We start from the raw sequence: 67,170 nt of genomic DNA on the forward strand, positions 1-67,170 counted from the left end.
TTCTCCACTTGTGGGACACATACCGTTAGGATATGCGCACTGGAGCCATATTTGGCTCTTTGAACAACAGAATGCTCGGAGCCATGAGAGCACTCAACACTGCTCTGCACGTGTCCCTCCCTAGCGCTAGGAGGGAGAAGCGCATGGCAGCAGCGGTGGTGGCAGCAGCGATGGTGAGTTGCCAGCATTGGATTACAGTGTGGGTGGGTGCCTGGCTCTGAAGAAGGGGGGATTGGGTTAAAGTGGGGAGCTGGCAGTACCTGGCTCTGAATTATTATGCTTGTTATCTAAAATAAGTGATAAAATTGCTATTTGTACGATTTTAGTTTAGTATTTATAATTTCAACTGAAAGGGTTTAAATGGACCACTTCCTTGTGAAAACAAAGGATAAAACTGCAGATTTGGAAGAAGGTAGTACACAGGAAACCGCATCCGAAACAGTGATTTAATTGTGGCCCTCAGCAGTTAGAAATCTAGGTTTGAACATTTGATTTCATCCAAACAAGCTCAAATTTCACATTAATTATAATTTTTCTTGTAATTTCATTGATCACTATTCATTGATGTTTGCATATATTTATACGAATAAACAATTAGACTAACTTTATGGTCATCTAATTTTTTTTAAGATATCCTCTTTACACAATCATAAATATGATGGCAAGTTTATAGCTTATAGGCAATTTCTTCCAACCAACCAGTTACAAGTAAGTTGTTTAAACAAATGTGTTGCAATGGTAAAAAAAATGAAAAAATAAAAAAAAATTGTGTGTCTGAAAATTGTGTACTGGGGGATACTTCCCCCCCACCCCCTGAAAAGGGATACTTTATTAAAAAAAAAAAAAAAAAAAAAAAGGTTGACAGACACTGGACTAGCTAAATGAGATTCTGAAAACTTTATAAGTACTAAAATACCCGACTTGCTGACAGTCGAACGCGCCTATTCTAGAACCTTGGCTCCAATATTTTCATGTTTAAGTTCCTTAACAAAGAAAGTGACACACCCACATATAAACCAACCAAAGGAATCCTTTGCTGCAGTATCCATCGGAAAGAGACCATAAATCTGACAGGGCATGAATTTTGTCAAGGTTAGCATCACAAGATTAAGTAACCCTAGTTGTAATTTCCATTTAGCCTGATTTGGTTGCTTTGTTACGCAAGTGTAAACATTTTTTCTGTGAGCAGGACTCTGTCTATATTGTGGTAAAATTCATTTGATTTATTGGAGGGGTCTCATGCTTAATTTACCTTATGGCCAATGCCAGTTTTCAAATCTTCCCAAGGGACCCACGGGCAGAGCATCTGGCAGGGCTCAGGTCCGGGGGAGGTGTCTCCCTGCATTCCTCCTCTAGCACATCTCTCAGTCCCACCTGCCAGCCTGCAAGTCACCCCCAGGCGACAACATCTCCCGACCCCCGAGGATCCTGGTGTCACCACCAGTAGTGCAGCAAAGCTAAAGCAGTTTATGGCTGCTAGCTCTGCCATGGCCAGTGCCTCCCTGTGGCCCAGGGGAGGTCTGTGCAGAGCGAACCTACCCATAAGATGGTTTGGCATAGTCATCCTGGCCACCATTGGCAGCGCTCCACCATTGTATGGATGGGATGGTCCCCTTTTCTCAGATTAGCCTGCAAAGACCTGGGCAGGCTAGGGCTGGAAGCAGTTGTTGGGGCCCCCAAACACTCACCATGGTGGCGGGAGCCAGAGGGAAGGGGCACTATGTGGCAGCTTGCTCTGTTCCACCACCATTTCCCAAGTCAGTCCGCACTGGGCCTGTGGTGCTCTTCTTCCCCCGGCTGCCATGAAATGGAGCAACCAGCCTGGCCTGGAAGATGGCAACAGCAGAGGCTGTTGTGTTGCTCCACTTCCTCACAGCTGCTGCCATCACAGTGAGTTTCGGCAGGATCCAAGCTCTGCTGCCACCCTGCACCAGTGCTCCAAGCATCTCCGAGGCTGCATCCCTCATGGAAGGGGACTTGAGAGAATGGGAGTGATGGGGAGGAGCGGACAGATCGAAGGCTAGATTTGGGGAAGGGTGCAGACACCACCAAGAGCTGCCGGGACTCAAGTGCCAGCAGCCGTGTGCAGGCTGGATTGTGGAACTGTTTGGGCCGCAGGTGGCCCCCAGGACATGAGTTTGAGACCCCTGGTTTATGGTTTCGATTAAGGCATATGATACAGGAAGTTTAGCCACACTTAATGGTCAACTCGCATTCCTCAGGACAGAGTTATTGCATCATGTTTGGCGCTAACTCCTGCACTCTGTTGAATTGCTGTGTCTGGACTGGGTTAAAAAGGGGGAGGTCTTCATTTATACATAAACACTGCAGCAGCTAGCACTGAAAATTGCTGCAAACTACACCAGCAAGTGTGCTAGTCTGCCCATCACATCTGCTAGTCTGCAGTTCAGGGGCTGGTTAGCTGCAAACCCTGAGCTGACCAGCACGTATGTTGTTAATCAAATTTAAGTCAGCAGTAGGCAGCAATTACAATCCTTGAGATCAGAGGCAAACTAAATACTACAGCTGGTGGATTCCTACAGCAGAGAACACACTGGACAGCCTTCTGACTTAGTTTATGCTATCTGAAAGCATGTTAACACCTAATGTCCCCAAGCAAGACTGGGGCACTACTGCACTAGGCATGCTGTAAGAGAAGCCCCTGCCAGATCTGTGGTTACTTGGCATCTCCTAGGCTCAAAAGGATGAGTTAAGGAGAGATTTCCATCCTTCCCAACCTCCCCAGCTTTCACTGATTTCAAACAGCCCTTCAAACATGAAAAAAACTTAAATAACTTTTTAAGTTCTCAAACCCAGAAATACTAACATGCAATTAAAAATCAAAAAGGAGCACCTGGGTTTGCCTGCCCCTTCCAGCAGCAGCAGCAGGACAAGCAGCAAAGGAAGAACAACGGAAGAAGCATTTTTATATACAGGTTGTACCTCCCTGGTCCGGAATGGTTGGGTCCTGACTCGCCCTGAACAAGAGAATTAGCTGGACAAGGGGAGGGCCCCTGCCACCAGCCCCCAACCCCTGGGGGCGCTGCTGCAACCCCAGTCCCGTTCTCTCACAGGGCTGCTGGGGGACTCCAGCCCCAGCCCCCTGCTCCCCTTCTGCTGCTGTGGGGCTGCTACAGGGCTCTGGCCTTGGTACCATGCTGCCCCCCAGATGCGCTGCCAAGATTGTTGCCCACATTTGGGTTCCCAGGCTCTCTGGTCCATGAATATTATGGTCCCGCTGGACCACAGATGTTGCCAGACCAGAGAGTGCACATTTAAGGAGGTGTAACCAGTAGTAAGTAAGTAACGTCAGGCTATGTGGCAACAATAAAGTTAGATTTTTCCTCTTCATCACAGATTTTTTTCATTAAACCCTGTGTGTCAGCAATTGGATGTTTTGAGGAAACTGGATCATTGAACATAAATAAGTGTTTAGATTTCTCTTACAGATGTTCTCTTCTGGGCAATGCTTACAAAGTCACCTAGTACAGCAAGAACAACTGCAGGAGCATTTTCCAACTGTTTCCCCAACCTGTCATATAAATGGAATCAGAGGACACAAAGGCTTCGAGTGACTGCTAGGATGTTTGCTGTCCACAGTCTGGCTCTTCTGAAACTGCAGAAAGAAATGAGAGTTTCAGTGGCCTTGGCTAACACTGGGAAATTTTCGCAAAAATTTCCTATTGGTGCTACCACCAGTTTACTTCTATCTGGCGGTAGCAGCAGTGAGCATGTTAACGTAAACAAAGGGCTGGCATCTGGCTGTGTTTTAAGCACCATGTTGTGTGGAGCTACTTTCAGCTTTTTAAGCACAGTGTCAGTTAACAAGTGCCAGAAGCTCCTGTTTCCATCCCCATTCCTTCTTGCTGCCAGCAGTAGAGCTGAACTGGTTCTAGCAATGGTGGTTATTTAGTATTAAGACTGAATATAAACATGCTCCAATACAAACTGTGTGAGGTAATAGTGACCTAACAGTCAACAGCTGAAGGCTTCAGGGAGGAGCGTAGAATTTGCTAAATCTACAGACATAAATGGAAAACCATCTGCCAGGTTGTTACATACAGCCATCAGGAAGAAAGGGTTCTCTTTTCCATTGAAATTGGATATTTAAAAAAAAATCCTAAGTAATTTGGATTGTGCTTTTTATTTTACTACTTTGGATTTTTAAGGATCTCTTTTCCTTCCCTCCTCTGTTTCCTGAGAGGAGTTTCACCAAAATATGCTGTGAGCTTTCATACCTCAATCAAACAAGGCAAGAGTGCTGAACCTTTAGCAAAGATTGGACTAAAACTAGCAATAACAAATCATAGCATATTTTCATATCTCGTATTAGACATTGTTTTCCTTCTTAACTGTTTACTTCTCAATGTCTCGTGATGTTAAACTTACATGTAAGCTAGTCAATCAGGGCATACACCACCAATATTTCTAAATAAAATGAGTTTGTTTATATAAAGGCACAAACCTGTCTTCCCCCTTTATAGGTCATCTTAAAAAGAAAAAACAGGATTCACATCCTCACATGCCTGCGACCCAAGAATAAGAGAACAAATATGGTAAAAAAACCAGGACAACAAGCATTCCTATACAACCTATGGATCTCAGAATACAGTCCCAGGAATGCAAGGAAACCTGGGCCAAAGATTTGTTCATAACATGCCAGATGTTTATGAGGACTATGATGCATACTTTTTTTTACTGTATGTTACATCATCAGTGACTTATGAAAGATGCAAACCTGGAGAGGTATAAAATAACTGCAGAAGCAGACCTAGATATCCTCAATATTCTCATATAAACTCTTAGTCATGTCTCACTTTGCCTGCTGGATGGGACCGTGTTTAGTGTAAGATTAGGCTCCTCTATTAAATTAGGTTTCTACAGATTTTGGTTGTGCTATTTGAGCCAACAGACTGTTAACATTAATGATTGCACCATATGTAGTATACAGCACAGAAACATCTCTCTAGGATTTATCTCCTGATTTTGGCCTTTTCAATATGTGCACATAGTCTTACCTTTATTTATTAATTATGGTTAAAACAGCACAAATGTGACAGCAGTTTTTAGGTAGATGGCTGTTCTGCAGGAAAGAACTCCAAGAAACTACGTCAATCAGTTTCACCCAATGGAAAGAATGGATTATGGAGAACAAAAATTAATTGAAGACATTTGTTCTTTACAGTGCATTAACTCGCCATCTTCTCAGGTCCCTGGAGATGAATTGCGTTTCACGAAACACATCCTACAGCAAAAACCACTAGAGGGGAGTAAAGTAACGTAAAATTAAACTACTTCATCTCAATTCAGCTTTCCTGTACAAATTGCACAAGTTAGTTAATACCTATAGTAAAACCAGAATATTAAAGAATTGCATTTGCTTTACAATCAAAAGTTGATTAGATAGTTAAAATATTTGTCCCCTCTTACTAGGTTGCAGGAAGACAGAGAATACTTGTCATCTGGTCACAGCCAGAACAGCAAAGATGGTATTTAGCCAAAGTATTTAGCCAAAATATTTGGCAAAAGAGATACGCTTCTTTAATTTTTTTTAAGTGTTGACAAGATTGAAAGGGAGGCATGCTGAATGGGGCTATCAACAGCAAATGAAATGCTCTTATCTATAATCCCAGGCTCTCATACTGATCACTGTTCCAATGGCTCTCTGCTTCACTGTCCCAAATTTATACAAGCAGGAAGTGCAGGGAGGATTCATTAATAGTAAAGCTAAAAAGAGCTCTGCATGCAAGAAGCATTACCAGCACTAAAAATTAAGTCTCTACAGACACAAGTAGGGCTGGTGTTCTATGACTGTTTCATGTTACCATGATTTTTACAGTAACTCACCTACACCAGCAGTGATGAGGCAGATGGCATCAGGCCTCACTTCAGAACAGAAGATAGGGTATGACATAGCAAAAGAACTACTTCAAAATAAATTTCATTGAGAAGTCTGAGTAACCTTCACTGAACAAAGAAAAACAGAGGAGGATGCAAGTGTCAGTGGAATAAACATCAACAAAAGAAAGCTCACAAAGTCAAAGTGGGTTTCACAGCAGACTTTAAGAACAAGTGACAAAGAAGGGGGGAACTTAATAATGTATGTAGCAACAACCCCGTAGTTTCTGGAAAACATGCCCAGACAGCTTCTGAACCAAGTATGTAAATGTGAGTGAGAGCCCCTCAAGTTTGTATACTTAATTTAAAAGTCTTTCTTTGCAAGGTCTGGTATTAAAGACAGTTATGGTCTTAAAGACACTTATAATAAGAACTTTACTATAAGAAATACCTGGACAATCAACTGTTGTTCATGCAGCACATTTACCTGCATAGACAATTAGCTATTCAAGGCTGGTCAGTTTGTTACATGCATGGTGATATTTCTTGGAACAAAGGTCCCACAGACACAGTATAAAAGCAGCAAAGCACTCAAGAGTAAAAGGATGAATGCCCTACTGCAGTCTGCTATTAGATCGAAGGGCCTCAACCATGAATTTTTTGAATGCAGATGATGTTAAATAGTATTAAATGATAACAGTAACAGAACAGAAGAGAGCTATTGGCAGTTGTGGGAGAAACCTAGCATTTAACCAAGCAGCAGTCTGAGTAAGATGCTGCTGTCAAAGTCTCCACAGAATACACCAGAAGGAATAAATTCACATAACAATAAATGACGAGCTCTTGATTAAGACATATGTTCTTTCACCAGTATAACACTGAGTGGGAGAGAATACACGGTAAATTTATTTTGAATTTTTTTCTCTTGTGGCTGCATTACAAGCCCTCATACAACTGCACAAATCCAACCACAAATTGCAACACTAACCTTACCAGTCTCCTGGCGTCATTCACAGTTTACTTCTGGGAGCTGCTACTGTTGTTTAGGTCAGTTATTGCTTCATTCTGCCATCTTAATGTTAGAGGTGCAAAGGCCTAGGAATTACCATTCAGAAGGGAGCTGACAGTACTGAGGTTTGTTGTTGTTCCAGCCCTAACAAAGGCACTAATCCTTACTCACCAGGAAACCTGCTACTTTTCTGGGGGGCCACCTTCCCTTCAGTCTTCTGCAGTGAAGCCTCATTAGGTAGGCTTTAAAATCCCCTACCAGAGTAGCACTGACAAAGTCTAGAGCTGTCAGTTCAACAAATTATACCGTTAACATTCAGCAAGGATTTAGCTGGTTCTCCAGCTACACATTCAATATTACTGCATTGAAAGATTTTTGTAGCTGCCATGCATTAGTAGTTTTTTGTCTACCACTGTGATAATTTTATGGCCTATAAAATACTAAACAGGCCCAGGTTAATTGATCTCAGATTTAATCAATCGTATTTTTATCAAGCTGTGACAGAGAGGACTTGTTTCTTATCTCCCATGCAAGGGGTCAGCAATCTGAGGAAGAATGCTGAAATTTGACCTTTTGACCTCTATGTACATTGCAAGTGCTGGTGATACTTTTTAAACTCACTGATAGTCCTACTTACAACAACTTCATTATTAAATAAAGACGCAGAGCTTTACCTTTTAGGGTGTGGTTGGTAGAATCAGCTGGTCTTTTGTTAATCCACAGGCAGCATAGCTTTGAAAAGCTCCTGGCTGCATGGGGAAGATGGCGTGGGACTGAGCTCCTGCCTCGCATGCTTATGAAAATCAGCTTACTTGCCACTGTTGGCACCTGTGCTGATGGGCGACAGGGAGGTGGGGGATGCTGAGTCCTGTCCCATACATACATAAAAATACCTTCTATTCAGTAGTGGAGAAAGGCAGGGCATAAAAGGAAAAAAAAATCACTCTCAAGACAAAGTCAATTTGTTCAAGAGCTTACCTGATTTCCTGAACATTAGCGATCTGTTTTAGCCAGCCATAGACTGCTGGAAAGGACTTGTTGCAAGAAGGTTCTCTGTACTCAGTGTAGCTCCTCTTTTAATCCAGCATTTGACTGAATTTTATTAGATGTTCAGACTTCAGCTTGATTTGGATCATGTTGATTACTTCAGTTTGAACTGGATTCACTGGGCCTTCAAATGACTTCAGGCAATTTTAAAAAAAACTACAACAAAACTAAAATGTAAGTTGTGCATCATATATCTAAGTCTGGTAACTATATTAATAAAGCGTAAAGGAATATGCTATAGATCCTGAGAACAGGATGAATGCAGAAGATCACCAACAAGCAATTATATAGGAAGATACAGCTCAAAGAGAACCTACTGTAGAAGGGTATAAAGGGAAGTTATAGCTATTTGGCCATATCTGCAGAATTAACGACAAACAAAATATCAAGACCCTAGTATTCAACATAATGGATGGTTCGAATAGACCCCACAGAGAATGGGTAGATTATACAGCATATTGGTGTGGAGCTAGTCTACAGAAACTCAGCTACTACACATTGGACAGGGAAAGATGGAAAGAAATAGTGAGGGAGGCATTGGACACCAAAGGGCACTGAGCCCATGGTGGTTGTTGCTGATGATGATGAAGAATACGCCATAGGAAGAGAGAAGTTTGGAAAGAGCATTCTTTTAAAGAAAGGTTTTTTTGGATCAGACTAGACCTACTAGGAAATTTAAATTTTTGAAAAAGTCTGGATTTGCAGTTTAAGTTTATTACTTCTGTAAAAATATGAGAAGGGCATTTGAACCTTCATAGATCAATCTTTTAAACTAGCTCTAAACTTTGAGAATTTTTTTATCAATAATGGAGAAGACTAATTTAGCTGTTTCGGACACAATAATTAGGCAGCTGAGCATGCAGTGTGTGAGAACTTGTATGCTCAATTTTTTTTGTCCTGGAGAAGAGTCGCATATTAACCTTTACAGATACAGGATTGTCTTCATGAAAATGTTAATTTTGGTATAATCTCATGTGTGAATTTAACCTGTTACAATGTCTGTGTGGGCACACATATTAGAATAAGTGTGCCAGTTTCCAGCTCAGTTTACTGGGAAAGATTTTAAGATAATGTGCCCTACACCTTCCAAAAAAGGAGGAAAAAAGCCACCTATGCAGGAGTAAGTGTTCAGATGGGAGGGTTATAGTGATATAAGTGGTAAAACTTTCCCCTGTACAGATGACAATAGTTATTTCTTCAGATAAAAGCTGAGAATCTGGCCATAGAGCTTAGCCACTATTTATGCTGGAAAAACTTTGAAGATCAGACACCTTGTGGACAACTAATTCACTGGAGAGTGGTCTGCAGCTATATTTATATTCTCCAATTATTGCAGACATTTACACAGAAAAAGGATTGCTACTTAGATGTTCATCTATGGCTGCTGTTTAAGCATTCCACAAGTGAATCCTTAGGTTATAACTGTACTATTAGTCACCACCACTCTGGACTTCATTAGAGAAATCAACAGCAGGAGCAAATGAAGCCAACAGCAAAATTCCTGTTTTCATATAAATAGCCCCAGAAACAAAAGCAAATGCAACCCGCAAACAAAAAATATGTTAGCAACAGAATTAGATAAAAAATGTGTGCATTTCAGAGAAACACAAACAGGTCTTCAATAAAAGTTATGAAAGCATCATGAGGAACATTACTAAATCTTTAGTGCAAAGTAAGAGGATAGTCAATGCCATCCAGGAAGAGTTGTGAAACAAAGCTAAGATCTTTCTTCCATTCAGAAACGCACCAGCTTCTCACTGGACATACGTTCAGAGAAAACGCATGTTTAGAGCTGGATTCTGAGTATAACAGACTGATGATCATTTCCTAAAGACATATGTGAATATTTAGGATTACAACTTAAATATACTGACACACATGGATGAAATGCCTGAGCATTCGAAATATAGTGTGAGAAACATTTCTTCTGCACCCTAAATGTTTATGCCAAATGTAAAAGGGGCCACAAATAAAAATAATTTTATTTATATATAAATAGAATGTAGAATTGCACTGCAAATTCATCATAAAGCACAAAAATAGATTAACAAACACACACGCGTGCACACACACACACAAACACTTACATAAAATACTATACACAACTGCAAAAGCCAGACAACAAAGGTAAACAAAACCCTACTTCAGCATTTCAAGTAATTTTATATGATTTGTTTGTTCTCATGTAACAGTCTCAAGTCACATAACATTCAGAGATGGCAAAATAGATTAAACCCAGAAGTTTCTAGATCAACAGGTTTTCCATACATCCCGAGTCTGCATTTTTAGTTCCTAAGCTAATGTTTGAAGAATGATTCATGTTAATCCAAGTTAGGAAGTGGGCTATCAAAGCCACTATCTTGCTGAAAAGATTTGGCATCCAGTATCCGTTTCCTTGAATGTTGGTTGTAGTCTTTTCCTATATTTGAACATGTTGCTGAAGTGCACTGTTGAGAGATCTCAGAATTTGATTTCTCAGAGTTCTTGTATGCAGTATGCCCTGTGTTTCTGTTCAGTTGCTCACTATTGTAAAGCTTGGTTTTACTTTTTGCACCAAGAAGTTTGGTTTTGCTTGTAAATTGCTTACAGAATGTACCAGCATTTTCATCTGCATTAAGAAACAAGTTGGTTGTAGGAAACTGTTCATGGGCCATGTGTTGTGCATCTGCATTAGAACTCGCTCTTTGCACAGGATACAAGCAGGGCATGTCATCACTATCCAAATGTAGACTCCCACTAACTGAACTCCAGTCAGCAGAGCTTCCATCATCCCTTACTGGAGCTTCTTGAATATCAACCCCCTGAGTTTTCTCAGATGTTGCCTCCAAAGGCCCATTTGGCTGGTTACATTTATATTCAGTTAAGACTGGTCTTTGAGACTGCTTTTGAGGCTGGTTTTCAGACATTGTAGGAGCTGGCCCAGGACCTGAAAGGCCATTTTCAGAGCTAGGTGTAAGTGTGTTTCCAAACTTCACCTGAGGAAGGCACAAGGGTGCCTTCTGAAGTGTTGTAGTGCTAGCAGCATTTGTCAAACCCTTGTCTGTATTTGAGACATTTCCATTTCTGTGTCCCTCTCCTTCTTCAAAAGTACAAAATTCTGCTACAATGTCTCTTGGATTATCAGCTGGCTGTTTAGAAGTGCTTCTGCGACTGTGAATATTTGAAGTCTCTCTTTCATGAAGCCCATACTGTGTTTCAGGGTCTACTGCATCAAGCTGCTGTCTTAAGTTACAAGGTACGCGTCTCTGAACAATTTGATCATTGGCTTTTTTGGCAATACTTGTGCCACATGATTTGCTTTCCATGTGGGCTGTCCTAGTTTGATGAATGTGATTTCTTGTTGATTGTTCAGCTACAGTTGGCAGTTTGGAATTTAGTGGCAGGGCTAAGAGAGGGAGGGAAAAAATGATTAATTTAAGGAAACCATGTTGAAAAAAAGTCAGTTTATATGAAAAGAGTTGTCAATACTAGTTCTGTCAAGCAGATCACCATTTTCTATATCCACTGAAGGTATGACCTATGCACATGATAGCAAAGCAAAGGAAACAAAAAACATTTACTACCACTACCCATCTGCAGTATCACCACTAAGCGGATTAAAACCTATAAGCAGGGAAAGGAAGGGAACCAAGCAGTCCTTCCAACTTACCTAGGCTGGCATTTTTACTCTGGGGTGTGCTCCGAACAGGTGTTTCAAGCACTTTTGCCATTGTAGCAAGTTTGCTAGCAGCATTCATTATTTTCTTTTCAGCCCTGTTGAGAACCCGAGAATAAACAAAAACCAGTAAGAAAATTCTTACTAGTAAGCACAGGCCATATCACAGAAATACTAATCCTGGATTCTTGCCTTGCAATAAACCCTGTTGCCAACTCTGTCCACATATCTTCACTAGAGATACCATCACTGGACCTGACCACATCAGTCCCATGATCAGGGAGGGGCTCATCCTCCTGCACTTCCATTAATGTGATATATGCCAGCAATGCTCTTCTGTCATGGACATTGGACAAACTGGACAACCACTTTGCCAAAGAACGAATGAACACAAATCAGACACTGGCAGTTTCTACACATGCCACTTTCTCTAAAAGTGGCATGCTAATAAACAGCTCAAAATATGCTAATGATGTGCATATGTAAATTCCTGGCACCTCATTAGCATAAGGTTACGTGGTTTGGAGTCTGGAAGATAGTCTTCTGGACTCCAAAACCGTGTGTAGAAGCGCGGCCCCTGAGGGGGTCTTCCAGAAGGAAGTCCTCCTTCTGGAAGATTCCCCCCAGGGGCCACGCGTCTACGTGCCGTTTTGGAGTCTGGAAGATGGTCTTCCAGACTCCAAACCACGTGACCTTATGCTGATGAGGCACCAAGAATTTACATATGTGCCTCATTAGCAGCCATTAGGAATCTGAACAAACAAACTGGTAAGTGAGCATTTCAACTTGGCAGGACACACTACTGATGACTCAATGATGTGTGTTTTAAAACAAAGAGATTTAATACCAGATTACAAAGGGAGACATCTGACTTGGAATTCATTTTCAAGTTTGATACCTATCCTCATGGACTCAAAGATCTCAATGATCTTACACATTACAAGGACAATTTCCCCACCTTTGATATTGGCAGTGATGGCAGACATCCCACCTAGCTTAAAAGACAATTGCAGTGGGTTTTTTCCCCTCTGTTCGCCCTCACCTAGCTGATTCATCAGATTTTTTCCATCAGTTCATTTTTTTCTCAGTTATCAGTTAATTCTCCAGATCGGAAGAAGTGGGTCTGTCCCATGAAAGCTCATCACCTAATGAATAATATTGTTAGTCTTTAAGGTGCTACAGGACGGCTTTTTTTGTTCTGTGACGATAAAGACGAACACAGCTATGTCTAGATTGCAGGCCTAGATTGAAGGTCTTTTTACAGAAGTCTGCCACTCCAGGAGCCTTCTGCTGACATCCTGGTAATCCTTGCCCCACAAGGAAAAAGGGAAGTGCCAGCAGAGGGGGTTTTCCCGACACGTGGCCCATACAGATGGGCCAAACATCAGGAAAGCCTGTCCCAACAGAAGCATCAGCAGGAGATACACAAATACTTTATGCAATTTGCGTGTATTCTGCTGACAATTCTCAGCAATCTACACATAACCTGAGATTAGTAGCGTTTCTTAGGTCACTTTGCCAGAGTCACTGACAGCTCTTCTGTTATTAAATCTTACACACCTTCCTCTTCAGTGATTGGCCAGTTATTAAAAGACACCCATTAAAAAGGGATTAAAAAAAATGAGTAGATGCCCTATTTCACTCTATGCTCTAGAAAGGACTAAAATTTTGACCTCGCCCCGCCCCTCGCCCCAAGCTTCCATTATTGCAATAATGTTATAACTGGCTTTTTCTTCTTTTAACAATAGAAATCCAGCACTAGCTTACTCGGAGAGATTATATGGAACTGCTAGGACTATGGGCATGAAACGGCAAGAAAATGAAATCTGATTAGGATGATAGGTGTTTTCCCACACAGACTGTCAATCACTTTTATTTCTTAAAGCTTGTCTACCTCAACTGTCATTGAAACACTCCAGAAAAGAAATGTGTTAAAAATTGAAAACTACCCTGTCCCTTCAGTTAAGCCTGAGGAAAAAGTAACACTATCCAAGATCCCCTTAGACAAATTCTCCAGAAAAGCTAATGGAAGGTTAGTTTTGGGGGCAGGGGGGCAGGGAAAAAAAAATTAGAAAAATTTCTCCTTTTGTTTTTTGTTTAACTATTCCACAACCCTTTTTATACGTCAAGAAAGCAAGGAAAGGTACACGCTCATCCCCCCACTCCTTTTACAGGTTACATTTAAAGGCCAATTTTATTTTTTTCCAAAGATGCACAATGGCTGCAAAGTCACAACATACGGTTTTCTGCTCATTTGTTAACTTGACAGAACCTTTCTGGAGACTCAAGGGTTCTTGTTGATAAGGTACAGGTTGAACCTCTCTAATCCAGCACACTCTTGTCGTGCAACATCTGCAATGATTTTAGTCATCCGGATGATCATTTAACATGTGTGGCCAAGTTTCCTGTGGTCCCATAAAGTTTGTTTCCAGCCACCAATCCTAGCTCAGTGTTCTGTGCTGTTATGTAGCTCTAATTTACCTCTACATGTCTTCTAAGAACCTAGTAAGCGGCAGAAATATTGGTAAGGCTGCTAGATAACATTGACTTCTGGTGGTCTGGCAAATTTACTTATTTGGCATTGGTCAGGTCCCAACGGTGCCAGACTAGAGAGATTCAATCTGGATTAAGAAAGGCTGCTCAGCTAGTCTTAAACACAACATTTCCTGCAGGGGAAAAGAGGATACCAGGTGACCTGAAGGACCCATACCGGAGTGCGCATTCGACAGAGTTCACAAACAGTCCCAGCAGGAATAACGGGCCACCACAGCCTCAGAGTAAAACAATGCACAATCAACTAGGAATTTAAGATATGTCTCTTTATAATCTTGTATAATTCTATTTTCCTTCTAGTATATGCGCTATACAATAATTCTGAATGTGTATGTTTGGGACTCACCCCTCCTGTTTCCCATCATCGCTGAGAAGTTGCTGAAGACAAATTAAGTAGTATTTGCGCATTTTCCGGGCAGTCTCTTGTCGTTCCCGTAAAACCTCAGCTTTAATAATTTCAGCTGCTCTCTCTTTACTTTCATGGATATAACGAAGCATATCACCTACACAAATATATATATTATTAGCATGGAGTCTCAGAAGGAAATAGGATTTGAGACAACTTGGCCAAGAGAAAGAGCGATCAAGGGTAGGAGTGCTGCAATCACAGTATGGTTGGTATTCAATAGTAACTACTAGAGTCAAATAAGGAATGGCATTTGATCTAGTCCTTTCTAGCCAAAAAGAGAGTGGCTAAGACACAGGGCCTGGAATGTGGCGATATAAAGCAAGGGACAAGAAGTCCCTGAGGACAAATTCTTAGGTGGGGAATGTTGTCATTTGCTGAAAATTATAGTGCAGAAGAAACAGAGCCCAGATAGTCAACACAAAGCAGCGCTTGGTATTCATGGTAACAGCTTAAAACAAGTTATATGGGGCTATATTCTGGCAGCCTCCCTCATGCTGAGTAGTATGTTTCTATAAGACTACCTTCTTTGATACATAACATACTACAGCGTACGCAAGACTGCCAGAATCAGGCCTATACAAGATACAGTGAGCTTCTTACAGGATTAGAAGATAATTCAACTTCTCACACTGTCTATCAAGAAAACTAACAACTACATAATGTGTAGTGAGCACATAATGTGTAATCGTAAGACATTTGGTACAAGGAGAGAACACAGATGTCTTTCATACATTATATGTATATTTGGATGAAGTATAAGGTGAAAAGGAGCAAATAACCCCAACAAAATTTTACAGAAGACAGCAAATTTCACTCTTTGGCAGACAGTCAGAAATCTGACACTGGTTTGTAGCCTTGCACGAACTGGCTGATAAGAGTGTGATTTACAATTGTGTGCGTCAGCTTACTTATTAGCACTTACCCTTTATTTTGCCAACAGCTTTAATATACTGTGTACGCATTTCTTCTAAGCCTTTTACACCATCACAGGAGGTACAAGGCTTTGAAATAGCCCCCTCTGATAATGACCTGGACAATGACACAAAATATGCAGTACTTTATAACTACAAGACAGGTAGGATGAGGTCTATGGAAGTCATTTTGTTCAGGCTTTTTAAAAATACCTTGGTGGAACGTTGCATGCTTTCAGATCTTTGAGTTTCATCTTCATCTCACAGTTTTCTTCCATTAGAGCCTCTAGGACTCTCTCATTTTCTAGAAAAACCAAGATCTAGACAGTTAAATTGACCTGCATGTTTTAAATTCATTTAAACATCTTCAGAGTTTATAAAAAATTACTGCTGCTGTGCTAAGCAATGTTCCCTCTTGTCTTTTTCATTCATGTGCAGATTTTTCCTATCCTTGTGCAAAATAAATATTTTTATTTGCACTAAGGCATGTGTGAATGTGCACCACCAGAAGAAACAAAACCTAGCTGTAGGCACTCTGCTAATCAGCTGGGCAGCATCTGAATCTCTAAGTGACCCCACAAGCACGCAGACTACAGGGAACACTAGAGCTAAGAGGTCACTGTTTCAAAGGCAGCTACAACATGCCACGCCATCACCATGACATAGTTAGAACTGACTAGACCACGGGTCGTTTGAAGTCTGAAGGAAAAACAGTATAATAGATTCAGTGGTGGTGTAAACAGGTTTTTGTGAATAATTTTTACTCTTTGCTACAGTCAGAAGTGCATAGATGTTAGAAGGAAAAAGCAGGGGAGGAAGAATGGGTACTTATGGTGCAGCAGTTGAGATTTCTTTGAGATGGACTAAAGAGAACATTTTATACTTCAACACATGCATCATGGTGATTTTAACATCCATCAACTAATACTCCAAAGGAAGATGGGACTCACTATGTATGTATAATTCAATATTTCAATGGCCCAGGTTCATAAAGTCTACAGGGGCACAAGCTATATCCACAGGAACCATGGGCTCTCTGTGAGCTTGGTTGCAGTGAGTGGACATGCTTCTTACGATAAGTGATAGAGGTGATTGCCCTGCTGGGGCAGACAAACCTGAGTATAAACATTCAAAGAGAGAAAGCAACTAAGCATGCTTTTTTACAAAAAGGTGTTTAATTGACAATTGTGACGATGTCAGGTGAAGCATATTGAAAAATGTTATTTATCTTACTGTAACTGGGGTTTAGAGATGCTTTTGTCCATAGGGATTCCACTAGAGATTTGGGTCTGAGCCTGGATCTCTTAGCTAGCAGCATCCACAGAGACAGTATTTGTAGCTTGTACAATCTCAAGTCCCCTACACAACGATGGTATAAAGGAGGGTAGAGAAGTTCTATCTAGATCATAACTGTAATACAATGGGGCCCAGCTCAGCATCTGATCTAGAATCTCCCACAATAAAGTAATATATTTTGAGTTTCATCTTTATTTCAGCTTTCTTCCATGAAAACCTCTAGAACTCTCTCATGGGTTCATCTTTGTTACCCCAGGCTCTGGTACCAGTATACACAGATACAGAGACACAGCAAGCAGAGGGGACTCTCATTTCAGAATAATAATAGGATCTGCCGGAGATGCAAAAGTAACCTTGAAGAACATAGTAAGCAATAGCAATATTGATGCACTGTAACTCATTGTATCAATGGAGGAGTCCCAACTCAAGTCTTATGAGGATGAGGCAGTAGAACCTGTAGTATAGGATACCAAAGCCAATGGTTGTAAGAAAGCAGTGTCTCTCACCAAAGAAAAGTACACAGCAGAAAAACATGAACCTACAGTCTTTGAAGTCTCATGTGTTGATGTAATTTTCAAAAGCAGTGGTTTAGGTAAACCAAAGGGGAAATGACTTTTGGAGATTGTAGATGATCCACGCTCCCTCCAGAGAGTTTTTGCTCCTTCCTACCTTTGGTATCACAAGCTGTTTACATGCCCTTTGTAAGAGAATCACAAATGGCACATTTGTAGGGGAAAGAGACACTCCTAAAAAAGCAGGGAAGATTGTAAAGCCTGTTCTCTGCCTCTGGGACCAACTCCTCAGAAACAAGGTAAGCTTCTACAAAGAAAGAGAGGGGAAAAAAGTTGGGAGATTTACCCCTCTCTTTATTATTAAAGTCACTGGCTCTTTGAAGTGTATTTAAGTGCACACTTATCCTATTATCTAATATATGCATTCAAATGATATACAGACTACCCAAAAAGGAGAAAAGGGATGTCCAGCTCGCTGTCACAGGCTGCAAAAGGGAACTGAGTGGTAACTGGGATTGATCAGCTCTTTATACCCTGCAGAGCCCATGTGCAGCCCCGTGGGACATCACTGGCAAAAGACTACAGGCCCATGCGCACAGGGCATACATGTTTATAGTGGGATCCACATGGGCAAGTGCCTGAAGAACATCCATTGTCAGTTAATTTTCCTAGCAGACCCATTCAGAAACCACAGAATCAATCAAAATGCTGACGTGCTAGTGCTGAGGATATACAGATTTAGAAAAAAGTTCTGTGATGAATGATTACTATTAGAAATGAATTTATTAGGGCTGAGAGTTATTTAGAGATGTACCATTAACAGCAACTGTACTCCATAGCTTAAAAATGAAGGACAGATTCACATAACTAGGTGGAAATGAAACCATTCAAAACTCAATTCAGGTGAATAGAGATACTAACCTCTCATTTGCTCTGCTGCTTTAGCTTTTTGTTCCCTTACTGCAAGCTGGAGGTGCCTGCAGGCTTTCTCTAGCTTTCTTTTTAGATCTTGGCATTCTTTCTCCTTTGTTTCAAGCTGTTGGCAACAGTGGTCACAACGAAATTCTTCATGAGACCAGAGATTCCTTTTCTTACATTTTTGATCTGCAATAGTAATTATTACAAGTTATACATCAGCCACAGAATCAAGAGAACCAAAATCAAGCATATTATTTCTAGAAATTTTAATTCGATATTTCTTTACACACAAGAAAGGTGTGCACTATAACTAGAAGCCTCAAGAGGCTGCAGAGACAGTCCAAATGCACTATTTTTTACAGGGTCTGTACATTTTACATCTTCTTGTACACTGCAATCACAATGTACCCCAACCCAGCAGTGTCATGACTGTAGAGCGTTCCCACTGATGCAGTCAGTGGGGTGGATTTGGGGACTGCATATTTTAAAATAAATTTTAGCAAAGGCTCTAGGAATCATCTAAGGAAGGCACTCCCAGCTGGAAAGGATCATATGCAAGCTGAGCCCAGTTAAGCTAAGAAACTTTAAGACAGGCTGGGCTACTTCCCAGGGAGAAAAAAGGGCTGCTATCTACTGCCAGGACAAGGAGCTCCAGCAGCACTACACTGGTTATACTATTTTGTGTTTAATAGATGGTTTGTTATTTTGGTGGTGAAGGATTTAAGCCGCGGTATGGGCATAGGGCCAGAGACTCTCATGGGCTTTGTTGCTTTATGCTCTTTTGGTATCATAAGAGCTCTAAAAGCAAACATGAAACCCCGGAGAGGACTTTGTGCATAATCTGGGGACCTCTTGTGATGTTTCTCTCCAGCTGCACAGGTCCTGACCTTGCCACACTGAGAGTGAGCTACAATATTTTGGTTCAACCTTAAATACTATAAAGTAAGAATAGTCTATAGCACTAATTCCATTCTCCTACCCCCTCCACCCCCACCCCCCAAAAAAAAATTAATGGCACAAATCAGGATGTAACCAGCATAACAAAATATATTTAAGAACATGGAAGTCCTTGACTCATCCTGTGCCATGGAGGAATGCTATAGTTGGATCTCCAAAGCATTTAGTTTTGCACTCCCAATACCTGAGATAGGAGAGAATGCTTCAATAGGAGAGACTGAGGGGGTCCATAGCCTACATTAAATAGAAATTCGGTTTTGGCCCACACTAGCCTAAGCACAGAGGAGCCTGGAAAATTCAGTAAGGTTGTTATGTGTGAGCAAGTTAGGGATAAATTGGAGACAATAAGATGAGAAAATTACAGTTAGCAAGGACATGACACAAGATTATTCTGTAGCTATATTCTGCTCATAACTGGTGTTAGCAAGATTTTAATAAATGTCTTTTAAAAACTGTGACTTTTTTATTAAAATGATATCTACACTGACAGTATGGGAAGGATGTTGCTGTAGATGTTAATTGAAATTATGTGTAATGTAAAGAATAAACATGGAGGACTGAAAATGTTATTATGGTAATTATTAGGATTAAATGTTAATTAGAATTATAATAATTTACAAAAGGAACAGCTATTGAAATTGAGGAAAGAGCCAATTAAACATTAAGTACTAGGATCCATGTTTAACAAAACATTTCTCTTTTTAATAATGTTTGATTTGACCAAAACTTGTACTAGAGCGTCACTGCTAAATTAATTGTCTGTAACCAAAACTTGAGTCCTGAACCTGAAAACTAAGTTAGGTTTTACTGTACCCTAAATCCCAGGTGAGTACCCTAACCACTGGAAGCTACTCCTACTCCTGATGCCCCTCCCCTAGTTTCTTGCTAAAATGTTACGTGTTCTATCTGCTTGGCCCCTCCTATTGGCTACTTTAGGCAAGGAGCTACGTAGTATGCTGGCTTTTGTGAATCTCATTCTGGGGTGCCTACCTCCACCACACACAATTGTACAATGAGCCTCAGTGTCTCACCCAGGCTTTGTAGATCTCAGTGATTTTTGAGAAGCCAAAAAACACAGGCATGGTGACACTCGCTCTTATGACACCTATGTTCCTTTGTGAACCCAGCTGAAATTGACATTACTGAAGACTGACATTAGCTAAAACTACATTTCATATGCCACACAATGAAATTTTTAAGAGTTCACTGAAAAGCCAAACCAAGCACACCATCATCCGTTTCAGTGTCCGCCAAAGGTGGCTGCCTTCTTAATATTCTTTGTATTTCTACTTGGTGTCCAACATCATACAGAGGTGGTCTTGCCTGGTCCCCAGTTTCTCCTTCATTATTTTGCATGCAAGAGTGCTCTGTTTCTTTGAAGACCAGTTCTTCATTTTTCTGTAACTGAAACCCAATATTAGGAATACTTGGTAAGTAGCACAAATCATAATGTTCATGGACACTTTGAAATAGTCTGGATGGCAAATACAAATGGATCATCCCACAGTGCCTCCATTAGCTTTGAAAAATTTTATTCTAGAGATGTATCAAGATGGGAAAACCTTTACTGTAGTTCTAAAACTGCTCATTCAAGGCCAGAGAAAGGATAACCTACTGCCATTTTACCAAAGTGTTCTCTTAATCATATATGCAGTTTTATTAGTACTTTATTGTCTTGATGGTACTTTTGGTAAGCTTTTATTAGCTTCTAAATAAGGCAGAAATAAGCAGAGTCTAAAACAACCTGAAATAATTCAAAAAATATAGCCAGTGGAAGAGAACTGGATCTTATTTATAAAGTTCCTGCTTCAACAGGCATAGTGGAAGGGCAGAAAAGATTTCACTTTGTTTGCAGTTGTGGCAAATGTAATACAAGAAATTAAAGAACCCTAAGGAACTTATTTGATAGTTAAGTGTCTCAAATAATCAGTAGTTCAGAAGTTTAATTAAATTAATAACGTAGATGTATTTATTTATTTTGCACCAAGGGCTTTCACTAAGGCTTTTTCCTCTCAAAGCTTGTCAACATGGCCCTGCAGTAGACATAAGGGTGCAGCATCCACTCGACTGTTGCACTATGACTGCCCCCTATAACCCGTGCTAGCTTGAACTCAAAAGGTACTTGGTGCTTGGGAACATAATCTCGTTTGAAATTACTCGTTGTGTAGACCAGAGATACCAGGACTAAGATTCTGTGCTTTCTCAGCGAGATCATCAGAAAAATAAATTTACAAATTGTTCATGTGGTTGAGAATGCGGTGAGCTTAAAACAGACTTTGGTTACTCCACCACATACTAGCAGAAGCCTTATTACAACTAGTGTCTTACTCTCAATCCCTTTCTGGAAAGGATAAGATAAATGGCAAGACACTGTGTTTTTAGATGCTTACATTCTGCCTATTCCCCCTGAGAGTAGAGGGTAGAGGTTTTTCAGGGCCAGACAAGAATTTTTACTATCCTAGTAAAGTAAAGAAAGACTATTTTAAATCCGTGACAGTATATTTTCAACAGTTTTTCAAGCCTGTAGCAGATTCTCTGTGTGACTGATGTAAAATTGCCTTCTCTAATTTTTTAGAGTCAGAGAGAAGCAGAATGGGATATGTATTCACTGTCTGAAAGTCTCAACAAAGTAAACAGAAGTTGCTGTGTTACACAGGTGCCATTACTGCAAACGAGATTGGGAGGATTCGTTCCCATAGCCCACCCAATCAAAATAAAAAAAGTACAAGAACTACTGGCTAATCAGCCTGGTCGATGGCTTTGGTAATAGTCATGCTGGGTATCCAAGACTGCATTCCAGGATAAACTTCTTAATGAAACATTGCAAACAGCACAAACATGACAAACCAGGCCCCTTAGCAATGGCATGTTCAAACTAATAGTGTTGAATATCTCTATCGTCAAATAGATGGAATTCAGTGAAATCGAGATGACAACCTGGTTTTGTGGAAGAATTAGATATTGGATCCAATCCTATTTGTAGTAATTTTGCACCAGTATTACTCCCCTGACTTCAGTGGAATTACTCCAGATTTACAATGATGTGGCACCAGAATCTAGACAAGGTGCCGTTGTATGTGTGAACGCAGTGTTATCTGGCCAGTAAATCTTCTGATTGAAAGTTGGATCCAGCTGCAGTTATTTACTTTTTATTTTCCTTGTATTATGTTGCAATCATCTCACTTAAGCCTGAGAGTATGTCATAGAGGTCAAAGATTTCATAACTTTCTGCGACTTGTGGGTGGGTGGGAGAGGGTGCTCTCTGTCGCAAAGCATTCAAAATTTAGTCAGGAGTATAAAGTACAGGTCACAGACAGGACACAAGCTGTGAATTTTCGTTTCCTACCTATGACCTGTCCATTACTTTTACTAAACATACCCATGATTATAATGTTGACTTACCCATACTATAAGTTAAAACAGAAGAACAAGCATTTTGCTTTGAGTTTTGAACTATTTTGGGTGACACCAAGAGCACATGCTTCCAATACACTGTCTATATACAGCTAATTTAGGTGGCAGCTTTTGGGGTTCATTCTCTTGAACTTCTATTTAAAAAAATTACACAAAACCTATTTCAGCAGTTTATAGGCTATAATAAGAATTTGACAAACTGCAAAACATACAAACTGTTCTTAAAGGTGGTATTTGATCCTGTATAACACAATCTGTTTACCTTGGAAGACAAATTTTGGAATTTCTCCAGATAAATATTCTAAACACTCTTAAAATCTATGTATGAATTTGTTGAGTTAGGTCAGGCCAGTCTGAGCTTCTGCATAACACAAGTCAGAGAATTTCACCCAATTGCCTCTTATATTAAGATGAATAACTTGCATTTCACCAAAGTATATTTTCTAGAAGGGAGTCCAATCACGATATCAAAACACCAAGAGGTGGTGAATCCACCACTTCTATGGCAGTTGGCTAATCACATTCACTGTTAAAAACGTGTTTATTGCTAATTTGAATTTGTCTTAAAATGTCACCAAAATCAAACATGTAGTCAGGTTTATTCACTTAAGGGCTACGTCTACACTAGCCAAAAACTTCGAAATGGCCATGCAAATGGCCATTTCGAAGTTTACTAATGAAGCGCTGAAATACATATTCAGCGCCTCATTAGCATGCGGGTGGCTGTGGCACTTCAAAATTGACATGGCTTGTCCAGACAGGGCTCCTTTTCGAAAGGCCCCCAGCTACTTCGAAGTCCCCTTATTGTCATCTGCTCATAGGAATAAGGGGACTTCGAAGTAGCCAGGGGCCTTTCGAAAAGGAGCCCTGTCTGGACGAGCCGCGTCAATTTCAAAGTGCCGCGGCTGCCCGCATGCTAATGAGGCACTGAATATGTATTTCAGCGCTTCATTAGTAAGCTTCGAAATGGCCATTTGCATGGCCATTTCAAAGTTTTTGGCTAGTGTAGACATGGCCAAGAGGGGATCTTCCATCTCTCCTCTAAAGGTTTAGGAATAGATTACTTTTTTGATCCACATCATACATAATTTCTTGGGGAATGTGCAAAATCCTATCAGAGTTATCAGAGATGTCCTCTCTCAAGGGTGGCATAATTACCTCTCTCCATTCTTGCCTGGCTTTTTCTAGAATTGCGTGCATTGTGCTTCTATAAGCCTTCTGCAGGGAAGCCTTTAATTTTTCCTTGTATTGGTGGTTTAACTGAAGGGCACTAGTGGAACACTTATTCTGCCAAGTATGCTCATTATTTCCATTTTTGACTAGTTCATCATGGATTTCTCTTATCAGGAACTCAAGTTCAATTAGAATCATCTCCTCATGTTGGTGAACTTCCTCTTGGAGTCGCTTTGTTTCCTGAGCTGCCCATTCTCGCTGCTTTTGGTCCAGACACATCTTAAGTTCTGCTTCTTTCTGAATCATCAGTTCATTTTTCTGCTTCACGAGATCTTCCTTGGCTGTTGCAAGCACCTCCTTTATTTTATTTCTATGGTCATCTAAGAATGAACGGTAGTCTTGCTCATTTTGCTCCTGTAGCCGCATTATTTCTTCTTGCTTTTCTTTGTTCCACTGTGCACGAGCCTTTGCTAGCTCTGCCTTAACAATTGCAGGGATTTCTTCTTTCTTCAGCTCTAGTTCCCGTCTAAGAGAAAGGACCTTCTCCTCAAGCTCTTTGGTTCTGGCTCCAGATTTCTCTGTGTTCTCAAGTTGTTTCTTCCGCTTCTCTTCAGCTGATGAAAGAACCAGTGATAGCTAACGAATGCAAAATATATTTAAAAGCAGCCTGTCAGCAAACCGTTAAGGATTTTCATGTTAAGTATGTTTGGCTATAACAGCATAAACTTTAAAGAAACATCAACACTCTTTGAAAATATTTATGCACATTATACTGCATTGCTAAATATACCTATATTGTGCGTCTCCAGCCTAATCAGTGTGATTACCAGATTTACTGTATATTACACATCTTGTAGAAGTCTAAGGAAAACAAAAAACCCAACCTCCAGTTAAAATGAAACATTCATGGAGTTAGTCATTTTAGAAGGAACAATTACAAGTGTTCCTCCACTGCAGTCAGAAGAGTTTTGTAAGTCAGTCTAGATATCCTATTATGTCTTTCAGTAACAAACAATTTGGCTCTGACTTCCAGAAATTAGTTTCTTCTGCTTATTTCCACTAACAGAAAATGCCTACTCTCAGTTGTAAACAGAGTAATTTACTTCACTTGACCTCAGTTTAGCACACCACTTAAACAAAAGCTTTGTTGAATAAGGGCTCAACTTTTGCTAGAAAATTGAATTGTTTTGAATTACGTTTTTTTTCCCCTCCCAAATTTATGTATTACTAGGGCCATGTCTACACTAGCCCCAAACTTCGAAATGGCCACGCAAATGGCCATTTCGAAGTTTACTAATGAAGCGCTGAACTGCATATTCAGCGCTTCATTAGCATGCGGGCGGCAGCGGCACTTTGAAATTGACGTGCCTCGCCGTTGCGCAGCTCGTCTCGACGGGGCTCCTTTTCGAAAGGACCCTGCCTACTTCAAAGTCCCCTTATGGGAATTATTATTATGGGAATAAGGGGACTTTGAAGTAGGCGGGGTCCTTTCGAAAAGGAGCCCCGTCGGGACGAGCCGCGCGGCGGCAAGGCGCGTCAATTTCAAAGTGCCGCTGCCGCCCGCATGCTAATGAAGCGCTGAATATGCAGTTCAGCGCTTCATTAGTAAACTTCGAAATGGCCATTTGCGTGGCCATTTCGAAGTTTGGGGCTAGTGTAGACGTAGCCTAGAAGACTTACCCAGCATTGCTCAGGTCTTTAAACTACTTTGTTTTTGGGATAACAAAATGAAAATGTACACACCTTATTTAAATCTTTGCTCTGGAGTGGGACTAGGGATGAGGCATTCAATATTTATGCTGCCCGGGGGGAGAGGGGATTACGCCAGCCCTCTCTCACAACAGTTACGTGGAGCCAGGTGAGAAACACCTTTCCACGCCCACTGCAGCTCCAGCAAGAACAGCTGGGGGAGGGATGTATGTCTCCCAGATGAGGCAGGTACAGGTCTATCTGCCCCCTGTGCTCCCTAGTCAGAGTGAGGAATGCATCGAAGTGTGTATTTTCCACTCACTCCCAAACAAAGGAGAACAGCCAGCAATGCCCCCCCATAAGAATGGGGGCTGGGAAGCTTCAATCCCCTCCCCTTCCTAAAGGATGCCTGGGGGATGGGAGGCTCAGGGCCAGAGCAGTCTTGGAGTGATGTGTGGGGGGACACCCCCAGCCAGCTCCTTTCACCTGCTTAGTGATTTTGTCTCTTTTCTGTATGGTTTTATGCATCTCCATACAAACTGGGGGGAGGAGGAAAAGGAAAGCATCAACCTCCCTTTCCCCACCCAACATTCTCCCTAAATGATGCCTGGGGGTGCAGGGCTCAGGGTTTGGGTAACCCCATATGGGAGAGTAGGGGTAAGGGACACACCTCCAGCAAGCCCTGTGATTCTGTCTCTTTTCTGTATGATTTTATGACAGGCAACTCCATTCTGGGCACAGACAGACAGACTGACCGACCATCAGACAAACTCTCAACTATATGGTACATAATTGTCCCTTCCTCCAACTTCTGCCCTCTACTGGGTTGTAGCTGTCCTGGTCCCCATCTCTGGTCCCTCGCTGCTCCTTGAGGTCATTTTACAGTGTAACTGTCCCTGCTAGCAGAGCCCCTTCCTTTCTGTTTTATGAGAAGCAATTGCATTCCAGAAACATCCCATGGTTTGGTTGTGCCAAGACACTTTCCTTGCTTGAAATTAAGATGGAGGAAGGAGCATATCAAGTTTGCTGGTCTCCGTTCTTATCGTTTAGGAATTCTTGAACAGACACTCTCAAACTCTCAGATACATAGTGGATAAATAAATAATCAAGCTAGAGGGGCATACCACTTGCTAACTATGCTTTCCTACCTGTTTTGCTGAATTGATTTCATGTTCTTTCTCCCATTTCTCTCGTTCTGCCTTCAGATTTATTTTGTACTCTTCAAGATTTGTTAATTCTCGCAGCCACTTGGCATGAGCTTTGGTCAAAGCCATTTCTACCTTCAAAACAAGAATTGGAGAACGAAGAGGTAATTTTAACCATTAGAGTTAAAGTGTGGTTTCATTTTTAAAATACTGTAAAGCAGCATATCAACCCAAGACAAATTACATTTCTATTTGAATTCCTGGTGTTTACAAGAAGTAGAGTACCAAGTTACTGCATCTTTATGTTTCAAAATGGTGAATTCAAGTGCTAGTACTATATCCTGGGTTACCTCTACCAAAAAGAGGATTTAGAAAATTCTAATTGTCTTTTACACTAGTTTGCATCACGTGGTTTTGTTCAGGAGCTCTCATATTGTCTATTGATTCCTTTTATAGACTTTATAAAACATGCTCAATATAGTATATCTAGAGCAGTGGTTGTCTGCCAGGGTTATTTGTACCATGTGGGAATGCAGAGGTCTTTCAGATGGTACATCAATTCATTTAGATCAGTGTTTCTCAACCTGGGGTTGGAGGATGAACTGATGGGGGTGGGAGATGTTGCAAGTGCAGGGATGGCTTTAGGGTGTGGCAAGGGCAATTACCAGGCAGTCCATTTCACAAGGGACTCAGCAAAGCTAAGCTTCACCCCCAGACTGTGGGCCTCAGACATCAGAAAAAGTTCACAAGTGAAATGTAAACATGATATTTGTATTCTAATTGATTAAAGTTATAATTTTAGAGTACAAACGAGAAAGTCAGCATTTTTTCCAGTAATAGTGTGCTATGACACTTCTGGATTTTTATGTCTGATTTTGCGAGCAAGTGATTTTTAAGTGAGATGAAACTAGAAATATGCAAGACAAATAAGATTCCTGAAAGGGCTACAGAAGTCTGAAAAAGACTGAGAACAACTGCTATATACTGAAATAGACGTACAGTACTTATCTTCTAAATGAGACAGTAAGCAATTTTTCAGTAAGTGTATGCTCTGGCACTTTTGTATTTTAGTCTGATTTTTAAGTAGTTTTTAAGAAGGGTGAAAGTTGGGAGTACTCAAGATGTATCAAACTCCTGAAAGGGGTACAGTAGACCCTCGCTTTACGTGGAGTCGACTTACACAGTTTTATAGGAACAGGAGTCGAGTCCTGGGGGATCCTACAGTACTGTACAACCTCCCTGCAAGCTGCTTTCCTACACACCACATTGCAGATGGCAGACGCTTACTGCACTTGCCCCCGAAGTTACGCAACGAGCGGTGCAGTGGAGGAAGAGGGAGGGAATGTGCTTCGTGCACACAAATTCTTGCACTTTTACCTATGTGTTTTTCATACCCCACACAGTCTTCTCTCTCTGAACAGCCCCTAAACCAGCTGCTGCCATAGGGACAGCCCCTGAGATTGGGCTGGATCGTTTTGTTCATTTGTAGTTTTTGCACAGAGGCACTTCTACACTGGGATCTGATGAGCATTTGTAGTTTGCCTCCTCCCACGCTTGCTAGGATCCGATCTGTAATTTCAGGGGTTATTTCTGCAACCAGCTTTGCACAGTTGGTCTGCCTGGAAGAAGCCTCTGAAAAGCAGCTGCGAATGGGGATGGCACCCTGAGGCAGCAGTGCTGGCATGCCGCTTCTGCTCTCCTTGATATGAGGCAAGGCACAGTCCAGGAGGGTTGACTCAGCTCCCCACCTTGCCCTGCCTGCTTGTGTCTCAGGCACTGGAGAGACTGTGGACACTGTTGCTGGTGCTGAGCAACACCACACTGTTTCAAACTGAGCCTCAACTTCACACAGCAGGAGTAGTCAAGTGAGAAGTACTTTATTAACCCAGGACAGTGCTGGTCAGCTGGCAAAAGCCACTTCTCTCCTAATAATAAAAGCAGGGCACAGAGATTTGCAGTAGCTCATGGACTCAGAGCATATATGGCAAAGGAGGATAACATGTAAGTAAAAACCCTGGACCCTCCCCCCTTACCCAATACACTTGTGCTGCTGGGTGCACAGCAGAACTAAGGCCGGCAAAATCCAGGTGAGAAATTCCATTGTGGTCCCAATCATCAGACAGCAGCAAAACAAACCCTGGCACTCCTGCTGTCCTACAAGTGCCAAGGAGGCTGCTGTAATGCCCTGCTTTTGTTATTAGGAGGGAAGTGGCTTTCCCCAACTGAGCAGCAGCAATCCCGGTTAATCAAGTGAGAAGTATGTTAACAGGCATGTGTGGAGAGGTAGTTTACAAATTGCTCACAATTTAGCTTAAGTCAATGATATTTTACAGGGATGTCACTAGCAGCGGGGAGCCAGGAAACTGGCATGCCCTGGTGGGGCTAGTCAATTTTCCGGCTCCTGCAAGCCCAGGAGTAAACTTGAGGGTTTGCTGTACAATAGTCTGGAAAGGTTAAGAACCACTGATCCAGAGAACTGCTGTCCTGTTAAGATCTTTCACAAATTGTCCAAAGTCCCAACAAACATCTTTTAACTTCTACATCAGACACAGGAAAACAGCAGGTTAATATTTTTCAAAAATTTGGAGGCAAATACAGGAACTTGAATTACTCAGGTACAATTATGCTTGCTTTGTAATGATTTCTTCTGCTTAATATATTTATAGTCAAGTTCTCTACTGCCTTGCACCTATGTTACTTAAACTCAGAATATGACAACAAGCAAGTATTAAACATTACCATTCTGAGTGGGAGCACTCACTTTGCATACATTTGAATGCTGCAAAACAATGAAACAGAGAAAGGCTATTTTACCTGACTAGCAATATTTTCATGATGTTTCCTCTCCAGTTCAGTTTCAAGTTCTCTCAAGGCCTCTCTAACAGCCTTCTCCTTTTCTTTCAGTGCCTTCTCCAGCTGTAGCTTTTGCTCCTGAACCACTCTGTCAATCTTCTCACTTGATGTTTCATCTGTTGTGGCTAGTGGGTCAGTTTGGCTGCCACAATCTTTGAGTTCAACTAAAGTTTTCTTAGTTTCCTCTAGAATTTGATCCAGTCTGCCTTGCCACTCTTTTTCTATTTCATGGATAGCTTGTTCTTTGATCTATTTATATATAAAAAAAGTATTTTAGAAGGAAAAAAAAAATCTCTGAAATACCTAAAAACTAGAATTATGATAAGTCTAATATGTAATTTTAGTTGATGCATCAATCTTTCCCTGCGAAAAGAAAAAGTGACACCCATGCTTAGAGAACATAAGTTGTTTCTGTAGACACAAGACAACCTTTATTTCTGAAGATTTAGTGAAATTTAAGTTTCTGGAGAACAGTTATTACCAGATCCTATTAGCGCGCTCAAGTTAAATTTAACAAATCTCAATGCTTAACAGCACGTACTCAGTAACAGAGCTAGAGGGCTTTTTTTTTTTTGTGGTCCCATGTCAGTATATTTTTAGAGAACCTGATAGAAAACGTACAAATATATTTGCATGGCTATGGCTACTAAAGCAAATGGGAAGTAGAAATTTTTAATCACCCATTCCAGAATTCAAGAGAAATGGTTAGGTGTGCTCATGGGTACAGTTACTGTGAATTTTACAGGTTAACTTTTCATTAAAGCCTGATCAAGATATATTGTGCATCTACAACTCTCAATGGTCTCAGCATTAGTCTTCAAGGGGCAGAGCCTCAATAGGTTTAAGTTATTGTAGTTCCAGTAGTCCTGTGGCACCTTATAGGCTAACAGATATTTTGGAGCATAAGCATTCGTGGGCAAAGACCTGCTTCGTCAGATGCATCTATGTCAAATGTTGTATCTGACGAAGCGGGTCTTTGCATACAAAAGCTTATGCTCCAAAATATCTGTTAGCTGAGTTAGTCTGTATCTTCAAAAACAACAAGAAGTCCTGTGGCACCTTATAGACTCTCTCTCTGATACTTGTAGTTCCAGTGACTGTAAATCGAGTTATAACCATTGCCATTAAGTGTCCATTAACAGAAGTCTATGAACTTCTTTGTCTTTCTTTGCCCATGAAAGCTTATGCTCCAAAATATTTGTTAGTCTATAAGTTGTCACAGGGCTTCTTGTTTTCGCAGATACAGACTAACAAGTCTACTTATCTGAAAATTATGAGCTTCTTTGTGTCTATTAGCACAATTCCTTCACCTCTTTCTTTTCCTTCTCCCACTGGGCTTTGGCTATTGCCACTTCATTTTCCACTTGATGCTTAATATCGACTTTTTTCTTTCAGCAATTGTTTTTTTGCTGTTATAATAGAACTTCTGTGCTTTTCTTCAAGTTCAGTCCTCAGATGGTTAAGACATTCTTCTTTTTCTTCCAATAATTGTTTTTTGAGCTAGCCAAAATTCAAGCATAAAACTGAACAAACTTTCGCCAACAGTACCAGGAACAAAAAAGAAGAAAATAGAAAGTGGAAAGAGATCTGACTAAGATTATAAAACGTGTGCACTTTAACACTGACAGCTGGATGACAGATTTTCTTTTTGATAAACAAATATTTTAAAACAGTGTGGTTATTATAAGTGACTATTGTAAAAGTGACTTTTCTGAGTCAACGTATCTGCTCCCAGTGTTTTAAATCGCATCCATTTATGTTGCTTTGCTAAAGAAGATTATCTACACACCAACAGCCCACCCTTCAGAGTCAGTACACCTATAAAGGAAACATTTTATTCTACCTCATGAATAAAAAAGTGTTTAGCTTTAATTCATTGTTGTTATAATTGAGAAAAGAAAACAGTTTCCAGATCCCAGATGGAGATTGCAGTAAGGAATATCACCGTGGCCTGTATGCTGAACAAGTCTGACACAGAAGCAACTTGTGCAGAGTCCCCTGTCAGAGCATAACAACGTTACACAGCATTGATGCATACAAATGAGCATTAGTGGGAGGAGCTACAGCTGATGTCACAATTCTGACTACCCACATTTTGCACAGAACAACTGCAAAGAGAAAGAAAGCTACACTGATCATGCACATTTTCACATGTAATATCAGCTAGTGAACCCAGCATTTTTGATAGCTACATATCTTAAGTTTCTGATATAGCTACACACCTACAAGATGAACCACCACCACAAAGCACAGTAAAATCAATAAAAAACAATCCAACACATTACTCTCCTCCTCATGTGCGCCTCATACACAAGGCTACCGAGTTCATCTTATTGAAAAACCTCAGATCCACAGAAGTGAATTTCCATTAGTCATATTAAGCTATATAATTGCTTCAATAAATGTGTGTAGTTGCAGTGAACCATTCTTCATAGCAAAAATTTACAAAATCTAGTCTAATGATTCAATTTAGCTATAAATCAACACACTTTAATGGTTGTATCAACAAATGAAAATACTCTTTTAACAAATAAATGAAGTACAAATGGAAAAGTTGATTGAAATTAATTATTTAAATTGAAGCTTTCCACTTGGCGATTTAAAAATCATTTCATCCCTATGTTGGTAAAAACCCCTGTGTAGCCACAACTATGGCAACTTATGCTTCTGTGAACACAGCTAATGTCATTCACAAAGGTGGTGTATGTATGCCAGCAGAATGCCTTCTGCTGGTTTATGGTACCTATCCACTATGGATCTATGATGGCATCAGGCCCACCGATGGGGGTGGGAGGTGGGCAAAGGTGGCAGTTGCCCCCGGGTCCCTTTTAATTTCCCCAGCAGCACTGCTGTATGTGTCGGGGTGGTGGGGGGGAGGAGTGGAGAGGGGGCAGTGCTGCAATCCGGCCAGCACTGAGGGATAAATGCCCTAGGCCCTGCTCCTTCCTCCATTGGACCCACCTCTGCCAGAGTACAGAGACGGGCCACCCACACCCACCTTTTCCCAGGGCCTACGGCCACTGTTTGCACTCCTGGACAGCACAGCTACACTATAAAGGTTCTGTAGTTCAGACAAGCCTTGAGCATAAGTCTACCCAGGGATGCCTGCCCTAAACGTGCAGACGACTTCAGAACAAAGACTCAAAGGTGTAACTGATCCTGCAGTCTTTTAATCTTACTTAAACATGAACTTTAAAATACAACAATGGAAATAGAGGGCCAACATTAATTAATTATTTAACTGCTAATCATTTTAGTAGATGGAATGGGACAAAGAGGGTCAGAGTGAAGGCCAGAGGAAGGCTGGACTTGGAAGCTACAGGAGAGCAATCCAAACCAGAGCAGAGAGGCAAAGAAAACAGAAAGAAGGATGCAAAGGAAATGAAATAAAGGCCAAACTCTGAGTGTAACTTTTCCATGCAACAATTTTAAATGTGAAAATAAGGTATGAGTAAACAAATAAGGATAACCAACAGTTTAGGTAACTATGTAAAAGCTACATTCTATCATTTCTCTCTATGGCAACTTCCCATTGATAGCAGGTATTCTGCTATCAAAATTAGTACACAGACTTAGATTTATATCCTGACCCGTGGACAAAAAACAGAGGTGGAAGTGGAACCCTTCACTCCTCATGTATTACTTTTCCTTTTGGTTGATGCAATTAAATTCAATACCTTTCTCATACTTCTAATTTAGATATAAAGCATTCCGAAATGTTAATCAAGACTATTTTCTCTCGTACCTTTTCTTCCTTTGACTGCTGCTCTTGTTCAAATTTCTTCCTCAAAGTGGCTTCCAGCGTGTCTTTCTCACCACAGACTGCTATGTAACACTCCTTGACTGCAATCATTTCTTTGTTCAATTCATCCATGTCAGCCCTTACATAAGCCATTTTAAATGGTTATTCTTTAAATTCACAAACAATCACTAAGTATTTATAATTTTAAAAGGAAATTATTTGAAGAGTGACTGAAGAGGACTACATCCTGGTAGACCCTCAGTCTAATTAAGGATGTTAAAATTGATAAGAGTCTTACTTTAACTGTGAGATGGTCTCTTCATAAGACTGACAGAGTTGTTCTTTTTCTGCAGCATGCGTCCCCATGAGGTCTTGCCGAAGATGGGCTTTTGTATCTTCATGGTGTTGCTGATACGTTCTTTCACATCTAGGATGGAGCAAAAAAGTTAAAGCCTCATTCCACTGTTTATGTACAAGGCAGCTGATTTTTTTTCATGCTGTTTGTAAGAAGCTTGAGATCTGCTGCTGCCATCTCTATATTAAGATGGTACAAAATGACTTACGCAGGCCATTGTGGTTAAAATTGGAGACGTGCTTAACAAAGTTACCTGTCAACAGCTTCTTGTTTATCCCGATCAAAGTCTTGAATCATTTGCCTCATTTGACTACACAGATCTTGGTTTGCAATTTTCAGTTTTTCCTCACTTGCTTTAAGCTCTCGAATACACAAACTATAGTTCTATACAAATAGAAGTCAAAATCATGAAAAGACAATTTTTAAAAACAACACTTTCTGATTTACATTTTGGACAATTTGATTGGTCTTTGACCTTCTCACTTATGGTAAACATGGCATTAAACTCACCTCAGCTTCTTGCTGTAAATCCTGATTCATCTTTTTAAGTCTCAGCAGCTCTTCTTGAAGATAGTTATCAGAAGCCGGCAGAATGGACCCTAAGTTTTCAGTCTGGTTTTCTCCACTACTTTTAGGCTATCAAGAAAATATAAAACTGAGTTGGAAAAAAACTCTTCAGGGGTACATGTATAAATACTTATTTTAAAAGCTACCATGTTAAACAAATATTTTTCCTCGAAAAAAAATTGTAAAAGGCACCGTCTTCACTGCAAAATATACTTATGACTATAAGCATTCAGCCCATATGACAATCTTTCCGATTTTTCCAACATCCTCCGAGTTCAACCAAGAAGTATATGCTCAATGCCCTGCACCAGAGTTGAATACCAGCTACCATCCATTGAAACACCAGGCCTTTGCAGGGCATAATTTCATTCCCTACTGTTCAGGCCACAATAATACATTGTGTAGTAAGTTTTTTCATATCACAGGAAGTTTCTCTGGTTTATAAAAAGCTACTTTAAAACATTAACAGTCAAGATGAGAAAAATGTAATAAGGGAGAAATACTATATTGAGCCAAGTGATTGTGCCTTCCTTGTACAGTTTACAGCAAAAGGCTATGATTTGCTCGCCCCCCAAAAAATCAGAACTCTGAAGAGAAGTTTGAGGTAAAAATCCCTCAAAAAATTTGCAAACATTTACAAGCAAGTTCTCATACTAGAAACTCCTCTAGAAGACAGCACAAACTATGGAAGTTCTGGTGGTAGTTTAAAGATATCTACCAGTTATTTCTATTTCTCTGAAGCTACTTATTTTATTTCTGCATAACAATAATCCCTTTCTTGAAGTTAAGAACAGCTTTGTGTACTTGTAAATGTAGTTCACAACAATTACTTGTAATTGCTGTTGTCAAAAGCAAAATGAGAGATCACTTAATGGTTTTGTTTGTCTCACCTTAAATTCAGTGAGTTTTTAGCTTGTTCTGCTAAGTTGAAATAGTATTTTAAATGAACAAACCTCATTCTCATGTGCTGTTTTATCTCTTTTCAACAGCTGCTTGAGTTCTTCTGTTGTCCTCTGACAATCTTTAAGATCACTTTGTAACTGAGAAATCCGATTTCTTTTCATTTTGTTACTGCCCAATAAACGTTCCATTTCAGTTTTCAACTCTAGGATGAGCTCATCTTTAGAAAGTTCTTTTTCCATATCTCTGTTCTGTACAATACTGTTAGAGAAAATACAGCCAGTCTGATTTTGTTAAAACCTGTAGTCTTCCAAAAGCTCAGAACAAGTAGCAACTACTCTTTACCAAAACTAGAAAAGTTAAAAGTGTGAGAAGATTGTTCACTATGACTACCTCGAAGAAATGCTAGAAACTATGTTTGCTTTATTATGTTACTGGCAAAGAACTTCATTTATACATTTAAATACATTATCATTTCAGCAACTGGTCTATGCAACTGATTACAAAACAAGTAGCTGACTTTTCACAATTAAGAAGTCATTTCCTAAAACTGCTCCACCCCAGCACAAATTATGCTATTGTGAGCTATAACTAGCGATTAGTTGGTTAAAATATTGTTTTAAGCAAGTATATAAGCAGTGCTATTTTGAAGGTTCAGGTGCATTTCTACATATTTCTATTGGCTATTCCTCAATACCAAGAGTTTCAACAAGTGAGGAACAGTTGTCTTCTACCTGCAATAACACACTATGATCTTTGTACTGATTTATCATATAAATTTTTACTGTACTCCTAATAGTCATATTACAGAGAGTTGGCAGACTACTTCTGTGGCAAATATCAAGGAAAAACGTGTAAGCAAGCATGGTTCGAACTGAGCAGAAACTAGTCACATTTTCCACAGTAGAATAATCAACAGTAATTTATTAAATATGCTCAGAGAAGCAAAATGAAAAAGAATTCCATATTTGTTATAAAAACTCTGCTGATAATTTCCTACTTTTTTTTAAAGGGATAAATTTTCAACATGTGGATACAAGTTTAGCAAATTCCCTTCTTTTATTCTATCAACAGCTACAACAGTAACTAAATTCCTAAATAATGCACAAAAAATTTACTAAGCAGCAGTTAGGAATATGATTTGCCATACTGGATCACACACCTGGCTCAAACCTGCCTTCAGCAGCCAAAATTGGATGCTTCAAAAGGAAGAACATCTTTGTGTATACCAGGCCAGCTGGTAATACATGCACTGTTTCAAATTAAAAAAAGTTACATATAACAATTTTATACAGAGACTGATCTAATGCATCATTTGCATAGCCTGTTTTAGTATCTTTTTATTAGAATGATATTCACCCATGTACCTGTGAAATTTTGATTTTTTCCAGTTGACTTTTTTAATACCCAAATCCACATAAGAATCACTTATGTCCACATGAACTTCTTCGCTGGCATTATTCAGAAACATCCCAAGTTTGGCAGCAGATTCATACAAAGCAATTTCTTCCTTTAGCTCTGTTAGCTCTTCCTAAATGAAAGAAAAAAAAAAAAAAAGAAGAAGAAGAACTAAAGCAACCAGGCCAACTAAGCCAAAGCAAACCAGGAAATCAAGCTTTCTAGGCCCATCAAGAATGTCTCCACATAAGTCACTAACAGTAAGTTTCTGAAGTTATTAAATTAAATTTCTGTATATATGGACCATACACATTTGAACCACCCAGCATTGCTTCAAATCTAGAAACATGTCATTTGTTTTGTTAGCACCCGCTATTACTCAATCAGTTCGGTGATTGCCTCTAAATTATACTGTAAATTACATTAAAAACAAAGTGGGGAATAGGTCTTATACTCTAACCATATGTTTAGTATATCCAGAGTTCTTAGTACCACAGCTAGCATTCAGGTGAGTGATAGTTTCAGGCAATTTTGTCCTTACCTCTTCCTCTTTCTTCTCCCAGTTTTTATGATTGGGATCTGTATAAGGGAAGTGCAGTTTAGCTGCAGCAGCAGCAGCTAAAGCAATGAGATGATTCCTAATTTCAAAGACTGCGGGATTTTAGAAGTTAAATATCTGAACTAACCTGAGAACATGGATTTCCTGATATAATTGGTAGATACATTCTCCCCTTTCGCTCAGGGTGGTAACATTTGTTCGTGAAGGTGCACTTCAGAACCATATTAAACTTCCAATATCCCTACTTGTCCAATTAGAATTAGATTTTTCTCCTCCCTCTGGAAACAGGATTTGAATTTTAAATTTTTAATTTTTTTAAATTTGAATTTTAAATTCTTCCCATTCTTCTCCCACCAGCACCCTAATTAAACACATTGGCTGTGTCTACATGGGCACAAATCTTCAAAATGGCCATATTACTAATATTCAATTCAGCACCTCATTAGCATTAGGATGCTTCTGGCCACAGTGCTTCGAAAGCACCGCTTTCGAAAGCGTGCGGCTCGGTGTGGCTACGCAGGGGTCCTTTTTGAAAGGGCCCACACCTTTCAAAATTCCCTTATTCCGCGCAGTGAGCAGGATAAGGGGATTTTGAAAGCTACAGGGTCCTTTCGAAAAGGACCCCCATATAGCCACACTGAGCTGCATGCTTCAGCCAGAAGTGTCCTAATGCTAATGAGGTGCTGAATATTCAATTCAGTGCCTCAGTAATCTTAGAAATGGCCATTAGCATGGCTATTTCAAAGATTTGTGCCTGTGTAGACACACCCATTATGTACAGTTTACCCTGCTGAGACACATGCATCCCTGTGTTTTAACGAGCAAGTCTGACATAGGATATTCAGATTCTGGAGAGCCACTCTCCTTTCGATAATGGTGTGCCAACTGATGCATTCAACTTACATGACACATCTGTAAAGTGGTTTAGCTTAGCAGATTATTACCTTTTCTGTCACCTCACTTTTCTATAGCTAAATATTTTTTCATAAAGTAAATTAACCTGCAAAGTCTTGTTCATGTTACTGCTTATCAGCTGGGCAGATTGGGCTTGCTGCAGTTGTAGTCGTAACTGATTTGTCTCCTGTATTGACCCTACAGAGAAGAACAACACTTACTATAAGGAAGATTATTACTGAACATTCACCAATAAAAGTAAATATACTGACTATAGCAGTAGTCCTTACTCCACTTACTCCTGATCACAGCTATTTTAAAATACAAGTTATAAAAAGAGGAAAGAAGATTTTTCTGGGTATTTTGAAAAGAAGGTCATTACAGTTCTCAGGTTTAAATAGCAACCTGTTCAAGGCTCAAACTGCAGTGGCTTAATTTCTTCAGCTATTCTTTTAAACTGGTGGTTTTAAAATAAAAATGAGGCATAAGACACATCAAATGTTTTGTTTTCTCGTAACTAACCAAAAGCAAAATGGAAAATTGTGTAACTATGCCAAAAAAGGTTGCCTTCGAAAAAAGGTTAAAAAAATAAACAAATAAAACACAAAGATTAAATTTATGAAATTACCAATTTAAACTTAAACTTAGTTTAGGGGTATTCAGCAGTAAATTCTGCTGCCTAATATATCCATCACTCTTTCATTAGCCAACTGCATCCCGCTTAAGTAATTATGAATGTAACCAGTAGTATTATTGCTTTATAGAGAATTAACAGAAAGAAAGATTCTTCCCCTGCATAGCTATGTCTACACATGCACTCCTCTTTCAAAAGAGGCATGAAAATGAGAGAAACTGAACATGCAAATGAGGTGCAGATTTACATGGCACCTCATCTGCATATTATTTTCAAAGAAGAAAACCCCTGTAGACCCAGCTCTTTCTAAAGTAACCCCATCTTCAAAATAACCTTCTTCCAAAAAAAAGGGAAGAAGGGTTCTTTTGAAGATGGGGTTTACTTTCAAAAAAGCCACATCAACACTGCTTTTTCTCTTTCAAAAGAGCATGCAAATGAGGTGCCAGATATGTAAATCTGTACCTCATTTGCATGTTCAATTTCCCTCATGCATGCCTCTTTCAAACAGGAATGCATGTGTAAACACAGCTGTACTTTTTCAATCATCGCAGCATCTCATTTTCAGCAGGTTCTTATAACGTGATCTATGGAAAATGGGAGGCATATATCTAACAGTAGTAATTTTACTTAAAAAGAAAAACAATGAAATGAATTCATCTGAGACATAATGGTTAGTAGATGAAGAACCGCAAGGCAATCTACAGATCACCTACAAGCATGCAAGCAATAGTGAATGCTTCCTTACCATGTTTAGTTAACGCTCCCCAACATGGCTTTTGACGGACTGCCTCAAAACTAAAAAGGTGGTTTGATTTTCCCTCATTTTCAAATCCTCAACCCTTCTATGGAGGTGGCATTCAATGGTACTCTTTTTGGTAAACTACAACATGCATGTGTCAATTCTAGTCCAGTAAGAACTGAACTAAGGCTGTTTACATATGAGCTGGCATTGTTTGGGGATTTGCTTATGTTGTGTTTGCTTAATTAGTTTAGTTAAACCAGAGCAAGTCAGTGGGCAGGTACTCTTATTTTTGTTTAAGAGAGGCCTATTTTGATTTAGCTTCTTTTGAACATTTTTGTTTGAAACAAACAGTATTAACAAACCCAAAATAAGTCACTCAAACCAAAAACCAGCACACAAATTTGCAGAGGTTTACTTAAATCGGTTTGAAAACACTTCTAGCTAAACCACTAAAAGTCTGTAGACAAAGTCTGAAACCACCAATTAAATACTCATGGCTTTGAGTCATCATTTATATGGGCCAAGTGACAACACTATTCCATCACCAATCTCCTAAAATTTCTAGTGCCCTGAGGAACAGTTTAAGAAAACGGACACAGCCATATTGCTGAAATTTGTTATTTGTCAACTGTGGAATAGTACAGAGGGCAAGTTTTACACACTCATGCTATGTATTTTGCACTAGGAGTTGCTTCTCCGAGGGCTTATCTACACTAGCTCCCTACTTCGAAGGGAGCATGGTAAGTAGGATGTTCGGAGTTTATTAAGGAAGTTCTGCGGTGCTTACGCAGCACTTCATTAAACAAATCCCCCCCCCCACACCCCCCGACAGCAACTTTGAAGTGCCAGCTCACATCTAACTGTGGCTTACCCGCCGGTACTTCGAAGTCCCTGGGCAACTTCAAAGTCCCTTTACTCCTTTGAGTAATAAAGAGACTTCGAAGTTACCCATGAGCTTTGAAGTACCGGCCGGTGAACCGCAGCTAGATGTGAGCCGGCACTTAGAAGTTTAACACTTTGAAGCTGCCGTGCGCTGCGGGGAGTGGTGGTGGACGTTTGCTTAATGAAGTGCTGCATATGCACCACAGCACTTCATTAATAAACTGCTGACACCCCACTTACCATACTCCCTTTGAAATAGGGAGGTGTGTAGACACAGCCCTACTGTTTCACTTCAAATCTAAAATCATTTAATGAATGTCAGATAAATCTGGTTAATATGTTTCCTCTCCAAAAGACTAACACGTGTTTATTAATCACACTACACCTGGAATTTCATCCTTAGAGGAAGATGTTTCTGCCATACCAAAAAATGTTCATGGACAAGACTAACCTGTTTGCAGTAAGTTTGCACACTGCTTTTGGCTTTCTTCAAGGCTCCTTGTCAGATGATTGATTATCTCTGTTTTCTCAAGTTTGCTTTCTTCTAGCATTCTTTCAAGTTGCTTCACATGTTCCCTTAGATTACCACACAGATTCATCTAATGAGAGATTTTTGAAGTTAAAAAAAGATCGTTGTCACTGGCAATAGTCTAAATAGTCATCCGGTCAAATTTAAAATACAAATAATTAAGTATATCTCAGTGGCCATTTCTACACAGGCCACTTTCTTCGAAAGGGGCATGGTAATACACAGCCCGAAATATGCTAATGAGGCATGGATGCAAATTCCCCAAACCTCATTAGCATACGGTCACATGATCTGGAGTCCAGAAGACCATTCTTCCGGACTCCAAAACAGCGTGTAGAAGCACAGCCCCAGGGGAGCTTCCAGAAGGAAGTCCTTCTTCCGGAGGCCCCTTCTTCTCGACAATTTTTGGGAAGAAGGGGCCTCTGGAAGAAGGACTTCCTTCCAGAAGACCCCCTGGGTGCTACGCTTCTAAACAGCGTTTTGGAGTCCAGAAGAATGGTCTTCTGGACTCCAAGTCACGTGACCATATGCTAATGAAGCATGGGAATTTGCATCCGTGCCTCATCAGCATATTTCGGGCCGTGTATTACCATGCCACTTTCAAAGAAAGTGGCCTGTGTAGAAACAGCCAGAGATATTCAGACACTACACAGTATAGAAAGTATGAGCTAAATATCTCTAAGCTAGAAAGACTACTAGAACCTTTCAGAAAAGTATAGTTCAATTCAATTAAGTGCAAAACATTGGCCTCACATCACATAACCTAAACACTGTCTCCATCACTGGGCAGGAGGATTGTGTTTTAACTTTGATGTAAATGTTAAGACACAGTTTTTACCTCACCTAACTAAACCAAGGTAAGCCCCAGGCAGGGATCATAGGGTTGACCTCAACTGTTCACACTGAAGTAAAAACTACAGAACTTTTTTTCTGCTAAATATTTTACACTGAATTGGCTATTTTGATGTAAAAATACACCTTTTGATTTTGCAGTGAAGAAAACTAGCAGCAGAATGCTGTGTGGAGGAAAAACAGTAACTAATATATTGCCTTCCAGTTCACAATCAGTTACCAGTTAATCCTCAGAACTTCCGAGATTAATATGTTTTTCAGTGTTATTTTTACAAATTAATTTTATTTCCCACCTGCAGGAGAATGTAAGTGAGCAAAACCAGACAGCTTCTGAATTCTCAAGGCATGATCAGATCACAACTCAGCTTGAAAATTATACATCTACTGTAAGAGCCAATTTCTTACAAGTGTGCTAATGGAAAGGTGCTTAAGGTGTGACCCTATTGCAAGTAATTAGAAAAGTCTTAGTCTTGTAACAATAATAGCTAAAATATTTTCATGTAGTAATGTTGGGTTGGTGGTTTTTGTTTTGTTTTTGTTAAGTATTAATTAAATCACTCCCAAATGGCTTTGTGCACACTATGGAAGTGTTTACATATGTATTGTGTTAGTTTCAAAATGTTGTCACTTTTGTATCTATTTCCCTCTATTCTAGTATCTTCTGGACTGAGATTTACAGGCCATTTGGAAGAATGGTTTCAGAAGGACTGCGTGGGGAAGAGATTCTGCTCTACAGTTTTCTATGACTTTGGTAAATATTCTGTGTTATAAATTCCATCTCAACCTGCTCCTGTAGTCCAGAGTTTGTAGCATCAAGTTTCCGTTCTAATGATAACATTTGTTCTTCATACTTCTGCTTCAGTGCTGCAACTATGGTCTCATGCTGTTCTCTGGCTCGCTGAAGAGAGTCAGAACGGCGAAGCTCTACCAGCTGCTGCTTCATGTTTTCCATGGCTAACTCTGCCACTTTGGATTGTTTGAATAGCTGCAAAAACCCATAATATACAATACTTCAGTTCAATTACGAAAAGCTATGCACACGTTAAGTAGTAGTGGGCAACCTGTGGCCCATGGGGTTCTATGTCTTGCCCACAAAGTATTTTGTTTACTGCTGCAGGGGCACAGGGTTTCCAGCTTCTGCTGGTTTCCGTATACAAACGTTTCTTCCTACTGGTATTACTAAAGTGACATGTATGTAAAGCAAGAGCAGATAAATTTAGGTGCATACTGATTGCACACAACATTGACTGAGAGCCATGTACGCCTTCTGCCTTCAAAAAACAGTTAAGGTTCAGCTGGTACACCCCGCACGTTCTAGGTATGCAAGTTCAGTTAGCAAAACTACTCTATCCTGGCAGATCAACTCGCGTACAACAATCTTGAAGCCCATGGAAATGAAGAAGGGACACTCAGGCAGCCCACTCAAGTGTAGGTTGCTCACTGCTGATTTAAAGGCTTCCAGAGAAGTGAGTGCACACTTAAGAATGTCCAAAGTTCAAAATACATTTTCACAGCTTCCTAGACTCCAAGATCATAGAATGCTAGGACTGGAAGGGACCTTGAGAGGTCATCGAGTCCAGCCTCCTGCCCTCATGGCAGGACCAAGTACTATCTAGATCATTCCTGATAGACTTTTATCTAATCTGTTCTTAAATATCTCCAGAGATGGAGATTCCACAACCTCCCTAGGCAATTTATTCCAGTGTTTGACCACCCTGACAGGAACTTTTTCCTAATGTCCAACCTAAACCTCCTCTGCTGCAGTTTAAGCCCATTGCTTCTTGTTCTATCCTCAAGAGGCCAAGAAGAACAAGTTTTCTCCCTCCTCCTTATGACACCCTTTTAGATACCTGAAAACTGCTATCACGCCCCCCCTTAATCTTCTTTTTTCCAAACTAAGCAAGCCCAATTCTTTCAGCCTTTCTTCATAGGTCACGTTCTCTAGACCTTTGATCATTCTTGTTGCTCTTTTCTGGACCCTTTCCAATTTCTCCACATCTTTCTTAAAATGTGACGCCCAGAACTAGACACAACACTCCAACTGAGGCCCACCCAGCACAGAGTAGAGCAGAAGAATGACTTCTCATGTCTTGTTCACCTGTTAATACATCCCATAATCATGTTTGCTTTTTTTGCAATAGCGTCACACTGTTGACTGATATTTAGCTTGTGGTCCACTATAACTCCTAGATCCCTTTCAGCCACACTCCTTCCTAGACAGTCGCTTCCCATTCTGTATGTGTGAAACTGATTGTTCCTTCCCTAGTGGAGCACTTTGCATTTGTCTTTATTGAACTTCATCCTGTTTACTTCAGACCATTTCTCCAATTTGTCCAGATCATTTTGAATTTTGACCCTATCCTCCAAAGCAGTTGCAACCCCTTCTAGCTTGGTATCAGCTGCAAACTTACTAAGTGTACTTTCTATGCCAATAACTAAATTGTTGATGAAGATATTGAACAGAACTGGTCCCAGTACAGACCCCTGCAGAACCCCACTTGTTACACCTTTCCAGCAGGATTGAGAACCATTAAAAACTACTCTCTAAGTATGGTTATCCAGGCAGTTTTTCCACCACCTTATAGTAGCCCCATCTAAGTTGTATTTAGGGTGTGGACTACTGTGATCAGACTGGACTACTCATTGAACTCCTCTGTAAATTCCCCAAAACAGTTGCTAGAGCAAACCTGTTAGAAAAACAGCCAATTTCGATTTAAAAATTGCCAGTGATGGGACTCCACCACCCACCATTTGGTAAATTGATCCAACAGTTAATTATCCTTGTTAAGAATTTACTCCTTGTTTTCGGTCAGGATTCACCTAGAGTCAACATCCAACATCCATTGGACTGTGTTATATTTTTCCTCTGTTAGAAAATTGTTCCCCATGAAGGTTCTTATTTGAAGATAATTATGTAATAATTTAATCTTCTCTTTGCTATGCTAAATAGAGTGAACTCCTGGAGTCTATCAGCGTAAGGCTGGTTTGCTAACTCTTTAAAACAGTCCTGTGGCTCTTTCTGAACCAGTTCCAATTAATCAACATTCTGTCTTAGACTGGAGACACCAAATTAGACTAGACATTGATGGACCTAACCTCCATGAATGCATCTAGTTCTTTTTTGAACCCCATTAAAGTCCTGGTCTTCACAACAACATCCTCTCGCAAAGGAGATCCACTGGTCTACTGTGAGCTATGTGAAAACTGCTACCCACTAATTTCATTTGGTGACTCCTAGTTCTCATTTTATGGGAACAAATAAATAACTTTTCTCTATTCAATTTTTTTCACACCAGTCATGATTTTATAGATCTCTATTATATCCCCTTTTAGTCTCCTCTTTTCTAAGCTGAAAAGTAACAGTCTTTTAGATCTCCCTTCATATGGCACCCATTCCAAACCCCCTACTCATTTTTGTTGACCTTTTCTGAACCTTTTCCAAGGCCAATTTATCTTTTTGAGACGAAGCGACCACATCTGTACACAGTATTCAAGACACGGATGTACCACTGATTTATAGAAAGGCAATAATATAGTCTCTGTCTTATTCTCTATCCCTTTTTAAATGATTCCTAGCATTCCGTTTGCTTTTTTGACTGCTGCCACACATTGAGTGGATGTTTTTTCAAAACTAGTCACAAAGAGTCCAAGATCTCTCTCTTGAGTGGTTATAGTTAAATTAGTCTCCACCATATTGTATGTAACTCTGCCATAAAACCTCTGGAGGTTCCATGCCAGTCCCAAGCCTGGATAAAGGAGGGTTGTTCTGATGAGTGATGATGCGCTGACCATGAAACAACAATACAAATGAAATCTGATGCCAGTACAACTAAATGATAAAAGATGCCGTGTCGGACATCACCCAGTTAACAAGGTCCAAGATCTGTGTTAGTGACAATATACAAGAAAGGAAGTACACTGGAGTGCAAGAACTACAGAACAATTGCTCTAACGAGTAATCTACACAAAGTGCTGATGATGTTGATACGGAAGGAGAGACTAACACTGCAGATAGAAGAACATCTAGCAGATGAGCAAGTGGGGTTCAGAAAAGATAAGAGTACCATACAGCAAATATTGTCACTAAGACTGATAGCGGAGAAAGCTTGACAAACAAGGTCTACAATTACTTCGTCGATTTTCAGAAGGCATTTGACGGCATAGATCAGAAAGTGACTTGGGCGGTGTTGGAGTCATACAAAGTGGATAGCAGACTGATACAGCTGTTAAAGGATATCAGTGAAAATGCGGAGGCAGCGGTAGGAGCATGTGGAGAGTTGGAAAGTTGGTTTAGAACAAGTAGAGATACAAAACAAGGAGATCTGATATTGCTGAATGTCATCTTCATGCACCCAGAGAGAGCAACAGACAAGATCAAGGGAGAGGCAGAAGGGATATCTGTGCACAGGATAAGAATTAACAACTTGAGGTCTGCAGATGATACAGTTATCACTCAGGAAGATGAGATGTTAGTGAAAATGGTACAGGTGCTAAACAAGTCAGGGAAACAGTACAGACTGATCATGAACATTGACAAAACAAAAACAATGGTATTGGAGATAAGGAAATGGGAAGGAAGAGCAGTGTAGATGGGATTTAACTAGAGAATGTAGAGAAGTTCACATACCTGGGGAGCAATATAACTTATGACCTTGACTGCAAGAAGAAAATAGAAACTAGAATAGCAAAAGCAAGAGCAAGTTTGAAGGTGATAGATAAAATCTGGAAAAGCAAGCAATTAGCTCAGGAATGAAGCTGAGCGTCTTGAAAATGTGTGTACTCAGCAGCATGTTGTACGGACGTGAGACATGGGCGATAACAAAAGATTCAAAGAGAAGAATATTAACATTTGAGAGAAATTGTTGTAGAAAGATCCTAAGAATAGGATGGATGCAGAAGGTCACCAATGAGGAATTATATAGAAAGATACAGCCAAAAGAGACCCTACTGCAGAAGGTTATACAATGCAAATTGCAGCTATTTGGGCACATTTGCAGAATGAATGACAAATGAAAAATCAAGACCCTGGTATTCAGCATAATGGATGGTCTGAATGGGAGGGGCAGACTCCACAGAAAATGGGTAGATGATATAGTAGATTGGTATGGAGCTAGTCTACAGAAACTGTGCCACTCTACACTGGACACGAAAAAAGGAAGGAAATAGTTAAAGAGGCATCAGACGTCACAGAGCCCACGGTTGCTGCTGGTTATGATTTTGTATGTACAGCTGGGATTATTTTTTCCAATGTGCATTATTTTACATTTAATCAACATTAAAATTCATTTGCTATTTTGTTTCCCAACCACTTAGTTTTATAAGACCTTGTTGAAGCTCTTCCCATTCTGCTTTGTTCTTAAACCATGGGTGTCCAACCTTTTGGCTTGCCTGGGCCGCATTGAGTGAAGAGGAATTGCCTTGGGCCGCATATAAAATATATAAATGTAGTTAATGTATATAAATCACATAATAATGTTAAAAGTTTACGATCTTGTGGGGCCGCATTACTAGCTGTCCAGGGCCTCATGCGGCCTGCGGGCCGCGGATTGGACACGCCTGTTCTTAACTGTCTTTTCTTCAGGGACAGGCACAAAAGATAAAACTTGTGCCCTTTTAAAAAGAACAGAATCCAAGCTCTCTCAGTAGCTTCTACCCAACAGCCACCAACACTAATTAAATGACTGTGGTTTATGACTACATTGTTATACTCTTGCTCCAGTACTGGATGACATAAAACATGTGGAGGAAAAATGACACGAGCATATGATATGTAAGAAAGACACTATAACGCCTAAAACCATCACTTTTGATATTGAGGAGTTACGAAATCCTCAGGCTCTGCATTTGTTTCTTCAGATACTAAAGCATTAAGCCACACACACAAAAATTAAATCTCATTACATTAATATTTTTATGTCCCAAATCACAATGCTCTTCCTCCCACTTCAACAGCCGAGAGGAACTTAAAAAAAAACATTACAATCCGTGTCATAACCAATACAAAATTCAGAATTTCTAATATATTTATCTTTCAGAAAGTACAAACATCCAATTTTGAGTAACAGAGAAGACCTTGTAAAGAATCCAAAGAAGCATCCAAAAAGGGAGGAAAACCCAACAAAACCAAAAAGTGTTCAAATGAACCCTTATAAAAGATGCTACTGACTTCTTATTAAAAGGTTCTGATAAGCTAAAATAGTTGTTTTTATTGAGATCTGAATTCTTGTCAGATAATGCGATTCATTTAAGTCCAAGGATATTAGAGGATCTGAAACCAAGATATTAAACACTATTCTCTTCATTATAGATGCTTCATCTTTAATATGCAGTTTTGAAAGAGTAAAACACCATCTTAGCCAGACAGCTGAGAAAGCATGGATTTTATACAGGTTGATCCTCTCTGGTCTGGGATTCTGGTCCCGCACAAACATGGATGTTGCTGGACCAGAGAACCCCATGAGGCTGTCAGCCCTGGGCTGGCCATGGAGCCACGAGGCTGGTGGCCCCATGGCTGGCCTCAGAGCCCAGGGGCTGAAGCAGGTAGCCCAGCAGGGTCTGCTGATGGACCCTGGGAAAGCTTGGGGTTCAGAAGCAGACATTCCAGAACTGACCTCACATACCCTAGCAATCTCCCTCCTTTGGAAGTGGTCAAGTCCTGTGGATGCCTGACCAGGGAGGTCCAACCTATACTTCCAAATTGCAATTATAAAACTACAGAATCAATAACTATGTAAAATAGTGAGATCATATTTACAATTCTTTCTCGGTCTCGTGTCAGTCCCTAAGACTGGGCAAAGTTGGCTGATCCAGAGTCTGGACTATAGATTATACTTTATAAGCTACGATATTTTGATACAAAAGTTCCAAGTCATTACTCATATACTCTGGGTCTCAAATAATGCTGCCTGATATGCTCAAAAGAGTATATTTATCTTTGTTAAACTTTTGCATCGTATGTACAACTATGGACATTTCCCACAGTTACAGACAATAGTTACAGTACCTGCTCCTCGTTGGCAGTAAGAGCTTGAATTTGGGTTTCCAGTGCTTTAATTTGACCTTCAAGATGTACTTCTCGTTCTTTTCCATTTTGATACAGTTTTTGGGATTCCTGGAGGCTGAGGGCCAAGCCATCCTTTTCATCTTACAAGAGAAATAAATATTTAAGCATAATGGGAGCTACAAAAGGAGTTCTGCAACAAGCCTTTCTGGAAGACTCCTCATTTGGTATCTGGCTCTGTGCACACAACACCTTGGGGGATCTCTTCCCTCATTCTAATGGGTTGGAGGATGGAAAACAAGCTCTCCAAGAACCCAGCCAGGATCCCTTGAACCCTCAACAGCATAGAAACACCACTATTTTGCACAAGCAACCAACACCATCATCACATGCAGCAAAAGATGGGATGGAGGAAATAAAATAGGACCTCCCAGAAGATGAAAAATAGGGACTTGCCTAAAAACAATCAGGGATGTCAGCAGACTGGTTATAGTTTGAACTTTGGTCACTATTTTATGTCTGATTCTTGCTTTTTTTGCCCAACTGTCTTCCCACCCCTTTCTTTGCTTCTCCTCCTTGCTACAAATTTTGCTTTGCCTCCCTCCTAACCCCTACACAAAGAGATAAAAACAATGAAGAGTATACCCATCAGCACTGAGCATTCTTTCAGTTTTATCTGTTTTTTCTACCCTTTGTCTATTTTCTATTTTTAAGACACTCTGGACTCTGTGGGGCAGAGACCACATTGTCCTCTATACTTCCACTGGGTCTAGTACAGTGAAGCTCCAGATTCTGATGAAAGCCTCTGGCAATATGGCGTCCATTCTCTCCAAGATGCTTACATTAGGTATCACCATGAAGTTTAAAGACTTTCACTGTATGGCTATAAACGTAAAGGAGCTTTTAAGTTAAAAATAATCAAAAAGGTATTGAGTTAGGACTCAGTTTGGGAAAAGCACTTTAAGAACAATTCTCAACAGAACAATAAAACCTTAATATGATAATGGGCATAAGTAATTCAGTAAACTGCTCACTGAACTCAACAGATCTCTCTAGAAGCAACGGTTACACCAATAGATCTACAGGAAGCACTTGGTCACTATCCAGCTGAAAATAAATGGTACTCTAAAGCATCAATTTAGCAGAAAAGAGATGACTCTCTTTCTTTCTACACACACCCCTTGTTTTCCATTCACTATTACTAAAATGACAAGGGCTATATAAATAAATTAATAATTCTCTAGTCAATATTTTAGAATGGGGATCTAGATGATTACTACTTAATCACTTGCAGTTTTTATAAACAGAGGTTAGGCATGGTAAGTAATATGTATCAAACATGAAAGATTATAGCAGTATTTTATTAAGACTGAATTTGGTACTTATTTTTTATTTTTCTTTTGTTATCCATTTATTAGGTTTCCTGCACTCTCCTCTGAAATAGTGGGTACGTGTCACTTCCAGAGACCATTGCTCTGATGCAATATGCCCATTCCTATATTCTTTAAAAAGTATAAAATAAAGAGTGAAGAAAGTTCAAGTATAACTGCAAGGCCGTGTCTACACTCAGACAAAATTTCAAAATGGCCATGCTAATGTTCACATCGGAGAATATCAACAAGGCGCTGAAATGAATATTCAGCACCTTATTCGCATGCTGCCTGCCACAGCACTTCAAAAGTGCCACATTTCGATCGCATGCAACTCGTCTACATGGGGTTCTTTTTGAAAGGACCCCGACCCTTAGGGGACCTCTTCCCTCATTCTAATGGGTTGGAGGATGACAGGAATAAGGGCATTTCAAAACGTGTGGGGCCCTTTCGAAGAGGACCCCATGTAGACGAGCCACGTGTGATAGAAATGCTTTGAAAGTGCTACAGCCAGCAGCATGCTAATGAGACACTGAATATTCATTTCAACTCCTTATTAGTATTCTCTGATTTAGCCATTAGCATTGCCCTTTTGAAATTTTGGCCAAGTGTAAACACGGCCTAAGTCTTCAGCAACCTGCACGTGGGCTAAGTCTCTGCTATGTTGCACTTGTTTTAAGTAGGTGCTGAGGAGATTTAAAATGCCAGAAAAACAGAATTCAACGTTTGAATAGCTGAAAGTGTTTTTACATCCCCATTGCATAAATGACAACAAAAGGCACAGAGGGTGGGAAACCAGGCTCAAACTCTGAAACCAAATCAAGTTTGCAAGTACATATGCGGGACCGTGTTAAGCAGAAAATTAATGAGCACATTAAAAGCAGTCTGATTTCAGTAAATTCTAGAAATTAAAGCTCCATATGAATCTTTGTTTTACCTTTGACCATTGCAAGCTGATGATTCAGATACCTAATCTGCTGTGCACTTTGCTCCATCTTTTCAGTAAGTTCTTCCAGTTGTCTCTCTCGTGCTTTATTAAGAACCTGAAGCTGAAGAATCTGCATATTGTCTGCAGAATCTGTAAAAGTTTAAAATACAACTAATGTTCAAAAGGTGCATGACATTCTCACACAACAATCAATTAGTCTGAATTAGATGAAGAAGCCTGGGGTGCAGAACCATTTATCTTCTGAACAGTGCCAAATTCATTGCTGGTGTACAATATATAACTCCAAAACAGGAGGGAGGAAAAAAAAAAAAAAGCACAACTGGCTTGCTAAATACAGTCCTACCATTAGGTCTGAATTATGGTGTGAGTTGCAGGGAGTTTTTATCTATCATCAACAGAGCATTCATATGTAAACATTGGTACGTTTACTGTAAATTCACAGAGTTCCACTCCCAATCCTCTAGAGCAGGGGTAGTCAACCCACAGCGCTCAAGCCACATGTGGCCCTTTGAGTAATTAAATGGAGCTCCTGCTTGGAGCTGCACTCCAGGAGGGCCATCTGGTGCTCTGGGAACATGCCCCAGCACTCAGTGGGAAAAGCATGTGGCAGCAGAATTGAGTTTGAGCAGGGGACTGGGGAGCTGTGAGGACACTGAGTTAGAACGGGAGGGAGGAGGGGTGCCTGACTCTGGAGGACAGGGAGGGCACTGACTTATGTATAATATATTTATCTATCTAGATATTTGCCATAGATAGATAGATAGATAAAAACAAACATATAATATGAGGCTCTTTGCACTCTATCCACATAGCTCTTCGCACTCTACCTGTGGCTCTTAGTCCCTAACTGGTTGGCCACCCCGATCTAGAGACTTTTGACAGCTCTCCACTGAGCCTTGCAGATCTGGATATTATAAACACTTATTGGCCAGAAAGGTGAACCATCCAAGGCCAGTCTTGAAAGCACCAGAATGATTCCGAATAGGTGCTGAATGAGCCCCATTAAGCCACGCTGCACTACGAATGCCACAGCAGCATACCTACAGTACTGTTGCTTGCTGTTGTGACCCCACAGTGTAGAGACAGACTACAGATTGGACTTCTAGGGGCTGGACTTCCAGCGATAGCTGAATCTTGCACTCAGCAATTCCTTCCCCAGCTTCCAGAATGCCTGAAAGAACTTATTTGTGGCACTCAAGCTCAGAGAGGCAGGGAGGAGCAGGAATGGGGGATGCACAGGGAAGAAATAGGTTGGCTGCAGAATCCCTTGATCGGGGGCAAGAGCACAGTCCCACAGCTGGCAGCAGGGGCCAGGAGCACAGCCTGATCACTATGAGCTCGATGCACTTTGGCAGGGCTTCATTCCTGGGGCTCTACCACCACCCTGCCTCTTCCCTCAAAGATCCCCCACAGTCCCTGCTTGCTCAATGCCAGCCTCTCTGCTGCCACCAGGCCAGAGCCCTGCAGCCAGTGGCAGAAGCAGGACTGGCTTTAACTGTGTGGGGATTGTGGGAGGGAGTGCTCGGGGAAAGAGGCAGAGTTGCTGCAAAGCCTGGCAGCTGTGGAGCCTTGTGAGCTTCCAAGGGGCAGAGCTCCAGGCTCTCTAACCGTAGTGCTCCACAGCCACCCTGCCTCTTTCCCCAAGTTCTTATCCCACCACATCAGTCCCTGCTCAATCACAGCCCCTCTGCTGCCTCCAGAGTAGAGCCCCACAGACAGTGGCAACAGAGAGGCTGGCAAATTGACTGACCCTGGTCTTGGACCAGTGAGGTCCCAAGGGTGCCAAACCAGGGAAGTACAACGTATACAATAATGGAAGGGGGGGGCGGTTTCCCCACCACAATAGGAACACCTTCCCCAACAACAGCCCTATCTAGATTGAAGCATTCATCCATCAGTCTACCTGTGTTGACACTGGAGGTTAGGTCAGCAGAGCTACAATAGTCAGGGGTATGTATTTTTCCATGTCCTTGAGCATGACATCAGCCTACATTTCAAATGCAGGTCAGGCCTTATCTCCTAACAACGCAATCAATGGAACAAAAGCCGTGAGGAGAATAAAAGAATTCAGCCTTTATTCAGGTAAAATCATACGGACCTATATGTATATCACGAAGCATTTAAAACAATGTTCTGGTCAAAAGAAATGGTCTGTCCCTGTTTAGACTGTAATAGGAAGAAACAAGTACCACTTCAATGAACTATCCCTCAATAAAAATTTAAACTAAAGGTTAGGACATATCTAAGGTATTGCCTTTTTTTTTTTTTGCCTCCATCCTTTGTGCTCTCGTTTAACAAAATCTAGACAAAATCCCAACTTCCACTGAAGCCTTCAGCGGAAACAAGAGTTCACACCAGGATACTTATCAAAGCATGATACTTACTCTTCTCAGTACCCAAAAACTCTCGTTGCATCTCTTCAAATACTTCATTTCTTACTGTTCCTTCTTGTGTTACTGGGACTTTTTGCTGAACAGTGTTTTGATAAGGTTTATATGTCACTTGGTAAGATTCCATAGTTTGGGCGTTAGCAACTTCAGATGCATCAAATTGCTATTGTGATAACAGATTAAAAGCAAGGACAACTGAATTAAAGCTGCCCTAATTCTACACAGCAAAAGTACTTCCCCCTTTGTATTTACAAGTTTTGATAAAGAAGAAAGAGTTGCAGAGGCTCAATATTTAGACCACAGTCTACCACATCACTTAACTGGGTGTGTAGTCTCACTGAAAGCAGAATGATTACATGCCTGTATTAGTGCTTTGTTAAATTTTATTTTTTTTTGGCAAAGTTTATGTAGTCAATACTAAATCAGCCCATCCAGCATTGTGTTTTATTTACAGAATAATTAGCACCAGACATTAATTTTTATGCTTGAAAGGTTAACTGATTAGCTTAGTTATTTTAATATGATAAATTGATTGCAGAAGCATATCATGTTGTAACAAATGAAGATAGAATCAAAGAAATGTAGGACTGGAAGGGGACCTCAAGAAATCCCTTACACTGAGGCAGAACCAAGTGTACCTATACCATTCCTGACACACACTTGTTTATCCTGTTCTTAAAAATCTCTAGTGATGGAGATCCAATAAGTAACAGAACAGGTTACAGTAAGAAAGCTTTTCCCCGTATTTAACCTAAATCTCCCTTGTTACACATTAAGTCCATTATACGTTGCCCTATCTTCAGTGGATATATAAAGGCAGTCAAATGCCGTCTTCTTTATAATAGTCCTAAACACATTTCAAGACTTCCCTCTCACCAACAGAAGTTGGTCCAATAAAAGATATTACCTCACCTACCTAGTCTTTCTAATCCTGGCAACAAAAATAACAAAAACTACTAACATGCCTCACCACCACCACCACCACCACCAGTGGTCTTTTCAAGACTTTTCTCACACCTAGGGTTCCCCCCCTCCTCACCTCTGGACTCTCCAATTTATCTATATCCTTTCCAAAGTACACTGGACACAACTGGCCACAGTATTCCAACAGGGGCCTCACCAGTGCAGAATAGAACAGAACAAATTATCTTCCATGTTTTAAATACAACTCTCCTGTTAATACTTCAGAACATTAGCCCTTTTCACAACTGAGTCACATTATTGGTTCATATTCAGTTTGTGATCCACTATAACCCCTAGATCCTTTTCAGAAGCATTCCCCAGTTATTCCCCATTCTGTGACTGTGGACTTGATTTTTTTTAATCCAAATGCAATACATTACACTAAATCTAGATCTTCTACACTGAAAGCAGCTAAAATTACTACTCTAGCATCAACACTTAAAATCATTACAAAACAGGATAAAAATCAATATTTTAAATACCTTCAGATGTTCCTTTGGAGCATCTGGAAACTTTCCTGTTTTGTTTTGTTGGTTGTTACATTGCTGTGTATGGCCATTTATGTATGGTCTAAAATTTTCTGGGAGATGATATACACTGTTCTGTTGGCAATACTCGTCTCTTCTGAGATAAACATCATCAGGATCCTCTTCACTTTGTCTACCAGAGAAGTCCTCTTTATTTTCATAAATGCATCTTTCCTTGTCGACATTGTGCTGGTCAGTCCAATTACTGTCATGTTTCTCACCATGATTATTTCCTTGGTCATACAGGAACTGTTCAGGATACAAATTCTGTTCCAGTTAATAGCCCTATTAATAGATTAGAGATTTGATATTCTTCCTTACCTGAACTGTTGTCCTGTGTTTTTCCTTGTCAATTACAAGCTTGTCAGGACAGGCATCATGCATTAGTATTTGTTCATAAAGCACCATACAAATTAATACAGTACCTTATAAATTACTAGATCAAAAACAAGCTATTCAGAATGAGAAGGCCCTATTAAGTCTCAATTTTATCAGACACTTACATTTTGGGAATTAGTTATCAGCAGATGATTATTCCATCTGGCCTCTTGCTTCCAGGGTTCACGAGCTCTAGAGAGAGATAAAGAAAATACACCATGAAACATTAGCAACCATACTGGTACGTATCTGCATATGTATATCATGTTATGTCCATGTTCTCAGACAGAAAACTAGATTAAACTATTTAGCATCTATTTCATTTATTGTGGAACCTAAAGCCCAATTAATTTGTGGTATGCTCCCTCCCCCCTCCCTTTTTTTTTTTATTAGTTGTTTGTATACAATCTGGCTATAGGTGGAGCTTCAGCTTCACCACATTTTTTAAAGCATGTAATATGAATACCAAGAAAAATTAATTTTCTTACTGTTCTGCATCCTCATGTATGCTACAGTCAGAGTAATTAGAGAGCTGGTCTCCACTATCATCCAGCATATCATGGGGAAGATCTGTTAGTAGCTGTTGCAACTGAAATCAGACAAGTAATACATGTTACACATGCACACATTAATACAGTAGAATTTACTCAAGCTCTTTTGAAAATATATGCTTACACTAAAAATGTAATACACACATTAATGAATGAGGAAATACCACAGATATGAAACCAAATTTTCTCTCCATTAAGATGATGAGACTGAGTTACCAGAGGATTCCTACAGCAACTCCAGAACATGTTTAGGTTAGGGATGCTTATTTGTTGGAGGAATTCCTATCCCAGTGAATTCTCTAGCAGGCACTTGTGGGAAGTGACTTGTGCTGAAGAGTAACTGGATCAAGTGCCACAGAACAGAGCTTCTTTTTGGAAGGCTAACTTGCTGGACCTACCCCCATGTGCAGGTGCGCTCCTCCTGTGCTGCTATCTCATCAGGATTAGTTAGCTGATGACAGGGGAGAGTTTAGCAGCCCTTCACTTGCAGCTATGAAGCCTACAGATTTGCGTGCTGATTATACTAAGTGCTCCTCCCAATGCTAGTATACACAGCAGATCACAGTTCTGCAGAAATCCAAGTGCTGTGTATACGTTCAAGCAAAACAGAGAGCAGGGCAGGCAGGCGCTGAGTGAGAAAAATCCAGCAAGCTCAAATCAAGGAAAGATGTTCTGTTGCCCTCGCCCTAGGGGCAGCCCAGAATGAGAATGGAAGTGGCGACGTTATATATTCCTGCATATCAAGAACATACAAACGTGTCACTTTGCCATTTATATGCAGTTGATCAGGGAACACTCAGCCGTTAGGTGAGCTCACTGATGGTCAGATACCATTATTGAGGTGACAGAACACATGAATAGGTCTTACAGGGAAGAAATATTACAGCAAAAAAAAAAAAAAAAAAAGAAAAGAAAAAAAGCACCATTCATAATATCGGCCAGTAATTTTACTGGCAACAGCTGCATTCTTGAAGGAAGAGAACATTGTACCCTCCGCTGGATGGAGAATAATGATAAAACAGTGGCAGGCTAGGCATGCAATATATCTGGAAAATATTTGTAAATAAAGTATATACATTAGTGCATAAGCTGAACTTTGGAAAGAGCGAGATTTGTCCTTACGTCTGGGCAAGACATCTCTTATGAGAGTTAAAAAGGGCTACTCCTGTGCAACCTATATTATTTAGTTTAGAAGAGCATCTCTGACTTGGGTGCGAGCGTTACAGTTGGTGGTCAAAGGTAGTTATTGCTCCCCAGATGATAGCTGGCAAGTGCAGCTAGCTGTCAGAGTATGACATACATTTGGGTTATTCACAAGGCAAGGCTCTTTTATTTAGAAAATTTAATGTGTAGATTAGGGCATAAGATGGTTATAATTTATTTTATATGTAAATACACACCAGTCAAAACAAGAAAGACTGTTAAAAATGTACAATAGCACTTACACTACCAAAGTACTGTACAAACATTAACCAAGCCTCTCAACTCACCCTTAAGAAAGGAGTTGTTTATATTTTCAGTCAGTGCAATGACTGAAATAATATAGTACAGAAAGACTGTCCTCTTTTAAATAGTATGTCTTCTAAAAATACTGAGCTCTCCATCATCTCAAAGTTCTTAGAAGAAAGCCACCAAAATGCATTTGAAAAATTCAGTGTCATGTTATCTTTCCCAGCGCAGTCTACCCTGACCTTCCCACATTTAGTGATCACCTTTGCCCACACAAATTAATTTTTCAAAAATAAAAATAATTTTCTGTACTTACTTGGAGTAAGGAATCCTGTATAGAATGTACCTGTTCTTCCAAACCTTCAGAAAGATTTCCATATTTAGCCATATACTGACCCTCAATTGGTAGATCTGGGCAGTACATTTTCTTTTTCTCAAAAGGACACTTGAAAGCTACATAATAATTAATACATTATTGTACCTCATGCCTGCACTTGAACGTTGTTCTTCTCTAAACTAGAAAGTCTATGCATATTTGTTAATTAGAGCAGAAATATCCATTGCTATACATGAAGTATCAAAATAAAGAAGAAATTCGCAGACTATCAGTTACTAACATGACAAAAGATAAAATTAGCGTAAACCTCCCATCTAAAAAACCACCACCCACCACTTTTCAGATGAACTCTCCAAAACTGCTAAAACTCTGCTGTAAAAACACTAAGGCTGTGTCTGCACTACAAAAATTACTTCAAAGTACAACTTTGAAGTAAGCAACTTCAAGGTTGAGCATCTACACACACCCTACTTAAACTTAAAACTCAAAGTAGGGCACAACTATACTTCCGGGAATGGACTAAGGACTTCGAAGTTGGGCTCCCTACTTTGAAGTTAACTTTGAAATAAGGGAAAATGTGTGTAGACTCTCTGCTGGCTACTTCGAAGTAGTGCTTAACTTTGAAGTTAGTTCCTTGTGTAGACACAGCCTAATAGACTCAGCTGTTTCCTAATACTTCAGACACACAAAGAGAAAGCCTGGAAGCAAGGGAAAACATCTTACTAAACACCACTACCTCATCACTTAAACCTTTGTTTCCAGACCTTCAAAAATGCTGTGGACAGGTTGTAAGAACGAAACACCCTTCAACCTGAGACACTACTTATAATTGTACATTGTATTAACTCAAACCTATAGCAAAATAGCAAAGAAAAGGAAGAGCTTCCTTCTGCAGAGTTCTCCAGAATGTAATTAACGGTGCTGATCTTTTCAGGGATATAAAAGGCCACTGGATTCCAGTGCACCAACAGTTTCTTCCCCCAACTTCAGTAATGGAGTTGCCCATCAGCAAGTGCTAGAAGAAATTTCTGCATTACCATGACCTCACTTCAGCAAAGACATTGCAACATTCTAGGTCAAAGTCTACAACCTCACAATCATCCTTCCCTGCCAATATCTATAAGAGCAGAAAGTTCTCAGGATTTAAACACCCAACACAAGAAATAGCCTCCATACAAAGAAAAGGATATCCACCAACAGTTCCTACATACGCTATTCATGAAGAAGGTTTTGCCAACTCTGCCCCTTCCAACATCACAAAACCAATGCAGCATTGTGGGAAATCCCACACACCTGTCATACGTTAAGTAACAACAATATTCATAGACCATGACCAAAAACAAGGCCCACTCCCCAACACCATCTTCAACACAATCCTACTCCTTCCCAATCTAGGTTTCATCTTGAAGCATCCACAAGAAGTGCAATCACTGTGTTTCACTAGATACTATTTCCAATCCAGAGTAACGGCATCTGGCTATGTGCACACGTAAGGTCAACTCCAAAACAAATTCCTCTTAACCAATCCAAAACCACATTTATGAGCTCATCACCTGTGAGGACCCTAACCTTATATGATTAACCAGAATCTGGTTGCCTAATACTATAGGCCCAGAGGTAGTTCCCCTCATTTCCTCACCCTAAATGAGCACATCACAAATGCTTGTGTACTAAAATGAATAAGTAGCCATTATATTCCAAACTGGCCTCAGACACAAGAGTTTATTCAGAGTCTTTCAAACACACTTACTTATATCTGCAGTTCTGGAAACAAGACCAACATGCGTACCTTGCTAATACATAAGGCTTTAAAAACAAAAAAAGTTACTTCAGAGAGCTGACTGAGATTCTGTCTAACATGGTACTAAAGTTTCCAAGACACAGTCAAGAAGGTCTGCAACATCTCACTGCTAACACCTCTAACAGGATGGCCCAAAACCAGCTCTCTCACACAGGTGATTTCCAGACACTTCCAGTTCAATAAGTGCTTCCAGTACTCGACAGATCACCATATCACCTAGCTGAAGATTATAACTGTCCTCAGTTTCAGGGAAAAAAAACCCAGTAACAATCTTGGTCAACTTCTAACACTGTGCATGCAGTAAAATTCCAGATAATTAGCAAAGGCTCTTTTCAAAGAGACCACAAAATAAAACTGGTGGTGAGACACTACAAGTACTCTTACATCTGCCTTCAACCCTTTGGCACCAAACCAACCTCTTGCCACACAGATCCCTACAGTTCTAAGGCAGACACTGCAAGTAGTGACAAAAATTAGAGCCAAGAGAAGCAATCATAAGCTGACGCAAATAGAATGACACACGAGAAAGTTCTTTCAGATAAAACAATTTAGCTATAGTATACATCAATACAGTTTACACTGCAACGAAGAACTCCTTAAAAACTGATCATCCCCAACTGAAGTATATGGAACATTAATTACTTCGTTGATCTCAGAATATCATCTTTCAGTTCAGGAACATAGTATCTCTCACTGTGAAGAGCTATCACTATGCTTATCCAGGGAGAGTGGCACAGAAGGTAGTACTACAAAGAAAAGCAAAAGAATTGTGTATATCAACAGGTCATTAGTTGTTTCCAACTCTAATCTTTATAATCTAAGTTCACAAAAAGTATAGAACACTTCACCATAGAATAAATACTCCTTCAGTGTCTGCAGGTGCAAAAAGTGCCCTAAACTACAGAACAGGTGTGACCAAAACTCCTAGATGCTGCCTCTTTTCATTAAAAGATGAAGATGTAGAACCGTTGCACTATACAACTATACTAGTTGCTGCCGGATAGTCCCTACTCACAACCCCAACAAACATGCCCACACACTAATTTTTTTTAAGTGGCACATACAGTTCTCCATTCTCTTAAAACAACTGACCTTGAGAAGTCAAGAAACATGCCTTCAGCTACCGTAAGTGCCCCAAAAATAAATAAAATAAAAGGAAATAAAAACCCTTCAGCTGTTTCTAGTGAGATCATAGGAGGCACAAAAGTAAAATCAAGCAGATTGTGATGTCATCATAACCAGAGACTCCACTGACAACATTTTAAAAGTAGCTGATGCTTCCAGGAAAAATGGAAGGTAAGATTTTAATTTGTTAGATATGTAAGTTTCCTAAAATTAACACCCTAACTTGTGAAAAGTGTTGCTGTAATCGAAGGATTGGACATCAACTTTGTAGTATTTTTTACAGAAATATAGCTACTGTAAAGGTCAGCCACTGCTAGGGAACATTGGCATTTACTATAAAATGTTATTAAGTGTCCACACACAAAAGAGCTTTTAATACCTCATCATGTCTTTAGACCTATGGTACCCAATAGGTTCACCACTCATTATATGTGGCGAATGGGACACCGTGGTGTGGCAATTCTGGCTCTGGAGCCGCAAGTGACTTAGGGACTTTAAATGCGGCTCCTTCTAGAGCTGCATACAGGGAGTGCTGTCCACCTGCTCTGTGCACATGCTCCACTGCTTGATGAGAAAAGTGTGTGGCATCAGTGGCTCTGGCCACCCAGAGGCTCCGTCATGAGCTTTGATTTAGAATGGGAGGGCTGGGGGTCCCTGGCTCAGGAGAAGGGTATTTACTTAGAGGGTGGGGCTTGGAGTGCCTGGCTTAGGGTGAAGGCATTCATTAGGGGGCAGGGAGGGGCTGCAGCAAATATGGAAGGAAGACAACACACGTGTGGCAATCTATGAATTCTTATTGGACACCACTGCTTCAGACAGCACAGTGGACCCCAAAAGGGAGTAAGTAACTCAGCAAAAGACCTGTACTAGGATCAGACAATATTCCTTGTTTCTCCAGACAGTGTATGTGAGCTACGTTGCTATTGGTTTGTACTGCATGCATGCGAGGAACGAGATATCTAGACATTTACATCCTACTCCTCTCAGTGGGACCAAAGTCCTAGCCTTCCACCAGTTCAAGGATCTGGCCATCTTTAAAACCTAGAAGCAAAGATTTGCTGCTTAATAGTTTAAATTTAATGTAACTCACTGTAATAAATAAGTTTACTCCTTAGATTGTCAATTTATTTTTTAAATATAAACCTGTATTTAAATATAAATAAAAACTGATTATTTTGTTTACAAAAATATTCAGTTTTTTTAGCCACTTTGAATGCATCTGGCACAGCAAGACAAGGAAATGCCTCCCTCCAGAATGAAAATATTTGAACATTTTTTTGTCACACTATCAAGCTGGTGGTCAGACCAGAAACTATTCCCCCAACTCCAGCCAAAACTTTAACCACTCAAGTAATCCAACCTCCCAAGGGAAAAGGTTGCTGAGAAATAACCATAACTCTGAGGTAATGGAGGTCTTTAAATGTGCCTCCTCAGACACTGAAGATGTGCCACATTCGTAAATGTAGCACACTTTGTTGGTAGCTTCCTTCCTTAAAAAGTAGGATCTCATCAATTATTGATATTTGGTATAATTATTTTAAGAACAATGTTCTGTAACATTTCATGCTGTGCTCTCAGGAGAGCCTTCGGAATTAAAAAAAAATCAAATTTATAAGCCTTCAAAATAGTTGAACATGTGCCCAAAAGAAGTGAAAAGGAAAGAGTTAAACAAGCCTTCAGATTTATGTCATTTCTTGCTCAGACCTCTTGCTCTCTTGCATAATCCTCTTGGTCATATTCATCTTCTTCATGGTGAGTTTGTAGAGTCCCTCCATCAAAGTCGAGTGACATAGTTTTCTAATAAAGTAAAATTTTTGTTGTCCAGATTGTTTAAAACCTACCACAGGAGAAAGAAAAAGTTACATATGAGCAACAACAAACATCAAATGACCATGCAACAAAATATTTACTTGCAAATAAATTTTGTAACTATGAGTGCATTAATGTGATCTTCCCTCTGTAGCATCTCAAAGTATTAGCACGAGATTTTAATGTCTAAGAATTCAGTGTTTTAGCAAATATTTAAATAAATAACATTTAGACTTTAAAGAATTTAATCTTTACTCATTACACGAACATTCAGATAAACAGTTTACTTAGATAAATTATATTCTAAAAAATAATTTCAAAACACTGGGCTGCACTCAGGATATGTGGATTAATGCTATTTTCCATTGGTCCTGAGGTTTTTTTATGTTTGTTTTATAGTTCATCTAACTGACATTTAAAAATGCTAGCTGTATGCTACTGCCAAAGCACTGGTACAAAGTATAATAGAAGCTAAAAAATAAAGTCCCCATTTAAAGACTTCTGACCTGTTGTAATTAGCTGCTTAGTATTTAAATCTTTTTTGATCAGCAGCTAACTACTATGGACCCTTTTCATCTCAAGAGAAAGTGGTTAACAGCAGAGGAGATGATCTGTGGGCAGTGTTTGAGTCTGCAGCTGCTTTTACAGCATTTTTTACGCCTCACCTCCTTTTTTTAGAAATACAGTTGTAGAGCATGTTGCCATTCCCATCCTACCCCCAAACAAAAGGTTTAGTAAAGGTGTCATTCCCAAATTAAGGAAAGCCGATTGCATCCAATTAGTCACATATAGTGTGTTGTACATAATTAGTTTAACGATGTTTGTCCATTCATACTTAATTTGAGCATTTTCTATAGCACAGATGGCATCCATCTAAAAATTCCCTTCAAAAACAAGCATCAGGTTACTTCTGTGACTAATCCTGCTACATCATTCACAGAAGGAAGAAAATATATGGCAGTTGATCTTACTGGTTGCAGCAGTTTTGATCTGTTCCTCCTGTCGGCCTCTATTTTTAAATTCTCTCTACTAAATAGCTCCTGGACCTGCAGCTACAGCTACTGAAAAATTTCCCAAGTGGTGGCACTGAAATTCACCCAATTCTTGCAGCTATAGAAAATTCTGCAAACAGTAATATTGACCAAAAAAGTGGGCAAGGTAGTATCTTTCACTGGACCAACTTCTATTAGTGAAGAAGACAAGCTTTTGAGCTACACAGAACTCTTCTTCAGATCTTGTCAGTTTTCATTTTACTGCAGCTTGACAAAGTGATAAACAATAAATAAGGTACTGAAGCAGGATGAATTATGAAGACAGCAATGCACTATTTTAGCTTGATTCCAAGACAGTGATCTTTGCAATATTATTGTTCTCTGAAAGCCTGTTGTATTATATTTAGGTTCTAATATCTTCCTCACCAAGACATCTGAGCAAAATCTAGTACATAACGATAGAACTATCATCATCATGTGTGGTACAGTTCCTCTCTCCCCATTCCCTGGGGACAGAACTGTGTGCAGAATGGAGTTTTGAGTTGGATGTTTTATTTATGTTAACTGATACATGCTTTTCTAACATTAGGAAAAGTCAGATAACAGTTCCTTGCACTTAGGACAAAAGATGACGACATCCGTGATGGTTATTTCAAGCTCAAACCCTGCAGAAGTTGCTAACACCTCCTCACTATAAATGTGTTTTTTCAAGTTCTGTGTAGAAGTAAAAGTACACACACATCTTTCAGTTATAAGTACAAACCTAGCAGTTTCTCACCATGTACATAGTACTAAATCCACTGGCAAGCCTCCCTTTTCTAAAGCCACTTTGAGGGTTTTCGATGCCCGTGAAGAGGCAAAAAAACCAGCAGCATGATAATTACCTCTAGGATTCGAGAAGAGTAGTAGGCGTGTCACACACCACTTATTCAGTTTTAGAGGCATACAGATCGTCTATGAAACCCTGGAATGCATTTCTAACTGAAGTTTTATTTTTCTTTGCTATATATTTACAAATAAGAGCCAAGATGATTGTACCTGAAAGGTAGCAGAAAAAATTTGTTGTACAGTTGTCTTTATTTTGTGGATTTTGCAGTACTTTGTCTAAGCAGGTTCACTTTTGAGGATGCCCAGTTAAGACTGCAATTCCTTTCTGAGGCAACGTTCAGAGGAATTTGATGTTTTAGCTTCCCCTTGCTAAAAAGATCCTTACAAACCAGTCTGTGAAGTTGGAGGCAAACTTGAAGATTCTTTTTTCTTTTAAAATAATCAAAATATAGTGCAAATCAACGCAAGAAGAGAAAATCCCTTTTGTTTCTACCAAAGCAGTTCTCCCTACACAGTCACGAGTGACACTACACCGGCTGCAGGGGCAGCAATGCTGTACTTCGTTAACCCTCGACCCTAAACAAGAGTAGGGTTTAAGAAATCTTTAGAGACCAGCCACGTGGATCCCGCGAGTGCCTGTGAGTGCAGTCCGCTACCCGGCCACCCCTTGAATCCAGTGGGGCCGCAGCAGGTTCGGGCCTCCTCCCACGCAGGACCGGGGACACTCCCAGCACAGCAGCAATGTATATGGAGGAGGGAGGGTGCCAGGAGGACCCACGCAGCAGAATGGGGGCACCGAGGTTTGCTGCGTCCCGCGCCCCTCTCCGCGTTTTCGTAGAAGCGCCAGCGCGGCGGGAGGGGCGGCCCACCCTGTCCCGGGAGATGGGGGGGACGCTCGCCCCGCAAGGCCCTGGCCACCAACTGAAGACCGCACCGAACCCTCGGTGTGGTGGGAACTGGGCTCATGCGCGCCGCGATACGGGGAGGGGAGAAGCCGGGCCCGCGCTCTGGGGTCCCTCCCTGGGGGGGCAGGGAAGCACACGCTTCCGACATATCCCCGCGGGGGCAGTGGAACCCGCACTTATACTCACCGGGTCCGCAGGACAATGCATTCACTCGCCGTCCATCAAATCATCCAGATAGCCTTCCGCGTGACAACCAAACCCTCTTTGAGTGATAGCCGAATCCTCCAGGCAGCGACCAGATCTGCGTTCTCCGCCCTAGCCGTGTCCGGTTCTGTGGGCGGGACTTACGAGTCCCTCCCCCATCATCTTAGGTTGAGCGGCAAACGCCAGTGTTTGCTGTTTGAAAGCAGGCGCGAGAGGCAGCGGGAAGCGCTGCAGTTCGCTGATTGGCTCGAGCTCTTAGCCAATGGCTGGTAGGGGCGGGATATAGTGGACCAGCTGCTGCTGGACAGTCTCTTACCCCCGCCCTTTCTGTGTGTGCTGGGTACCGGGGTGGGGTAGGGGGGGCAGGGCAGCAGGCTCCCAGGGTTCCCCTATGTGACGTTATGAAAGCAACGTGTGATGTCATCACCACAACATAAGGTGGTAGTAGAGCAACACGTTGCCATGGCAGCCTGCCATCAAAACATGAGGTCACTGCCACAGGGCTTAGCCCCTAGCAAGAGGTCATGACAGTAAATCAAGAAATGCGCTGACATGTGCTGGTATCATATAAATGTCATGTGATGAGAGTTCTAAAACCTATTTTACGATTAGCTGTTGGAGTGCAGCATTTCTTAGTGAACCTCTGTGGCAGGTGGGTATATGCTGCTTAACACACCATACGTCTACACGTGCCCCAAACTTCGAAATGGCCATGCAAATGGCCATTTCGAAGTTTACTAATGAAGCGCTGAAATGCATATTCAGCGCTTCATTAGCATGCGGGCAGCAGCGGCGCTTCGAAATTGATGAGCCTTGCCGCCGCGCGGCGCGTCCAGACGGGGCTCCTTTTCGAAAGGACGCCACCTTCTTCGAAGTCCCCTTATTCCCATGAGCTCACGGGAATAAGGGGACTTCGAAGTAGGTGGCGTGCTTTCGAAAAGGAGCCCCGTCTGGACGCGCCGCACGGCGGCAAGGTGCATCAATTTCGAAGCGCTGCTGCCGCCCGCATGCTGATGAAGCGCTGAATATGCATTTCAGCGCTTCATTAGTAAACTTCGAAATGGCCATTTGCATGGCCATTTCGAAGTTTGGGGCACGTGTAGACACAGCCCATGGTAGGTACCATTTCCCCAGTCACTGCTGTCAGCCATCTGGTACTCACATATTTTCCCTTTTCCCAATGGTAGCATGCACTAGGCAGGGGCCTTACAGGTTGGCTTCTCTATGGAAGAAAAATCATTGACATCAAGCCTAGAAGTAAATGGCAGCAGTTCAGATAGGAGGGTTCCAGTACTTTCCTTCAGAGACCACATCCTGGTCCCCTCTCATTCCCCTTTTTCATTCCATTGGGACCCATGGTATTCCCTTAGCATGTAGCCTCTCTCTTAGCCACATAGTACATAAGCTAGTGCCTCCAGAAGCTGAGTTCCTTGTGAAGTCCTTGGCGTTCTGCTGTATTAGAATGTACTCCCCATGTCACATCACACCACCATTTGGCCCAGATACTCCTTTATGAGGTCAGGGAGGATCTAACCACATCTGAATGGCGTTTTGATCTCTTGGGCCAAATCACATGGCTCCTCACAGAACTTTCCTCTGTTTTGTGGAGTGGCTGGGTGAAATTTCTTTGCTATTGCCACCACACAGCTAAAAAGATGCTCCAGGATCAGTCGTACTGATTTAGCATGGGTCCACCTCTTAAGAGTGGCTAACCCATGACTCCTTGGCTCCAAATAAAATTTTGAGGAAGAAAAAAGTTGTGGGGTTACATGTACCTCTCCAGTTGGTATGAATTGCTAGTCATATTTTAAGTGTACATATTTTTATTAGTATACATACACTAGCTTGAAGTGATGAAACAATATTCAGGGCAGTATTTTCTTCAGCACTTTCGGACCAACACCATTCCTTGATTCTCAGTGAACACCTTTGCCTCAAGACTTGATTATCATCAGAAACCAAGGCAAAAACCAAACTCTCCATCACCTCAGAGAATGGCACAGGCACCATCTATACCATAAATTTGCATAACAAAATTAACAACACAGAGGGGTTTTCCCAAGCATGGATCGTATTTGTTCACCTGCTAAGATTTAGAATATTTGTAACTGTACCACTCAGTGTTGACACCTTCCATAAACCATACATTTCCACTGTTT

General features: G+C 40.5%; 1 protein-coding gene across 1 annotated transcript; it reads right to left on the reverse strand.

Annotated features, from left to right (window-relative positions):
- Positions 1-9,934: 9,934 nt before the first annotated feature.
- On the reverse strand, positions 9,935-57,434 carry CEP152 (centrosomal protein 152). The gene is given in 28 exon segments (XM_075006837.1): positions 9,935-11,279; positions 11,544-11,647; positions 14,449-14,605; positions 15,434-15,540; positions 15,636-15,726; positions 18,152-18,334; positions 20,335-20,503; positions 23,678-24,328; positions 26,530-26,661; positions 29,341-29,628; positions 30,690-30,762; positions 30,764-30,879; positions 33,125-33,260; positions 33,420-33,548; positions 33,730-33,860; positions 33,987-34,112; positions 34,997-35,204; positions 36,311-36,474; positions 37,901-37,992; positions 40,504-40,651; positions 42,218-42,418; positions 48,437-48,576; positions 50,741-50,881; positions 53,137-53,305; positions 54,588-54,917; positions 55,136-55,202; positions 55,499-55,599; positions 57,327-57,434. Coding segments are annotated over 28 exon segments (5,526 nt in total). The 3' UTR covers positions 9,935-10,215.
- Positions 57,435-67,170: the final 9,736 nt, after the last annotated feature.

Source organism: Carettochelys insculpta, chromosome 12, assembly GCF_033958435.1.
Source record: "Carettochelys insculpta isolate YL-2023 chromosome 12, ASM3395843v1, whole genome shotgun sequence".
Classification (NCBI taxonomy): Eukaryota; Metazoa; Chordata; order Testudines; family Carettochelyidae; genus Carettochelys; species Carettochelys insculpta.